Source organism: Hydractinia symbiolongicarpus, chromosome 5 (genome assembly GCF_029227915.1).
Source record: "Hydractinia symbiolongicarpus strain clone_291-10 chromosome 5, HSymV2.1, whole genome shotgun sequence".
NCBI lineage: Eukaryota > Metazoa > Cnidaria > Hydrozoa > Anthoathecata > Hydractiniidae > Hydractinia > Hydractinia symbiolongicarpus.
Genome location: NC_079879.1, coordinates 34342852 through 34408602, shown reverse-complemented (window position 1 = coordinate 34408602; position 65751 = coordinate 34342852). Strand labels below are relative to the sequence as shown.

The 65751-nt window shown below is 35.7% G+C and overlaps 6 protein-coding genes and 2 long non-coding RNA genes across 8 annotated transcripts; 5 read left to right on the top strand and 3 right to left on the bottom strand.

The window, feature by feature from the left end:
- Positions 1–11280: 11280 nt before the first annotated feature.
- Positions 11281–12433, bottom strand: LOC130646146 (uncharacterized). The gene is made up of 2 exons (XM_057452287.1): positions 11918–12433; positions 11281–11862 (listed from the first exon to the last, which is right to left on the bottom strand). Exons 1-2 carry the CDS (start codon positions 12431–12433, stop codon positions 11281–11283), a joined length of 1098 nt encoding a protein of 365 aa, XP_057308270.1.
- Positions 12434–17801: 5368 nt separating this feature from the next.
- Positions 17802–20071, bottom strand: LOC130646334 (uncharacterized). The gene is made up of 3 exons (XR_008982781.1): positions 19809–20071; positions 19091–19182; positions 17802–17831 (listed from the first exon to the last, which is right to left on the bottom strand). It is a non-coding gene; the product is annotated as an uncharacterized LOC130646334 (long non-coding RNA).
- A 56-nt stretch (positions 20072–20127) lies between these two features.
- Positions 20128–21981, bottom strand: LOC130646333 (uncharacterized). Its single transcript, XM_057452502.1, has 4 exons — positions 21921–21981; positions 21708–21752; positions 21099–21204; positions 20128–20413 (listed from the first exon to the last, which is right to left on the bottom strand). Exons 1-4 carry the CDS (start codon positions 21976–21978, stop codon positions 20236–20238), a joined length of 387 nt encoding a protein of 128 aa, XP_057308485.1. The 5' UTR covers positions 21979–21981; the 3' UTR covers positions 20128–20235.
- Positions 21982–22225: 244 nt separating this feature from the next.
- LOC130646332 (uncharacterized) lies at positions 22226–24982 on the top strand. The gene is made up of 6 exons (XM_057452501.1): positions 22226–22527; positions 22754–22809; positions 23141–23207; positions 23376–23420; positions 23924–24029; positions 24715–24982. Exons 1-6 carry the CDS (start codon positions 22359–22361, stop codon positions 24890–24892), a joined length of 621 nt encoding a protein of 206 aa, XP_057308484.1. The 5' UTR covers positions 22226–22358; the 3' UTR covers positions 24893–24982.
- Positions 24983–25056: 74 nt separating this feature from the next.
- LOC130646331 (uncharacterized) lies at positions 25057–30666 on the top strand. The gene is made up of 6 exons (XM_057452500.1): positions 25057–25319; positions 25946–26037; positions 27442–27468; positions 27991–28064; positions 28279–28437; positions 30348–30666. The coding sequence occupies exons 2-6, from the start codon at positions 25999–26001 to the stop codon at positions 30613–30615; spliced, it is 567 nt and encodes a 188-aa protein (XP_057308483.1). The 5' UTR covers positions 25057–25319; positions 25946–25998; the 3' UTR covers positions 30616–30666.
- Positions 30667–36267: 5601 nt separating this feature from the next.
- LOC130646330 (uncharacterized) lies at positions 36268–37366 on the top strand. Its single transcript, XR_008982780.1, has 3 exons — positions 36268–36473; positions 36558–36770; positions 36919–37366. It is a non-coding gene; the product is annotated as an uncharacterized LOC130646330 (long non-coding RNA).
- A 2441-nt stretch (positions 37367–39807) lies between these two features.
- On the top strand, positions 39808–41259 carry LOC130646329 (teneurin-4-like). The gene is made up of 4 exons (XM_057452498.1): positions 39808–40253; positions 40344–40553; positions 40662–40874; positions 40970–41259. The coding sequence occupies exons 1-4, from the start codon at positions 39835–39837 to the stop codon at positions 41037–41039; spliced, it is 912 nt and encodes a 303-aa protein (XP_057308481.1). The 5' UTR covers positions 39808–39834; the 3' UTR covers positions 41040–41259.
- A 3284-nt stretch (positions 41260–44543) lies between these two features.
- Positions 44544–46400, top strand: LOC130646328 (multiple epidermal growth factor-like domains protein 6). The gene is made up of 4 exons (XM_057452497.1): positions 44544–44975; positions 45132–45335; positions 45411–45620; positions 45934–46400. The coding sequence occupies exons 1-4, from the start codon at positions 44545–44547 to the stop codon at positions 46001–46003; spliced, it is 915 nt and encodes a 304-aa protein (XP_057308480.1). The 5' UTR covers position 44544; the 3' UTR covers positions 46004–46400.
- The last annotated feature ends 19351 nt before the right edge of the window (positions 46401–65751 follow it).

The window sequence follows — 65751 nt, the reverse complement described above, 5'->3', positions numbered from 1 at the left end:
TGGCATTTTGGCAAATTGGCAAATTTTACTCGCCACTCATTCTCTTTTCGCATTTCTTAAAAAACGAAAAAGTCTGTCGAACCCTTTTTTGTCTGTGAAAATACCCAACTGTGAATATTTTTGATAAGTAAACTCTCCGATATTGTGGGAACAAAATTATTTTCGCAGTCTTTGAAAAAGAATTTTGTTGGATGAATATTTTAAAAATACTAAAATCTGTGTAAAAGCAGTTCGAAAAAAGATCCCCCGAACAACTCAATAAACCACGTGGTAAATAAATAGACCAAGACTAATCAATCATGATATGTCAAAGAGAAATTTCAGTTAGACAGTTACTGCATAGGACCGTGTATGTCCAGTGACTGAAAAAACATTGAATCCGAATAATAACTGGTTTATTTAAAAAAATGTGGCAGAAAAATGCACCTGTTGTTTGCGTATAATTGAACGAGATATCATACCCAGATTTCGGTGCATTTTTCAAGCAATAGAAAACACCAGTTTTTTGTGCAGTATTGTCACTCGTGTAGAGTGAGCAATAAAACTGTACGCTAGAAATTGTAAAATGGTAAAACAGGAACACGTTGTTGTGTGTTGTTCTGAAATAGCAAACGTAGCTTTACAGTACTGCTGAACGTAAAATTAAACCTAATTGGGACCCAGTGAACTATAATTAGTCAAATTTTTTTTTATAGTTGCACGCATGAAATACCAGGACGTCTGAACTTGTAAACAAAAATTATGTAATAATTTTTGTTATTATATACCTGTCAACTCTTTTTTATATACAGTAAATCTAAATGTTCCGTACAACCGTGCAATAACTGACGCGATATTCCACGCTTGTTTTGGTATTTTCAATTTACAATGCAATGACTTCCGTAAAATGCAATGACTTCCGAAAACAAAAACGAAATCGAGATATCGTTACTCTCTTTCATGGACCTTCTATTTGGCAAAGATGCAATAGAGAAATAGAAAATGCCTGACAAAAAAAGAGATGTTAGGTATATAATAAAGCATTTATTACCCGGGAAAAAGGGCGGTATCGATATTTTCGAAAATCGTGCAATTTGATTGGTTAGAACTTACGTCATAATGGGCGATATTCCACGGTATTGCCCGCTACCATAGCAACGATTTTAAAGCTTAACATGGTAGCAATAAATGTAAGTAAACACGAAAAGAATTCTATGTTGTAGCTGCAATAAAAACCTATAATGCTTACACGATATTCGATTTAAAAAAATATATTTTTAGTTCGAATGGACGTTTCATATGGGAATAGTTTCTATAAAGACATGGTTTCTGTATCTCTATAATAATAGCCGTCGTCTGTCTGTCTCTGCGCGGACCCCCGCTGAGTTAGAAAATCATGTTACGGAAACACGAATATCAAATGCAATATATTTTTATCCACTTTGTTGCAACGGGTAAATATAAAGGACGGGCGAACCCGTGGATTTTTCCACGGGCTAACGACTAGTCTCTATAATAATGGCCGTCGTCTGTCTGTCTCTGCGCGGACCCCCCGCTGAGTTAGAAAATGATGTTACGGGAAACACGAAATATCAAATGAGATATATTTTTATCCACTTTGTTGTGACGGGTAAATATAAAGGACGGACGAACCCGTGGATTTTCCACGGGCAACGACTAGTCCTACTTATAATGTTATATTTTTTATTGTAAAATGCAGTACCCGGATAATAATCCATATAATAACTCTGTCACGTATTGCCCTTGCAAGCTCGGGCAAAACTTTCACTTCGGTCAATATTATCCGGTATTGCTCACATAAACAGTTATTATAGGGTTAATATTGCATGCTCGTTCGTCAAATATCAAGATTTATCCACTCTTGGTCTCGAGATACGCACTTTATTAGTGAAAATTTTGCATTCGCACTACCTGTAAACCCGCCGCTGCTTTTAATGGGTAAACTCGTTTGTAAAACAAACTAGTGGGTATATGGAAAAACGGGTCCTGAAAAAATGTTCGTATTTAACATCTATGGGCACATTAAACCATGAGCAACGGTGAAATCCACCTTGGACCGCGCATACTTGAGCACATTTTGAAATTCGCCGATTTCCTTACCCGTGTCGCTAGGCCTAATTACCAGGTCTTCGAAGGTCGTCAAGTACAAGCGTTGAGCGTCAATCGCGCTGCCTTGGTTGCCGAGAATGCCGGAACTCGCGTTTTCTTGACTCTCGAGGATGAGGTAAGCGTAGAACCGTATACTTTGCGATAACCGTTCAAGACCTATACGAGTGAGACCCTGGGATTTTTCCAGGATCCAGCGGCTCCAAGAGTCCTCGTCCAGATAGCTAGGGCCCGAGTCGGGATAGTCCGAGCGATGAAGTTGCCAACTGCTGAAAAGGGTCTCGTTCCTCCATTCGTGTTCGCTGTCGCTTACCCCAAATTCACGAGCTAGTTGCCGGAATTTTTCCTTGTGGAAGGGGTTGTTGAGACGTTGGAACCTATCGAAGCCCGGTAGAGAGATGTCGAGCTCCGCTAGAATTTTGCGTATCTGGAAGTAAACGTGGAAGTAGTACACAGTACAAACTAGAGGCAAAGAGGATTGTAAATGCTGCATGGAAATGCCACAAGCGGATGTTGCGCAAAAGACGGCGAAATGAAGCTGAGTAGACCAGATATTGAAAGGGTGGCCCCGCCACTCCTTCACTACTGTGCCTGAATGAAATTCGTAGTCGACGAAAATGTCTGTTAATTTCACCATGAACGAGTACCCCTTTGTGTCAATAACGATGCTCTGTACTGAAAGGTCATCTCCCTTGAGCCTCTCCAAATAGCGCCCATGGGTAAGGGCGTACTTTTCCTTTGGGTTGTACGAGTAAATGTTCATGTTTGTTATAACAAAGGAAGCAACTCTATGTCACAGATATAGAAAAGCCTGTAATCTTCTCCGAGAGACTGGAGGAAAACACCAATATTACCCCGTGGTCTCTGAGTATCAGAGGAACGTGGGATAACCTATTCTCTAAGGGAAAATTTACTATACGTAAGCCGGGGTCTGAGACCGTTATAACGATTGAAGAAGGGTGGTATCGCATCGAGGACCTTGCAGGGATTGTGAATAGCCGGGCCGGGGATCGAATTCGATTTTTTGTGCTCAGAAATGGTATCTGCAGACTCCGTGTTGGTAATGGCTACACCGTGCAAATAGACAAGCATATCAGAGATTTGATGGGTTGGACAATCAAAAATGATTCATCTGAGAAGTTGGGTGCGAAGAGCAAAAAGCACGAGAGCATCAGACTATTGGCAGAGACCAAGCTCAACTCCATCGTTGACTTGATCTCGAGAGCCGTGGAGAATGGTGTGATTAGCGATTACGAGTTCAGTCTAATCATACAAGAGAAGCAAAAGTACATGGCGTTGATGGAGCAAGCCCGACAACGAACGCGCAAAATCGTGGACTCGATTAATGAACGGGAACGACAGCAGCTTGTCGCGCGTGGTCGAGAAGAGTCGAAGGAGGAACTGCTAAAAAAACTTCAATCTGCACAGTATGTCAGCGGTACTTAGAGGAGCCGCCCGCGTATTCATAGGGTCTACTGTGTTAAGCAACACACGAGATCACCTTACTCGATTTCGAGCACTTCCCCAGTATTATAGTCGATGATAAGACCACAGTCATGTACGACACGCCGCTGTCTTTCAGTGAGCTGTCTCGAGTATTCTTCGAGGTTCTTCCACCACGCGATCCTGACGCACGGTTCTCAAAAGGGGCCGTCTGTTTGTGTCGAAACGGACTTGTACTTGGCCTTACGGATCGCATCGAGAAGACGGCTCCTTTTCATAATTGAGTAGCAAGGAACGCGTAGTGCTTTCGCTTCTTTTTTGTTCATATTTGTTTCTACGGCTAAAGATAACCATAGAACCCTTACGCGCCCTTACAGTATAGTGAAGCCCTCTTCATCATCATCAGAGTCACTAAAGTAGCAAGTGCCGTATCCCTCAACCTCCTTGTATTTGCACTCTTCCAAGTAGGTCTGCATATAGCAGTTTTTCCCTTGGTTGTATATACTCGCCAGCTTGATGATAGCCTTACACTCGCAGCTTTTTTGTGGTATCTTCTTCTTATGGAGGTTGGTTCTGACTTTACCATCCCACATCTTGAGCTTGGTGCTGAGGTACCGCCCTTTTTTCACGCTGGTGTTGGTCAAGCAAATCCCCTCCAAAGACTCCACCTTGTCCAAGATCTCCTCGTATTTTTCTAGCCACTCAGGATAGCTGGCCAGATCGCACGACATAGTTAGCGCGGAACCTCACTGTATCGAGAGACACCCTTGGAGCGGATCTTTTCAGGGGTCAGTATCAGTAACGGTGCTAGGTTGCCGTCTTGATCCTGATAGCCAATCACGAAGCGCTCATCCTTGATTTTGATTGCTGGTATGGAATCGCTCAGTACAAGGTTTTCGACTTGGACTTTTCGATTTTTAGTGGTTTCGAATGGGTGTAAAAGTCTTCGGATTTAACAGTTTCATCCCCGAATTTTATCAACATCTCTCTATTGTAGAGACAAAACCTCAACCAGGGTCTTCTACTCGGAGATAAATCGATGAATTTTCTGTCATATTGCCTACCTGGTGCATATTAAGTGGCCAACTTGGTATGCACACTATGAACAATAAGAGCACACTTTTGTAAATATTGAGTTAGAGAAGATTACGCTCTGAATATAAAACTGGCGACGAGTATTCAAGCAGTATAATTTACATTATGGCAGTTGCTAATCTAACTATTCCTAATTTTCCACAATTCGATACCACCGATGTTACCACAATCCCAACAAGACGGTTAAAATAAAAAAAAAGATTCAAGAATTTATGTGTGGCGCTCAATGTTGAGATAGATAGATAGATAGATAGATGTGCATATTTTACATGGCTAGCCTCACAAATATCGAGGGATATACCCTGTCTATTATTTCCAGGAGGGGCCATGGCGTAGATGGAGAGTCCTAGAGTATTTAATGCTCATTTTGAGCTACGCAGACCCAATTAGAGCCCGCGCTCTACTAGACAACTCCCGGCAACATCCAACGGCCCACACAGTGTGCCATCTTCCCAATTTCCCTCACATGGCTTGGGTTAACCCGGGGCTATGGTAACATTCACTCACCCATGTTGAATCGCCGTCAAGAGGAATCGAACCCCGGTCTCCCGCACAGAGTACGAGAGCTGTAACCACTAATCTACGGCGCCACAAAAGATGAGGATGATAAGCAAAAACTGGCTATGTTATTGAATTACGTTGGGGAAGAAGTATACGATATTTAGGATAGTTTATTAGTTCCTGGCACCGATGAAACACTAGATAACGCATTTGAATTATTTGACACACATTTCAACCCGAAAACGAACGTAAGCTATGAAATTTATATATATATAGATCAATGATACAGTGTGAAGAAGAAACCATCCAACAATATTTTATCAGACTGAAGCAACAAGCGCAAAAATGTGAATTTGGAGCAGCACTCGATACCGAGCTAAAACGTCAACTCAAAATCTCAACGACAAGTAACAGACTCAGAAGATACTCATTCCGAAATCCTACCTTAACTCTAGCACAGTTCCTAGTTTACGCAAAAACATTAAAAAACACAAACACCCAAACTATTTTAGTGGAAAAAGGCGACCAAAAGGATATTACACAAATCAAACAGGAAGAACCCAACCGCATCGACCGATCAAAGGAAACCACACCGGGTAAGAAAAACTTTAATCTGCATAGACAATTTTCAATCCACACCAAAATAAATGCCCAGCAACTAGTAAAACCTGTAATAATTGCCACAAAATCGGACATGTTGCGAGAGTGTGTCGTTCCACAAGCGCAAGCTCGTACCGCAGCTATTCTAGACGCAACCCCAGGCCACTAAACAACGTCGATGTCGATACGTCCGACGAAGAGCAAGTCGCGCGGTTGTTTTCAATCCACTCTCATGTTTTTAGCATTGCCAAGTTCCATTCCCGTGTAAAAATCGAAAAATTTCCTGTCAGTGTACTGATCGATTCCGGGACTACTTTTAACGCTATTAATAGACAGTTCAACGGAAAGTTGAGACTGAGAAAAACAGATACGAAAATTATCACATACGGGGCGGAAGGACCATTAAAATCGCTGAAAGGGGTTGTCACGATGTTAGTGGAATCAGATCGGAAACTTCTAACAACAGAATTATATATTGTGGACACTCATCACAGAATTTTATTATCAGGCGAAAGTGCGCTCAGTTTGCAGTTAATCCAGTTGCCACCCGTTGCAAACATCAAAGAAATTCAGCATATTTCAAAAGATCAAAAGCCACCTGAGAATGTACCGAAGCGCCTCCAATCTCTAGTACAGCAGTACCAGGACACGCTATTCAGCGGCAAAATAGGCCAACTCAAAAATCAAGAGGTGAAGTTTCACATTAACAAAAACGTAGTCCCAGTCGCTCAGAGAGAAAGAAGAATTCCATTCACCCTACGTAAGAAGGTTCAACAAGAAAGTGAACGACTCGAAGAGTTATGCATCATAGAAGACGTAACTGGCAAACCCACCCCGTGGTTGAGCCAGTTAGTAGTAGTACCGAAAGCCAATACCAGCAACGTTAGGCTATGTCTAGATATGTGAAATGCTAATACCGCAATAACCCACACAAGATACCCTACACCAACGGTCGATGATTTGCTTGTCAGCTTGAAGGAGCCACATGTTTTACCAAGCTAGACATGAATGCAGCGTTTCATCAGCTGAACTTAAATGAAGACTCAAGATACATCACCTCATTTCAAACAGAAGACAAAATCAAAAGATACAAACGACTTATTTTCGGCGCCAATTCAGCATCAGAAGAGCTTCAACATGCCCTGCGTACAATTCTATCTGACCTGAAAGGAGTCGCCAACATTGCTGATGACATCATCGTTTTCGGAAAAAACATTGAAGAACACGACAGCAATTTAAAAGCCGTTCTAGATAGATTAACAGCTAAGGGTTTAAATTTAAACTTACAAAAATGTATTTTTTCGAAAGAAAACATTGAATTTTACGGCTTTATTTTTAAGGCGAATGGCATGAAGCCCAGTCCCTCTAAGGTAGATTCCCTTCAAAACTTAAAAAGACCTGAGAATCAAAAATCCGTACGCAGCTTTCTTGGATTATGTAATTACCTGAAACGTTTTATTTCAAACTTTAGCACAAAAACTCACCCGCTAAGAAAATTGCTCAAACAACACGCCGAATTTATTTGTACCGAAGACTGCGAAAGCTCATTCCAGGCTCTCAAAAGCGCCATCACAACCGACTCGTGTGTAACTTATTTCGATAACGAAAAAGAAACTATTATTTATTGCGATGCAAGCAAAGTGGGAGTTTCAGCAATTTCATTACAAAAAACGCCTGGGCACAAAGATTCTAAAGTTATCAGCTATTCATCAAGATCACTCACGGAAACAGAACAAAAATTTTTGCAAATGGAGCGCGAATGTCTCAGTATCAAATATGCATGTGAACGCAATCGCCTTTACCTGCTGGGGAGAAAATTCGTTATCTACAACGATCATAAACCGATTGTAACCTTACTACAAAAACCGCTGTCCACTCTACCACTACGCATCGAAAACATGCTTCTGAGTATCCAAGGTTACCATTTCGATTTAAAATACGTCAAGAGCGAAGACAACATCTCGGATTATTGTAGCCGTCACCCTGTCTCAAAAAGTCTTCCGTCCGAAAAAAAGGAGAGATACGTAAACTTTATCTCCGATATATCCACACCCAACGCGATCACTCTGGATCTAATAAAAACCGAAACCGAGAAAGACGAATTCTTGCAATGCCTGATGACCTTAGTTTTGGAAGGTAACTGGCATATTTTAAACGAAATTGATAAACATCCACAACTTAAAAACGTCAACTCCACCCACCTGAAGTTGTTTAGCAAATTCAAATAAGAACTGACAGTCACCGCTGACCGAAAGGTTATACTAAAGGGCTCCCGTACTGTACTGCCCGCTTCTTTACACAAAATCTCAGTTATGCTCACTCCGGGCACCAGGGTCTAACCAAAACTAAAGCCCTAATGCGATCAAAAGTATACTTTATAGGTATGGACGAACTTATCGAAACGAGAATAACAAGCTGCGTAGCATGCCAAGCCACAACATCAAACAGGAAATACGAGCCCGTATAACCAACACCCACACCCCCCATCCTTGGCATACCGTACACGTGGACTGCCTAGGCCCACTTCCCAACGGATACTATATTTTAGTCTTTATGGATTGGAAATGGAAATTCCCAGAAATCGGGTTTCTAAAAGGCACCAATTCTGCAGCCGTCATTAAACTTTTCGAAAGAACATTTAGCCTATTTGGTTACCCGAACAAACTAGTTAGTGACAACGGACCACCATTCAAATCTTTCGAAATCCGTAAATACATGAAAGAAAAAGGAAATACGCATCGCAGGATCACACCATACTGGCCTCAAGCCAATGGTCAGGTCGAACGTTTTATGGGAGCACTGGCAAACAGTCTCAGAAAAGCCTCCATTGAAAACCGAGACTGGCAAATCGCATGCTGCAACTTCCTGCTATCTTATCGTACTACACCTCACAGTACAACCAATGTCGCCCCGGTGGACCTGATGTTCAACCGTATAATCAAAACCACTTTAACTGACTGGACAAATCACGTTGACATAAATACTGAAGATTTAGCTACTGGCCACATCCATAAATCGCAACGCATGTTTAACGAAGGTACACCAACGAGGCGGAAAAACACCTTCAAAATCGGCGACAAGGTACTAGTACGACTGCCCTACCGAGATAAATTTAGCACTAAAATTCGATCCGCATCCATACATCATCACACAAAAAAACCACTCCATGATCACCGCAACTGCTGCCGACAACTCTCATACTATCACGAAATAGGACACACTTTAAGCCATTGCCCAAAACGGCACCACCAACAAAGAGGAGCAGATATCGGGGAAGAAGACGAAAACAATGCAGAAGAACAACCAAGCGGAAGCAGCCACATAAACGAACCCACCGTCATACCACGCCCTCGAAAACAATACCTTAAGAGACGCATGAGACCAATAGAACAATGGAGAAAATACTAGCAGTAGATTTAGTTAACAGAACTGCACAGGACATATAAATGAAGAAAGGGGAGATGTAATATTGCCAACCTGGTGCATACCAAGCGGCCAACTTTGTATGCACACTATGAACAATAAGAGCACACTTGTAAATATTGAGTTAGAGAAGATTACGCTCCGAATATAAAACTTTCGTTTGGTTATCTGAAACCCACATGGGCTGCATGTTGGTGTAGTGGAGCCTCGCGAGTTGCGTCTCTTCGCTAGGATATTTTCCATTCTCCCTATACTTAAGTGGCACCTTGTGGTCAAACTGCCACTGCCCCCGGTTTCCCCAGTTTATCCCATCCCTAAACTAGGCCTGGATGTGCTTCATGAATGTAAAAATATTGCACCCCAGGTACTCTGTGGGAGCTATCTCTGTATCATAGTTTAAGGCCTTGTGAATCCTGCTCAGAATGAGGTGATGTTGATAAGCAGGGCGATCGCATTCCTTGCAATGGCGTCTTCGTTTTTGATGTGGGCATTTGGTTCGTTTCCGTAATGCCTTTGCAATCAAGGCAACCGATACACATTTTTGCTCGTTGTCCGTTGGGTTGGATCAACTTGAAGTTACATATTGGTAGGTTTTTCTTACAGTGTGTGCATGTTTTATCCTCCTCCATCTTTTGCGTTTTGTAAAGTACTACCCCACAAAACTCTGGACGGGAAAACCTCACTATTGTTTTGTGGATCATACAGATAGAAAAAAAATTTGTGGAAATGTATAATCAAACATGAGATTCTCTTGGCTTGGCAAGTTCGATTACCTATACAATGAACAAAATAAAACTTTAGTTCTGAACATAATCAAAAATACAAGAAAAATTGTTAAAAAAAAGACTGTCATTTTCTCACTTTTCGACCACGTATTTGTCGTATTGCATTCTACTTTCTCAGCTGCTTTCTTAGCGTCTGTACTCTACGATATCGTTTGTTTATCTTGTGCACTGCCGGTTGCCGAAAGCGTTCCGCGAACGAAGTTCGAAACACTCCCCACCGCAAAATACTCAACCTATAGTTTGTCTCTCTTCGGCCGGAATAAGCACTATTAGTCTTTGAACTGGTCGTTCTATTCTCGTATATCGAATACCTCCGTAGCTGTTAGCGTCGTTCTCGTGGCGAATGTTTTTGTAAGATACAGTTACACGTCTCACCTTTTCGTCGTCTCCAGGATGTGTCTCTGTGACCACTCCCATTTTCCATTCTCCTCGGAAAGCGTTACTGTCCTGGATAAGTACAACGTCATCTTTTTGCACGTTACGCCTCACAACATGCCATTTGGGTTGCATGACCATGTTGGGGAAGACATCACGGGACCACTTCTTCCAAAATGAGTTAACTACAGCTTCAATAAAGTCGAGCCTATGTTTGTTGCTAATTCTTTCTTTAAATGGCCTTTGCGGCGATTTGTTAGAAGCCCGCCCTAAAATAAGATCGTTGGGGCATAGATAAGAGCCATCGTCCGGTGTCGTTGGGTGCGAACCGATTGGCCGTTGATTAAGAATTTGGGCCACTTCAAACATGATGGTTTGTAGCTCGCTAAACGTCATAATTTGCTCTCCGATTGTTGCATATAGTACTTGTTTCACTGATTTTACTAAAGCTTCTGTCACACCATTGAACCATGAGCCATCGGCTGGAGAAAACCTCCACGTCGTGTTGTATTTTAGACCATATCGCTGAATCGACGACTGGCTCATACCTTGAATTGCAGTCTTTAGTTCGTTAGATGCCCCCCCCCCCCACAAGTTGTGAACCTTGATCGCTGTAAATCCTGCGCGGCCAACCCCGTAAACTAGAAAATCGTCGTAGCACTTGAAGAAAAGCATCTGTTGAGTAGTCGTGGCTTAAATCGATGTAAACTGCTCTTGACACCATACATGTCATTATTACACCATAACACTTTCCTCTGACTCGTTTTTGCACTTCACCACGAATGAGGTATGGTCCAAAGAAATCCAAACTGGTTGAACTAAACGGTGGCGATGGGCGAAGTCTCTCAACAGGGAGGCTACTCATGACTTGAAGACTCTTTTCCTTGCGTTTCCTTATACAGATAACACATCGCGACAGTATTCCTTTCACTATGGCTCTCACTCCAATGATCTAGTAGTGCGACCTAATTCTTGATATCGTCGCTAATATCCCCAAGTGTCCACTCAACTTATGCTCTGTTGAGGCAATAAGATAGGATAGCCTGTGATTTGCTGGTAAAAGGATGAACTTTTGCTTGTTCCACGTCGCCTCCATCCCTCGCTCTGTCCGACCACCCACCACCAGAATTTCATCTTCATACTTCGGACACAGCTTAATATACTTTTCCTTCTTAACTCCGTCCTCGATAGTTCTCTGAGCTTCCTTGATCCAAAAATTGTCTGCATATTGCCGGTCCTCTATTGTCAGCTCGCCTTTGCCTATTTCTCTACCTTGGTTGGTCGACAGGAATCTTTTGTATAATCTTAGGATTCTTGCTGTCGTATTTCTAAGTAGCTCGAGTTTGCTGAAGCGCTCAATATCGATCCTCTCAGCTAATGTTTCCACAAACTGACCATCGGACACATTGACAAAAGAAATCTTTGGACATTCTGGTAATTCTTTTAAGGTGGTGGTACTTTGAACGGGCCAGTTATCAACGCATCGAGACAAAAATCGTGGTCCGGTCTGCCAAAATGCTTTCCCTGTCGAGATCTTTTGGATGTTTTTCCCTGGTGATCCAATCAGCTATGTTTAGATAGCCCTTCACCCAAAACCATTCTGATGGACTGGTAGAGTGTTGTGTTTCGCCAATTCTGTTTGCAGTAAATGTGTTGAAACCATAACTTTCCTTCGAGATCATCGCTTTTATTATTTCACTATCAACTATGTGATACACTTTTGAGAACTTCAATTTAGTCTCCTTTTTGATAAAGCATCTGATGCGCTTACTTAAAACAGCAGCAATTAACACCAAGCGCACAATGTCAATTATCCTTATGGGTGCGACTCTATTCTTAGCCACAATGATTCTACTTCCAAATGACCCGTCAATCAGTTCCCATCTGGCGTAAGCCACGGCACCATATGCTGTTCCAGATGCATCAGAAAATATGACCAATGCAGGTTCTCCAACAGCTTTCTCCGGTTTGATGGCTCGAGGGTAAGAAATCCTTTGTAATTCAGGTAGGACTTGAAAGAATTCACGCCATTCATCCGCTAGATTTTCCGGCAGTGGGTCATCCCATGATATTTGTCGATCCTTTGTCCATAGTTTTCTCATCATGATTTTGGCTTGTACGGTGTAGGGTGAAAGAAGTCCTAAGGGATCCTATATACCGTTGACAACGGATAATATCTCTCTTCTTGTGAATCTTGATGGCTCTGAAGTCTGTTGGAATCGGTAGAGGCGTTGACTTTGCTTGTTGATATCAAAAAGTAAGTGGTCAACTTTAAATTGCCATTTCATTCCAAGCACTTTCTCCGTATCCTCATTATCTAATTCACCAATTGGATGAGTTCCATCACTACCTGGTTTCTCTAACCCAGATATCGTCCATTCCTTAATCTTAAAACCACCCGTTGCAAAAATGATATCGATCTCCCGAGTTCGCTGAATTGCTTCCTCCGCGTTATCAGCGTTGTCTGTGATGTCGTCCATGTAACTGTTGTCTATAATTGCTTTACACGCTATGGGGTAGTTCTGCCTTTGCTTTTCTGTCGTCTTTCGTAGGGCGACCATAGCCATAGTCGCGGAAGGTTTGTCTCCAAAATTTACAGCTGTCATCGCATATGTGTTTGGTTCTTTATCTGTCTGAAGATCTCGCCATAAGAACAAGTGTGTCATCTGATCACGAATTGGTATTTTTATAGCGTGAAACATTTTTGATATATCACCAAGAAGGGCTACACGATTTTCCCTGAATCTCAGCAAGACCCCCAGCAACGTGTTCAACATATCTGGGCCTTTAGCATAATATTCGTTGAGGACATGGCCGTGGAAGTTGGCACTGCTAAAATACAATTCTACACGGTGTACTTTTAGAATCCGGCTTAAGGACGGCATGGTGGGAAATGTAATGAATTGGTCCGCGATACTGATTCAATTCTTCCGTACTGACTATTCTGGAAGCTCCCCTTTTAATCATGTCTTGAATTTGTCGATTGTAAGTATCAACATGTTCTAAGTTCTTTAGTAAGCGTTTTTCGGTTGACTGTAATCTTGCTAGCACAACCGATCTATTGTTTGGAAGTTCATGGGGGTCCTTTATCCATAGATAAGCCGCCTCCCACCTTTTCTCGGTTTCATCATATTTTAAGTTATCTTCACTTAGCCTGTATTCTCTCTCTTCCTTCAGTGTCATATCCTTTCCCCCTGGATGACAGTTTCCACATTTGCAAGAACCACATCTAGGTGTACACTGAATTCCTAAGCTTTCAATAGAAAAGAATTCGTTTAGATGCCCTTGAACGTGGCAGACCTGTGCATTTTCCACTCTTTTAGTCTCACCTTTTCTCACTGGCTGGCAACCACCTACTAGGCAACCAAATATATTCTGAAGTACAAGTAAATGTCCTGCAACTTTTATCGGCACTGGATGGAAAGCTGCGTAGTCGTATCCAATGAGACAATCTATACGACCTCCAAATTGCGGTCTGTTAATACTGGTATGTGGAATGTCTGCTGTCAGTTCAGGATTTTCATTCGTGTGCAATCCAGCAATGTCATTAGAAATAACGTCAATCCCTAAGACATTGATTCGAACATGCCGATTGTTCTCATCAATGAGCGTAACATTGTATTTCATAGATTCGATAAGAGAAACTTCTCCACCGACTTTTGTTATCTCCACTCTTGTACTCCTTCCGCTCAAATTTAGTCTTCTGGCTGCGTTGAAAGTAATTAGTGAAATAGTGCTTCCTCCATCCCACAGGACATAACATCTTACTTCCTGGACTTGAAGAATGACCTCTCTTTTTTGAGCTAATGAGCGGCCATGAAATACAGCTCCAGAAGCGTGCGCTTCATGTAGAAGTTGGTGATGGGGCAATCCACACTCCTCTTTGCGACATTTGAATCCTCTCTTGCAATTGTTAGCCACATGTCCTACTTCAAGACATGCAAAACAAGTGTTATACTTTTTGGTTAGATCAACTCTTTCTTCCGGAGATTTGCTTTGAAAGAGTCTGCATCGCCAGATAGGATGGTCCCCGTTAACTTGGTGCAACCAGCAGCGCTGCTTCAATGTATTCTCAAGGCTATTTCGGGGATCTCGAGAGTCGCTTAGATTAACATTTCCCCGAAATTCATCACATGATCTGATATTGGAGCACTTGTATTCAATTCTCTCGCGATACGTTAAGAGTAATTTCAATAGTGCTTCCTCAGCCTCTGATTTCTGAATAAACCAATTAGTTTTTTCTTCCAATTCACCATAGACGTTATTTAGTTCCTCTATCCAATTATCTTCCGTTTCTTGCTGTTCCGATGCCAAGATCGAAACAAATTGATCGTGCTTCTCCTGCACCACTATCCAAGCTTGTCTGAGATCTGAAAATCTATTTTTAATAGTGGCGAGAATAGCATTATTTTCAAGAGATTTTCATAAGTTGTTAGCTTGTCTTGTGTAAGTTCTTTTAGCTTGTATGCGTTCCCTTTTCGCATTCGACTGATCGGGTACATCGTTTTCTGTGGTGCTCATTTTTGGGGCGGATCCGCAGTTTATAGCTGGCCGGTCCGAAATAGCCCCAAAGTAGCGTTTATTGGTCTACAGTGCTAATTAAAGCTACGAAGTCGCTTCAAAATTTTGGCTTCCTCGTAATTTTTTTTAAGATGGCGATTTGGACAGTGTTCTTGCGTAACATTAACAGTGAATTAAGTACATATATAAATTCAATAAATTCGGATGTTCAGTTGATTTTATAATCGCCTTTGCAATACATCAAGTGTAGTCAGTAATCGAATGTTTTGTGGATCATACAGATAGAAAACAAATTTGTGGAAATGTATAATCAAACATGAGATTCTCTTGGCTTGGCAAGTTCGATTACCTATACAATGAACAAAATAAAACCTTAGTTCTGAACATAATCAAAAATACAAGAAAAATCGTTAAAAAAAGACTGTCATTTTCTCACTTTTCGACCACGTGTTTGTCGTATTGCATTCTACTTTCTTAGCTGCCTTCTTAGCGTCTGTACTCTACGATATCGTTTGTTTATCTTGTGCACTGCCGGTTGCTGAAAGCGTTCTGCGAACGAAGTTCGAAACAACTATGTCGTCGTTGCGCAATCGCAACTTCCACCATTGTACGTGATGTACTCCTGGTAGCAGGACCAGTAGAGCAGCCTAGCTCTTATGAAGAACCTCCGTCCACAGGAGCATCTGTCATAGGTGTCGAGCAGGTGTTCACATTCATCACAGTGTACCATTTATGTTACAGCCCGAGGGTTGTAAGATAACCAGTGATCTCATCTAATTCAACTCCCACGTGGACAACCAGGGGAACATTTCCTGGGATCTGAAATGCTCCGAGACATATTGTAGTAGCAAGGGCATCCGTCCAACAGACCCTGTACATGCTTGAGCAGCCATGGTACTCCTAAACCGCCCTTGTGTACATGTCTTGGGTCTTGAAAGCGTCTGGAACAATCCCGAGTATCTGGGATTCCTCTTCAACGGTCCCGATACACATTTCCTGGGTCATAAATGTTTCTGGAAGAAACCTGAATACCACAGGATCATTTTCAACCGCACTAGTGCACATTTCATGGGTCTTGAAATGGTCCGGAATATACCCGAGCATCTGGGGTTCCCCACTAACTGCCCTGGTATATATTTCTTGCGTCTTGAAAGTTTCTGGAACATGCTTGAGCAGCCATGGTTTTCGGGCGCACATTTCCTAGGTCTTGAAATGGTCCGGAACAATCTCGAGTATATGGGGTTTCTCTTTAACCTCTCTGGCCTACATTTCATGGGTCTTGAAATGGTCGCGAGTTGCATTCTCATGATGTCGGCTCATCTTTATTATTATATCCCAGGCTCAACTAGCACTGTCATGGCTTTGAATAGGGACTTTCCCCTACTCGATTGTGCATGCGCTAAATTTATCGGTTTCCGTCGGCTGGGTCACGTGTTACTGCGCATGTCTTGGAATTTGTCGGATTTCTCGGAATTTCCGGTTTTGTCGGATTACTTGGAATTTCCGGATTTGCCAGATTTGGGGAATTTCCTTTTGCAATGATGTCGTGTGGGTGCGCTTGAACGCACCATTTATATCTCTCTGGAGCGCTTAATAAGAGCCGTAAACTGTGTCACACAATCAGTTGGAGTGCTTTAGTACAGGTATACAATATGTTGTAAATCAAGTAAAGCGCATACACAATTATAGTGTTGCGACTATAACATATTTTTTAAAAGAAAGAAAATTTCCCCCAACGATAGCTGAAATAAAAACAGAGTTTACAAACCGTAGCTACCCCGTCATATCAAAAACAATCGGTCTGTATTATTTTATTTTGCGGAGTAAGATTTTGTGAAAGTTTAAAAATTAATCGTGACAACAGGCTTAGCGCTTATTACAGTTAAATGGTGTCGCACATGCGCATAGGGAAATACCCTTTTGAAAAACACTTCTGAAAAATTTCCCCCGATAAATTACATAAGGAAATTTCCTCTTTCTTTATTGGAATATGACATATTTTAAATCTTTAAATCTCCTTACCTTCCTACTGCAGAAATTGTCATGGACAATCCATTTACTGTTCCAAGATAATTTGATTCGACAGAATTGTTTAACATTACAGCAACTGAAATAACTGATCCTTCAATACAAATTCGCATCAAGATCAAAAGCGCAAGAAGAAGCATCCAAAATATTATCCTGATATAAAAAATATAATGCAATACCGTTTCTTTATAAAACGAAATGTGAAAAGCTTCCAGATGAACACAGATGTAAAACTATAAAATTTAGTTCATGGTTCTTAATTCACAACTGATGAAAAATGTCGTGATAAGGACTACAAGTGTTTGTATAAATTTAGTGATTTATTTAGGAACGTAAAAATGTCCCTTAAGAATTTACGGTGCTTGCTTTTACCTGTTGGATATGATTGTCAGCGGAACGTGTAATGGCAGCAGCAGAGATTGAAACAAGGTACAGCATATAAATACCTACAAGTTGAAACGTTATATTAAGCAGTGATGAGCAATTTGTGGACGCAAGATTATGCCTATCTAAAGTAGACAATTTGGAACAAAAAAATGTTATCCAGTTTAAAGAGATGTTCGCTTGTATTGGAATGAAATGACGAAATGAATTGTATTCGATCTAGAGTTGTTCACTTTGAATATATTTCTTCAATCGTGTTATAGAGCGCATCTCTATAGCACGATTGAAGAAATATATACAAAGGAATATTAGGATTCTCATTAGAGAGGGTCCAATATATCTTGGTCAATCAAAATCATGCAAAGTCATGTTTATTTATTTATTTATTCTTTATTTATTCATTCAACAGACATACAGTACTGAATTAATCTGCAGTTGATAAACGGTATAATATTGCTCCAAAAGATCAGATAGACTGTGGATAAACTCATACCACCTCAACAATGTATGTGAAGTCAAGTAAACTAAAGTGTATCAGCTTACCAGTTTTGCTCCAAATTTTTTGACTAGCTGAAACAAAAAAATATATACTCTCCATCGATCAAGAACTAACTGAGTAGTGCAAATTCATACCATTCCTAATTTTATAACAAACTTTTTTCAGTGTCTCATACTTTTCTTAATATTGAAAGTTTGACATTTGATGTTTAAATCCTCCTTCAGAATAACAAATACGATCCAATAAAAAAACGAAATTTCTTTAAATGTTGACACTGAATTAAAAAGAAACCAGACAGTCACACACTTTTTAATGACAATATACTTTTAGGATTACAAGACCCTAAAACGTACCCAAAATGTTTTGGATATGTGCACATTCGTGTTGTTTTTCTGTTTTACGGAATTGTCTTCTTGCTTCCAGTAATGATGCAAATAAGAGAACTGGTTCGATTAAAGGGGCTACGAACCGGTTAAAATTCTTACTCTCCGCATATTCCGCGCACATTTTAAAAATCCGGCAAACGCGTTTTGTGCAATGAACAGACCAGCACACTTTGCTCGCTGGTTCAATATTGCTTTTTCGAAAAGTATATTACAAAGAAACACCAAGGCTGGAGAAGATAAAAATTCTAGATATATCTATATGTTCTAGTCTGTAAATTACATACATGCAGGAAAAATGGCCAAGTTGTTTTTCGCCGCCATCAGCTCGACTTTCGTGTAAGTCACTAAAGCCGAAAACCAACAGCCGTTCCGTAGCCCCTTTTATCATTAGCATTTCCCTTAAGAGTATCACTTATCAAAATATTACAGTTTACCTTCCACTTCGAAGATGTTAACTTTAATTACGGTATGGTATATGGCGTATGGTTAGTGATGTTACGAAATTGGTAGAAAACACAACGATGTTCGAAGCCTCATTATGATTTCAGCGACTCAATTTTGATATATACGAAAAAATTTCCAACAAATCCCCTCGGCGAGCTCTTATTTAAGATGACAGGCTTACTGAATCGGGTATGTAGCACTTACAAATTGAAATGAAACAAAAGGAATTATATATTATGTGTGCTTTTGCAGATAAGATACTTTGAAATAGAGAAGTAAACTTTAAGGCTAGTAAAGTGGACGTAACTATAACCATGGTATAGACGTATTAAGAACATAAATGACGCTGATAAATTACAAAAAAACGCAGAATCAATTTCCAATAAAGAACGCGTGAAAGGTTGATTTCACACAGTGTTATTATTTATTTATATTGATTTCACACAGTGTTTTTCACTGTTCATACTCAATATTTTCAGAGAGTGTTATAGATTCATTACCTTGGTAAATAAAGCTACTTCGAGGGTTATCGTTACCATAGCAACAATGAGTAGGGCTGTACCAATTTGAGTAATGTTAAAATCGTAACCTCCTAAAATCACATTTAAAAAGTAATGTAACAAAAAGGCATATCTACTTTGTGGCTAGTAGAAGTGGCTTTTATTGTAATTAAGAATTGGTTTATCCTTACATAAAAATTCCACACAATTCTGATCGGTTTATTATGGTGCATGCATGTATTCACATAAAAGCAGTTTTGCAAGAACACAAGCTTTGAGCTGAATTACTGTTTTCCAAAACTATGAACAACCTAACAACCCATAATGTGAATTTTTCTGATGTAAATTATGATTCAATTCTCTTTCAGCTAATAATTTCAAATTGAAAAGAAAGATTATTAACTCAAACATGTTGCTTGATTTCAGGTCAGATACAGAGAAGGATTACTTTATTCATAAAAAGAATTCTTTGCTGTGCGCGATGCGAATGATTGTCTTAGGTAAGAACAACATGGGGCAGAATTTTAAAGTTATGTTCTCTAAATTTTTCAAATTTTTCTTAAAAAAAGCGTGCAGCTGTATCAAAAATTATATTTCCACATTCAAGTATGAGAACATAATAAAACTATTCGCATTTTTGACTTCTTGCTAATTTTAGCAGAATAAAAAGTACAAATGTTACGGAGCGATAAAAAAGTGTAATAACGAAGACACACACCGTATTGTTTCGACGTTGCAGCATATAGTGGAAAGAATTCGTCGTACCCTACAGCTAGCGTGTTGTATGACGCATATGCAAAGCAAACCAGAATGCATTTCCTACGCCTAAAGATTTAGGACCGTATTAAAATCAGCCCTTTTCTACAATGCGAATTCCAAAGTAACATGAAGAATCATAGATTCATTATTGTTATTTCAAGTAACACGTCAGGTACAAGAAATTTTGTTCAAATAATTTCTTCATCCTTTTTAAAAAAAATAAAAGTACAAGAAGAACTTTTTAGTTGATTTTAATACGCATTTTATTTTTCCATTATTATTTGGTTGCGAAAGAATAACAAAAAGGTACCTTCAGTTCAAACTTCTAAATCGGCTTTCCTTATAATGGAAATTTTATAACAAAAGCAGAAGTCTAATCAATAACTTTACCTCAAAATATTTCCAAGTCGCGAATTTTTAAAGTCACATGCGCGACAGCAGGACCTGGTTTTATATTCTACTATTTCATTTTCCACAACATCAAAAATTTCGTTTTTCTTTCCGGAACTGCAGACAGACGATTTGTTTGAAGTTAAAAGTTTCGTCTTTTCATCAATTGTCATGCTGGAAGAAAGTTTTTTCTTTGCTTTAATTTTCAAATCTTCTGTTTGTTGCACATTATTTAGTCTATTACATCCGGTAAGGTGCAATGTGCGTTAAGCTAAGGAACTTTTTACAAAGTCTTTAACCTTAGCCCGGGGTATTTCAAACATATTATGACCGGGAGGGAGGAGGCTATTCCAACCCGACCAAACTTCCGCTAGAATTTTTAAAATAGAATCAGATTTGACACGCTTATAATACGTCTAAGGAACAAAGTGACAGCAATAATTTTTTTGCTTATGTTCGCATTTTTTCTGTGACGTCATTGGGAGCTTTCATTTTGTTTGCTTAAAATTCAATTACTTTTACAAAGATTTTTATCATCATTCTGTTTAAAGGTGAAATCCGCCCCTCGTCCGGACCGAATGGAGTTACCAGATTTTTATCGCTGTCAACGGTCCTTAAGAATTTTAGAGGATAAAATGTTTTCCAACAGCAATAATTTACCACAGCTTATAAAATTACCTTCACCTCCATCAAATTTAGTCCTTAAAATTGTCTCAAAATTGCGCAATGCTTCCAGATTAGTTTTTTTTAAGAAAAGACAATTTTTTTAACTATTTGAACTACGAGGATCCTGACAACTTTCTAACAACTAAAATGTTGAGCCTCGACTCCTTAAAGAAAAACAATGTAACAACCATACCTTCTATCACGTGGTAAAATATAAACGGTCAAACATACGGCGACCAGTAGAGCGAAGACGACGACAAGGTGCGGTAAAAGAATTTGAAATTTGGCAAAAATTGAACCTATAATAATACAAGGATCATACAATATCTTCATTTTTTTAATCATTTTCTCTTCATTCAAACTTGTTTTTAGAAGACATTGAAAAGCATTTCTTTAGGAAAAATCTTTTTATACTACTTAAGAGCCAACTGGGCAACCCACCATTTTTGGTACCGAAATTTTAGAGTTATATTGTTATGATAAAGTTCATCTGGAAAACAGATTACCCGTTGCTTGAGCTCGTTTCCATTTAACTGCAATTTTAGAAAGTTTTCATATAAAACGAAAATAAATATTTTTTATAACAAAGGTTTTAATTAGTTAAGCATAATAAACCATCTCGCATAGGCGGGTTAGACCGCTTTGTTACTGTTTATATGAGAGAAAGTTCATCTCGCCTACCGGGGTCTCGCCTCTAAGAAGCGAGATCTCGCCTATTGAGCCAGCCCGATTGACCATATAAACAGATGAGTAAAAATATGAGGCCAGCCCGCCAACCGGACTCATATAAACAGCCCCTTACCTGTAAATATACTTGGGTAGCTATCCACAGGAAACGCCAAAAATGCTAAAAGTGAAAGTTTAATATAAAATCTAGCTTATCAATAAGAATTTAATAAAATGCATACTCACTTAGCTGGGCGACATAATAATCACAAATTTATAAAAAGTGTTCCCTTTTTAATTGACTTAAGACAAACGAGTTAACAACAAGGACACTTGCTAGAGCACTTACCTCCGATGCCTGGTCCAAGAATTAATCCAGTAGAATAAGAGCACATTAGTAAAGACATTCCGAGAGCCTATATAATAATAAAACTTAGCAAAACTAATCAAAACTTTTAAGAAGATTTTTTCTATCTAGGAAATGGGATAAAGGAATTATTTTTGTATTAAAATAGATGAGACTAAATGCGATTTGGTTGAACATGCAAGCAATCTATGGAAACCATACACAAATATTGTCCCATATATAATTCCATAGCTATCTAACTGCTTGGTCAACCAGAATAAAACGAGATATCGCTCGTTAGTGCTCTTTAGTGCTCTTTAGTGCCAGCTGAGTTCTAAGCTTAAAGGCTCATTTTCTTTTGTTCGTGCGCGCTCACTTTTTAATGGAAGCGAGCCTGAACATTACACGTTTTGTGAAATTTACAACATAACATTTTGCAATATGATGCTATTTTTTAGCTTTTTCTGGGGATATCTTGCGGATATCAAAGGAAGAAAATTCTCCACCATACTTTCGACAGCGTTGTTGATATTGACAACGTTAGCGTTTGGATTCAGTACCACTTTCGAATGGGCGATCGTTACTAGATGCATACAAGGCTGTTTTATGGGTACGTAAGGCGGCTGACAGAACCTCTACAGTTTCAATGTATGATAAACAATTTGAAGTTCATAATCACGTTTATTTTCTGAAGTATTGTAATTCCACGCATTGCACATTGTCAGATTTGAAATGTTAAAATTCTTTTAAAATCCCTATAAAAAAATTATGGATACACAATATAAAAGCTTATTTTCACTTCAGTCTTTAGAAGACTTTTAATTCTTTAATTTCAGGTATAAATGTTATTGCGAAAGCAATAATGGCGGACGTTTGTGACGACACCAATCAAGTACAGTATTTTGCATTTACAAACACATGCACTTTAGAAATGTTTGACTTTCTGTGTTTACATAGAAAAAATCTATGGACGAAAATTAGTGTCAAGTAGCCTAGTTCCCATTAACAACTTTTATTCTGGTTGACCAAGCAGTTAGATAGCTATGGAATTATATATGGGACAATATTTGTGTATGGTTTCCATAGATTGCTTGCATGTTCAACCAAATCGCATTTAGTCTCATCTATTTTAATACAAAAATAATTCCTTTATCCCATTTCCTAGATAGAAAAAATCTTCTTAAAAGTTTTGATTAGTTTTGCTAAGTTTTATTATTATATAGGCTCTCGGAATGTCTTTACTAATGTGCTCTTATTCTACTGGATTAATTCTTGGACCAGGCATCGGAGGTAAGTGCTCTAGCAAGTGTCCTTGTTGTTAACTCGTTTGTCTTAAGTCAATTAAAAAGGGAACACTTTTTATAAATTTGTGATTATTATGTCGCCCAGCTAAGTGAGTATGCATTTTATTAAATTCTTATTGATAAGCTAGATTTTATATTAAACTTTCACTTTTAGCATTTTTGGCGTTTCCTGTGGATAGCTACCCAAGTATATTTACAGGTAAGGGGCTGTTTATATGAGTCCGGTTGGCGGGCTGGCCTCATATTTTTACTCATCTGTTTATATGGTCAATCGGGCTGGCTCAATAGGCGAGATCTCGCTTCTTAGAGGCGAGACCCCGGTAGGCGAGATGAACTTTCTCTCATATAAACAGTAACAAAGCGGTCTAACCCGCCTATGCGAGATGGTTTATTATGCTTAACTAATTAAAACCTTTGTTATAAAAAATATTTATTTTCGTTTTATATGAAAACTTTCTAAAATTGCAGTTAAATGGAAACGAGCTCAAGCAACGGGTAATCTGTTTTCCAGATGAACTTTATCATAACAATATAACTCTAAAATTTCGGTACCAAAAATGGTGGGTTGCCCAGTTGGCTCTTAAGTAGTATAAAAAGATTTTTCCTAAAGAAATGCTTTTCAATGTCTTCTAAAAACAAGTTTGAATGAAGAGAAAATGATTAAAAAAATGAAGATATTGTATGATCCTTGTATTATTATAGGTTCAATTTTTGCCAAATTTCAAATTCTTTTACCGCACCTTGTCGTCGTCTTCGCTCTACTGGTCGCCGTATGTTTGACCGTTTATATTTTACCACGTGATAGAAGGTATGGTTGTTACATTGTTTTTCTTTAAGGAGTCGAGGCTCAACATTTTAGTTGTTAGAAAGTTGTCAGGATCCTCGTAGTTCAAATAGTTAAAAAAATTGTCTTTTCTTAAAAAAAACTAATCTGGAAGCATTGCGCAATTTTGAGACAATTTTAAGGACTAAATTTGATGGAGGTGAAGGTAATTTTATAAGCTGTGGTAAATTATTGCTGTTGGAAAACATTTTATCCTCTAAAATTCTTAAGGACCGTTGACAGCGATAAAAATCTGGTAACTCCATTCGGTCCGGACGAGGGGCGGATTTCACCTTTAAACAGAATGATGATAAAAATCTTTGTAAAAGTAATTGAATTTTAAGCAAACAAAATGAAAGCTCCCAATGACGTCACAGAAAAAATGCGAACATAAGCAAAAAAATTATTGCTGTCACTTTGTTCCTTAGACGTATTATAAGCGTGTCAAATCTGATTCTATTTTAAAAATTCTAGCGGAAGTTTGGTCGGGTTGGAATAGCCTCCTCCCTCCCGGTCATAATATGTTTGAAATACCCCGGGCTAAGGTTAAAGACTTTGTAAAAAGTTCCTTAGCTTAACGCACATTGCACCTTACCGGATGTAATAGACTAAATAATGTGCAACAAACAGAAGATTTGAAAATTAAAGCAAAGAAAAAACTTTCTTCCAGCATGACAATTGATGAAAAGACGAAACTTTTAACTTCAAACAAATCGTCTGTCTGCAGTTCCGGAAAGAAAAACGAAATTTTTGATGTTGTGGAAAATGAAATAGTAGAATATAAAACCAGGTCCTGCTGTCGCGCATGTGACTTTAAAAATTCGCGACTTGGAAATATTTTGAGGTAAAGTTATTGATTAGACTTCTGCTTTTGTTATAAAATTTCCATTATAAGGAAAGCCGATTTAGAAGTTTGAACTGAAGGTACCTTTTTGTTATTCTTTCGCAACCAAATAATAATGGAAAAATAAAATGCGTATTAAAATCAACTAAAAAGTTCTTCTTGTACTTTTATTTTTTTTAAAAAGGATGAAGAAATTATTTGAACAAAATTTCTTGTACCTGACGTGTTACTTGAAATAACAATAATGAATCTATGATTCTTCATGTTACTTTGGAATTCGCATTGTAGAAAAGGGCTGATTTTAATACGGTCCTAAATCTTTAGGCGTAGGAAATGCATTCTGGTTTGCTTTGCATATGCGTCATACAACACGCTAGCTGTAGGGTACGACGAATTCTTTCCACTATATGCTGCAACGTCGAAACAATACGGTGTGTGTCTTCGTTATTACACTTTTTTATCGCTCCGTAACATTTGTACTTTTTATTCTGCTAAAATTAGCAAGAAGTCAAAAATGCGAATAGTTTTATTATGTTCTCATACTTGAATGTGGAAATATAATTTTTGATACAGCTGCACGCTTTTTTTAAGAAAAATTTGAAAAATTTAGAGAACATAACTTTAAAATTCTGCCCCATGTTGTTCTTACCTAAGACAATCATTCGCATCGCGCACAGCAAAGAATTCTTTTTATGAATAAAGTAATCCTTCTCTGTATCTGACCTGAAATCAAGCAACATGTTTGAGTTAATAATCTTTCTTTTCAATTTGAAATTATTAGCTGAAAGAGAATTGAATCATAATTTACATCAGAAAAATTCACATTATGGGTTGTTAGGTTGTTCATAGTTTTGGAAAACAGTAATTCAGCTCAAAGCTTGTGTTTTTGCAAAACTGCTTTTATGTGAAAACATGTATGCACCATAATAAACCGATCAGAATTGTGTGGAACTTTTATGTAAGGACAAACCAATTCTTAATTACAATAAAAGCCACTTCTACTAGCCACAAATTAGGTATGCTTTTTTGTTACATTACTTTTTAAATGTGATTTTAGGAGGTTACGATTTTAACATTACTCAAATTGGTACAGCCCTACTCATTGTTGCTATGGTAACGATAACCCTCGAAGTAGCTTTATTTACCAAGGTAATGAATCTATAACACTCTCTGAAAATATTGAGTATGAACAGTGAAAAACACTGTGTGAAATCAACCTTTCACGCGTTCTTTATTGGAAATTGATTCTGCGTTTCTTTGTAATTTATCAGCGTCATTTATGTTCTTAATACGTTTATACCATGGTTATAGTTACGTCCACTTTACTAGCCTTAAAGTTTACTTCTCTATTTCAAAGTATCTTATCTGCAAGAGCACACATAATATATATTTCCTTTTGTTTCATTTCAATTTGTAAGTGCTACATACCCGATTCAGTAAGCCTGTCATCTTAAAAAAGAGCTCGCCGAGAGGATTTGTAGGAAATTTTTTCGTATATATCAAAATTGAGTCGCTGAAATCATAATGAGGTTTTAAACCTCGGCTCTGCCATATAAATAGCGCACCCCAAGCAAATGAATGACTTAAAAATCGAGTTAAATCCCAAATAAGTTAAACGAAACACCTTGCAAATATGACGAATGGAGGGGGCGTACCAAATTGGTAGAAAACACAAGGAATGTCAACTTTTTACTTTTTTACGGTACGGTATCGTAAAGAAGCAGAAAGTTGCCCTTCGTGGTGTTTTCTATCAATTTCGTAACATCACATACCATACGACATATACCATACCATAATTAAAGTTAACATCTTTGAAGTGGAAGGTAAGTTGCAATATTTTGATATATCATACTCTTAAGGAGAAATGCTAATGATTAAAGGGGCTACGAAACGGCTGTTGGTTTTCGACTTTAGTGACTTACACTAAAGTCAAGCCGATGGAGGCGAAAAACAAACTGGATATTTTTCCGGCATGTATGTAATTTACAGACTCGAACATACAGATATATCTAGAATTTTTATCTTCTCTAGTCTTGATTATATTTCTTTGTAATATACTTTTCGAAAAAACAATATTGAACCGGCAAGCAAAGTGCACTGGTCTGTTCATTGCGCAAAATATGTGCGCAAGATATACGGAGAGTAAGAATTTTAACCGGTTCGTAGCCCCTTTAAGCGAACCAGTTCTGTTATTTGCATCACTACTGGAAGCAAGAAGACAATTCCGTGAAACAGAAAAACAACATGAATGTGCACATATCCAAAACATTTTGGGTACGTTTTGGGTCTTGTAATCCTGAAAGTATATTGTCATTCAAAAGTGTGTGACTGTCTGTTTTTTTTTTAATTCAGTATCAAAATTTAAAGAAATTTCGTTTTTTTTATTGGATCGTATTTGTTATTCTGAAGGAGGATTTAAACATCAAATGTCAAACTTTCAATATTAAGAAAAGTATGAAACACTGATAAAATTTTGTTATAAAATTATGAATGGTATGAATTTACACTACTCAGTTAGTACTTGATCGATGCATATGTATTTTTTTGTTTCAGCTAGTCAAAAAATTTGGAGCAAAACTGGTAAGCTGATTTTAGTAAATTCTATTCAAAATTAAATTCAATTAAATTTGTCATTTTATGTTACTTGACTTCACATACATTGTTGAAGTGCTATGAGTTTATCCACAGTCTATCTGATCTTTTGGTGCAATATTATACAGTTTATCAACTGCGGAATAATTCAGTACTGTATGTCTGTTGAATGAATAAATAAAGAATAAATAAATAAATAAACATGACTTTGCATGATTTTGATTGACCAAGATATATTGGACCATCTCTAACGAGAATCCCAATATTCCTTTGAATATATTTCTTCAATCGTGCTATAGAGATGCGCTCTATAACGCGATTGAAGGAATATATTCAAAGTGAACAACTCTAGATTGAAGACAATTCATTTCGTCATTTCATTCCCACACAAGCGAGCATCTCTTTAAACTGGATAACATTTTTTTTGTTCCAAAGTGTCTACTTTAGATAGGCATAATCTTGCGTCCACAAATTGCTGATCACTGCTTAATATAACGTTTCAACTCATAGGTATTTGTATGCTGTACCTTGTTCCAATCTCTGCTGCTACCATTACACGTTCCGCTGACAATCATATCCAACAGGTAAAATCACGCACAGTAAATTCTTAAGGGACGTTTATACGTTCCTAAATGAATCGCTAAATTTATACAAACGCTTGTAGTCCTTATCACTGTTCGTCACTTGTGAATTAAGAACCATAAACCAAATTTTATAGTTTTACATCTGTGTTCATCTGGAAGCTTTTCACATTTCGTTTTATAAAGAAACGGTATTGCATTATATTTTTTATATCAGGATAATATTTTGGATGCTTCTTCTTGCGCTTTTGATCTTGATGCGAATTTGTATCGAAGGATCAGTTATTTCAGTTGCTGTAATGTTAAACAATTCTGTAGAATCAAATTATCTTGGAACAGTAAATGGATTGTCCATGACAATTTCTGCAGTAGGAAGGTAAGGAGATTTAAAGATTTAAAATATGTCATATTCCAATAAAGAAAGAGAAAATTTCCTTATGTAATTTATCGGGGGAGATTTTTCAATGGTAGAATATATGAATAAATAAATAAGTCTGATATTTAACAGCAGTAAGATGCAAGATTTGTTAAGCAGGCACTTAAGAAAGAAGAACACCACAAAGGTAATGTGAGTTATACACAACTTTTTCAAGGAGATTTAATTTCATTTTCATTTTTTCATCATTCATTCAAGGGCGAGTAGAAAATGTTTTTGTTCAATCATAATAAAATACAAAGCATTAGAAAATAGATTCCATGTCTTGCATTTTTGTCGACGGCGATGGATTTATCTACTGAAATTTAGCTTGTTTGTTACATTTTTACTTTAAAAAAAATAGAGCGCTTTTTTTGTGGAGTATACCAGTCGTATTATATTTTGTCAGAATTTGTTTTAATAGATCAGCTCATTGCAGGTAAATAATTGGGGCTGTTTTTTAATTACTACCATTCTCCAAAAAATTATTTTTCGAAATTTCGATTTACATTTTGTACATTTCTAAAGAGAAAGATTAAGGAACCAGAAACTAATTTTGTTTCAATATAAAACCATTTTAGCGTCTTTAAACACGAGTTGTTCTACTATGTACCCAACTTTTTAATCTGTAGGACAGACGATTCTAATATTAGTAATTACGGGATAATTAAACTTTTACAAGTAAAAAATCCCTATCATTTGATAGAGCCTGTAGATCATTTCCAAGCTAACAATTGCTTTATGTGGGAAATCTAGCGTATTTTATACCTTCCATCTGATGAATATCGTCCGTCTGACAGATAGACTAAATTTAAAAAATTTTCTGCAAACAAACCTGCTTTCTGCATTCATATCTTACCTAACTGAACTATCAATTTTTTTGTCCTTCTGTCAATATAATCGGAAGCAATATTCATCAGGGACACTGGATAACTTATAGAAAAGAATAAAAGAGTTCGTGTCCGACAGATTTACCGTGCGTAACTAATTGCTGTGATTTCAATTACTACAGTGTTTTGAGACAAAATATTTTAGCGATGTTTTGATTTTTATATTGAGAATACGTTTCCGCGCCAGTTTAATAATTATTCTAAATTCTTAAGGCTGTGAACATTGAATAACATAGGGTTAAAAGAATTAAAAATCCGTCCGACAGACAAATAAAAACTATCCGATATCAAAGAAACTTCTTTCTTAGGATTAATACTTCACGCTACAAAAAGGTAACACAAACTTTGTCACCTTGTTACGTCTTTTATTGTGACTTTATCTTATTTGTGAAGTCATTGCATTGCTCCTTGTTTGTGGAGCAACATGTTTATGATTTTGTGAGGAGACCCAAATCAGATCGAACATTGGCAAATAAAGAATACTACAAAAGATATCGTGAAAAACAAAATTTATTTTTAGGACTGTATGGTTCTAATGATATGTAAATTGGGAAAAATTAAACATTCATTGGTCTTTTCTTTTCTCTTTCGATAGTATTTAGCTCGAAAGACAAAAAATAGAACTCCAAAAAAATATCGAATCCGACAGATAAAGTATTCTTGAGAAGATCTCTCAATCTTAATGTTTTTACGGTTTTAGGGAAGCACAAATGGTGTATTTTTTAAAAATCAAAACAAAAACCTCAAAACTTATTTAGTTTGATTTTCGTAGCACAGAAAAGTATCGAAAATCCGTACGATAGATCAACTAATAAAAAAACAGACCCAATTATAGCACGCTCATCAAGGAATAACATAGCCAGGAAGAAAATATTAAAGATTATTATATTAGTATTATTTGTTTAGACTGCTAAACCGGACGATTACCAGAGGCTGTATGTTGAACACTTATGTAAATATCTTATTCTTTTTTTTTTTTAGAACGTTTGTACCTACCGTATTTGGAAGTTTATACTCTTGGTCGCTAAGCAACAAAAAAAGCGTGAGCATGAATAAAAATCCGATAGGCTATCCTTTTGACGAGAATTTCACATTCTTAGTCATGGCAGTATTTGGTATTTTCAATACGCTTCTTGTCGTGCAATTGTCAAGCAATATAAATAAAAGAAAAACAGCGTTCACGCAAGAGAGAGTAGCAACGAAATTTCAAACATTTTGTGATGCAAGAAATAATGTCACTGTGTTATGATGATTCGCTTCCCTTAGAACATGCTAACAAATTGCAGTGATAACGGTTGGAAGAAGCTTTTTTGAGATTTAGAAAAAAATAAGAGCCCTGTGCATTGAAAATCAAACTTTTTAATTCTTGAATCCAGTATGTAAATGCAACAACTGCATGTAGGACGAAACTTGCAGTTTGACTTTCACCTTTTTTAATTCTTAAGCCCATGAAAAGCGTCATATATTCGGTAGCCCATGGATAAACTTGCCGGTTCGCACGTCCTTTATATATCGCAGTTTGTGTTTCCGTTGCACGATTTTTTTTGGCGCAGAGACAGAATGAGGCTAGCTGGGTGTGATTCAGCGTTGAATGTTCAGTTCATCGTTTAATTGCAGGTAGATCCTGATGGACAACCATCATCAACCCTAACCTGTTATAATGCTACTCCAAAAGTATTTGCTGTCAAAGACAGAGAACCTTTGTCTTTATAAAAACATAGAGCGACAGCAAGTTTCTTTTTAGCTGCCATGGCTATATTATTCTGGTGATCTAAAATTATGTGAAATGTGAGTTTTTTCAGTAAGTTTTATCCATTTAGAGCGTGGCATTCAAAAGTTCTTTTCTGCTCGCCATCGCACAAAATTCCGTTTAATAATTTTCTTCACCAACTATCCGTTCTTGTACGTCACTGCGTCAAAAAAAGAGCAGCTACTAAGGCTTCGAGTTATCAATTTTTTACCTTAGTTATTAGGTAAAATACAAAGCAAAGCCTGCTGGTCTGCCATGTTTGTTTACATTCGGTGTGGTTTCGCGCGTTATTTTTTCAAGGTGAGGGCTAAAATTATCCGTGTAAAGAGACAGCTTCTTCTTCACACTTCCGTTTTTTCTTTAAACTTCCAATTCATGCTTTTGCTTTCAGGAACAACATCTTCAAAGCAACAAAAACAATTATAGTTATCGAGACTCTTTTTGTGTTAAAAGTCATGCAACTTTCTCTCGACAAGTGAGATTAAAAGTTTCAATATGATTCCAAGTATATATTCTTTAAATCTTCGGAAATAGAGGGAGAGTCCTAAAGTTCATAGAACTAATATTAACCACAAAGTTTTATAAAAATGATGCAAGTATTTTAGATGCTTCTTTTAACAGTTTATTTAAACATGCTATACTGGTAATATCATGTTTTATTTTTCTCATTGAAAAGCTGGCAATTTAAAAAAGATCTATTCTTATGAGTTAATTTTTACATAGCGTTCTCTACAAGTTCCCAAGCACTAATGGTAAACTATTCTCTGTTTTAATACAGATTAACCGTTATGTTTTGTTGTAGGGTCTGTGGCTTCGACTAATTCTTCTAAATTATGAGTTTCCAATTAATGAACACTATTTCTGTTGGAAAGATTAAAATAAATGATGTGGTTTGTTCGAACGCCAAACCTGCCATTTGTAATTAAGATTATGCGTCGGTACGCTATTTTTGGTAATATTTTACATGTATGACGCACGAGGAAGTGAAGTTTATTTTTCTTCAATAAACAGAAATGATCGAACTTTATAGATCTCAACAATTTTAATTGCTGCACATGGCATAGCTGGTTTGGGCGAATATAGCAGTTTCGGTTTCTGCACATCGAATCCTCCTCATTGTGAGAAAGTGTGTGAACATGTACAAAATATCGTCGTTTTATTTTTATCATACACTCCTTTAATTGACATTAAAACTCAACTAACTGCACATGCATCAACAAAAGGAATTTCGAAATGGTTTAGAAATTTCCACATGTTCGTTGCACAATTAAAAATCACTTTGTGTTTATGACGGTTTTACAGTGTATTTTCCACCGTCAACTGATTGTCAACCTGGCCGGTCAGAATTTGTAATATTCAAGCCACACAACGGAACATAGCAATAATGGTAGCGACAAATTCAATACGTAATACAGCCGAAAAAACACAACATGCAAAAACTCCAAATTTTATTCAAACTATGTTAGTAACTATATATAACCTACAAAACAGCTTTTTTAAAAGCTTGAAAAAAAATTAACTTATCCAACAAAAAAAATACTAAATTAAATGACGACTGTCAGCAATAATTTTTGCTGACGTCAGCATGTTTAGTTAAAATTTGATTGTTTGATAATCTAGTATTTGACATAAATGTTTGGCGATATTTACTTAAAAATATCTAAATTAAGTATTATTTTGTACTTTGGATTTCATTTTTACTATTTCGCCATTGTCCATTAACGTATTGAGGCACCAATCGTACAAAAACACTGGGAAAGATTGATACGCTTATTTCACTCAGTTGTATGTAGCTTCTTTTTTTAATCATTTCTTTGTTGGAAAGATAATTTTTTACAGTTTTGTATCAGCATGAATAATTTCACAGGTTCCCAACCCATAAACTCTTCAAAAAACAAAGGAAAAATTGAAAAATTCTTAGGGCTTAAGTGGGCGTAACTTCACCAAAACATTAGGGCTTGGGGCAAATATGGGTGTTTTCAGCAAGAGAAGTAAATTGTTTGAACAATTTACAACATACAAACCCTAAATATAGAACTTTAATAAAGGAAATAACAAATTGAATTATTTAGAGCTTTAAAAAAATTTGCATGGTATATCATTAGCTTGAAATTTTTTTTGGTCTTTATGAATTTAAGATGATAAAAAATGAGCACCCCAAAGTGTCAGAGTCATTGTGTTAACCGTTCTAACCTTATAAACGAAAGTATGCCTCACGCATTTTCCCTCTCCACCCCAAAATGGTCAACAAATGCCGTTTTTTACACAAGACAGTCAAAACGCTGTTGGTTTTTACACAACCATTAGGAAACATTTTGGGAAATAGTTATCAGTTAACCAATACATTATCTCTTACCACAACTATTACCCTCGGTTATGACTCTTTTGACCTCGGTAAAATGTCCAAGTAGAAATAGACAAAACAGTTTATATTGCATGTTATTATATTTTATATTATATTACATATTATACATAATTATATAATTATTGAGTTTTTAGGAGGATTGACTTATATTAGAAAAGTATTTTTTTAGGAGTAGTTCAATATACTGAACCAGCTTCTGTTGCATCTCGGAATCTTATTTATATCAACACTTTCTTATTTGACAAAAGAACGATATGGGTCAAATACACAAAACCTATGATTACACGCAACTTTGTTCAGTCAGGATTTAAATAAGGATTATTGCGGCAAATTTAGTCACGTGAGTATCGCCTGTTTAGGACAATTGATGCCTTATTTTGCAATTATCTCGACCTAACTGCTTCTAGTCGAACCTTTCTTTTCTAGTGTTAAGACTACAAGTTGTACGTCTAAATTCTTTGTATCAGCTAATTAAGCTGAAAATTAAACCTATGCGCAGCCATGTTAAAAATATCTCACGGTATATTTAGACCTTTTCCGTATGTCTGTAACTGTGGGATTCATTCTTTATAAGAGTGGTGTTATTTTAAAATCATCCTGATGTCTTCATAGTATATTCGTAGCACAGTTATGATTAAAAGATCTGAGAAATGCAAAACACCCTAGGTGCTCTTGTTTAAGCAGTTTCATTTAACCGGCACAACTAGATTTTGTGGGGAAAATACTAAAACTGAAACTTGAAAAAGACATATTGCATCAATGAAAGAAAACAAGCTCATTTGAGTTAACAAAGGATAGGATGCCAGCTAAATTGAATGAGTATATTTTCAGAATATTCCTCAATGTTTTGATCTGACTGTTGCATTTCAAATGTTCTAGGTTATCTCTGACTGTTGTATCTCAGATCTGACTGTTGTATTTCAAGTGTTGTAGGTTATCCCTGACTGTTGTATCTCAGGTCTGATTGTTGTATTTCAAGTGCTCTAGGTTATCTCTGACTGTTGTATCTCAGGTCTGACTGTTGCATTTCAAATGTTCTAGGTTATCTCTGACTGTTGTATCTCAGATCTGACTGTTGTATTTCAAGTGCTCTAGGTTATCTCTGACTGTTGTATCTCAGATCTGACTGTTGTATTTCAAGTGTTGTAGGTTATCCCTGACTGTTGTATCTCAGATCTGACTGTTGTATTTCAAGTGCTCTAGGTTATCTCTGACTGTTGTATCTCAGATCTGACTGTTGTATTTCAAGTGCTGTAGGTTATCCCTGACTTTAGTATCTCAGGTCTGACTGTTGTATCTCGGACGTTCTTGCAATTTATTTACTTTATTAATCTACCTGTTTTGGAAACATTTTGCGTTTCGAAAATAATTTGATGGATTCAGAAGAGCAAAGGGTTTTTTGAAAGTAAATGAACATTCTATTTGCCTAAGCTTGTCCTTCCATAATATGCAGGCATTTTGGGCCAACCAGAATCCTCGTAGTGGCAACGAGCAAAAATCATTTGCTATTCTTTAATAAAAATTTGTCATATTATTGTAACTGGCTATATTATATCACTGGCTATTCCAGAAAAAAATGAAATAGATCATGCACACTCGTTTAATTTTCGATGTTTGTGGGAATTGTTGTTGGTTGTGCACCAAAGTATGTAGCTATTTTCAAAGTTTCGAGGGCACAAAAAAAAAATTTGCATTTCCAGCTCTCAAAGAAGGACTGGACGCTTCAAACCCGTACTAAACTTGGTAATTGTTTGCAAAACAAATTTACAAATTAAGGCCAGTGTGAAATAATGAAGTTGATATAGCGGGGGTACTAGACCTTTATTAAACTAACCATAAGTCTTGAATATGCTGGTTTTAAAACTGAGTTTTTCAGGGGACCTACAGGATAAAATTTAGAGGTAGAAAAAATCAAATAATATTATTAAATGGAAATAGAATAGAAGAGCAATTATTTGGCAACCGTACGAGCAGAAATTTATGTCCGAAATTTATTATATGGTCGAACGCTTTTCGCTGTTGCGTAACAAAGAGGAACATTAAGCACAAAAAAACAAATTCTCTAATTTTCACCACAACTTTGAATGATTTAATTAAACAAATTTTTTTCAATGAATTATAGGTAATTAATTTTTAAGAATGTGAAAAAATGTTCCTCTCTCTAATATTTTAATTGGGAAGTAGAAAAGTTTAATTATTTTTGTGGTAACATTTCTAGTATAAATAGATACCTTTTTTATTCTATTTCTACTGTAACTTCGAATACAACATGGACGTCACAAAATTCCTTTCCGTGGTTTTCCTTTTTGCTGCTACCGTAAATTCTAGAGAATTCTTCGAAGATGACGATACTTACGACAGCTACAACGACGAAAACTATCCTGAAGATTTTGGTGACAATATAGATTTAGATGCTGCTGCTCCTCCTCCAGATAACTTTGGCATGTGCAATGGAGTAAATCTTCCATGTGATCACTGCAGTTCCTGTCGTACAGGTGGATGGTGCATCAAAAATCCAGGAAACAAACCAAAATGTCTATGTAACTATGGTTGGACTGGACCAAAAGCTGAATGGGTACCAAACACTAACGATCCGGCCTGGGGAATCAATCGTATCAGAGCTGAGAATTGTTTGAAACCATGTCACTACACACATCATGTCAGGTAAGGTTAAGTGTTCTTAGATTTTGTTTAAATAAGACACAACATCAGTAAGTAAGACACAATGAAATAATTTCTTTGTTGCTTATTAGGTTAACAATCATATTTTCCTATCTTTTAGAAATAAAACTTGTGTTTCAAGAACAGGAAACATAGGCACCCAATGCCACCCGCACTGTGGTAAATACCAAGGGAAGTGCAATAAAGCAACAGGTCGGTGTGAGTGTTGTCGTGGATGGACTGGACCTCATGGTGTTTACGATTACACACAGGGAAGATATCTTGCTGATTTCTGCAATAAGGAGTGTCCTTTCTTAGGAGTTAGAATTCCGTAAGTTCTATTCATTTGGGAAATTCAGGTTATTTTTAATTAACCTGACTTTGAAGTTCAGACGAAATGCTATTTTCTTCACAGAAATCCAACTTGCAAAAAAATTCCTAATGATAATGTACCGGCATGCAATCCCAAATGCGTTAAAACTGATGGCAAATGTTTGAAAAACGGTCGATGTCTGTGTTGCCTGGGATGGACTGGTCCCCATGCGCAGTTTATTCACTCAGGACACTATAAAGGAAAGATTGTTGCAGATTATTGTAATGTGTATTGTCCATACACTTTGCACAGACAGTAAGTTGTTTCACATTCATTCAAAAAATGAAACTGCTTTGTTACAGAGCGTGCATTCAAGCATGTATCAAAAGTTAACTAGTTCTTTTCTTCCACCATTTGTTCTTGTAAACACTGAATCAGTACTGTTATGTTGTTTTTGTTTTAGTAACAGTTTGTGCGTTGTACCCGATTACATCCACAGAAAAACAACTGGAAGTGGTGTTAAAATAACAAAGTAACGAGAAAAAAAGAAAAGAATGTATTTTAAATATCTTAATATTGTATTAAAGTCAGTTTTAGTGATAAATATCTATTTATCGATATTATTCTGGTGTTTGTACTTTTCTTTCACGTGTCCATCTTTTTTTAAATTGTGGTTAATGTCTTCTACAATCAGTTTTGTAGTGTATAAATGAACCGACGACATTTGAAACAGTTTAATATTTTTTCTAGTGTGCCTTGCTAAAATCATTTTAGCCATGCTAACTGTCCACATTATTTTCACTGCTATATAACGTCGTAACATTCATTACTGACTTGCAAGCTACAAAATCTTGAGACAATGCTAATTTCTCAACTATTTTAAAACGTCAGCAGGAAGCATCAGCGAATTCTCAACATCCAGTAGGCTGTGAAAGTACTGTTTTCTTAGATGCGTAGGTTAGGTAAGCAGCGTTTAAACTTCGTTAGTTGCATTTCTATCAAGCCTGCTTTATAGAATATTCTACGCACGCCAAGACTATTCCAAGGTTTGTTTTTAACCAAAAAAACTAATATTTTACGGAGATTACAGCGTAATACTTCACATTTGGTATTGACGTTCACAAACACGTGATCTATCATTACTTTCCGAGTGTCAGCAAAAACGTCAGCGAAAGTACATAACAAATAACAACAATTTATTACATAATTAACATCATTTAAAAAATGTTACTAATTGAGTTTAAATGATGTTCTGTGAAAAGGAAAAAACCGATGTCGCTACTAATTGATTTAACAGAATCTTATGTATGTTGTGAAACGAAAATGCTGCTCTGTTTTATCCTAGTTATTTCGGATATTAATCTTGACTTGAAACTGCGAAGTACATTTTACTCAACATGTATACAATGTGTATGAAAGCTTGTTTTATTATCTTATATTACACTCGCTGTCTGTCTGTGAACCAAACATGCTACAATCCTGGTCAAAATATATTGGCAGTAAGCTACAAAAAGTGCAGTATAGTCCTTTCCTACCCCGTCTCCCCCCCATTATCAATGTTTGGAAACGTGTTAGAACAACTTTTGAACATTGATACTGGGGGAAATGGGGCTTTGTACTTATCTTGCTCTTGCTACACGTGTAAAAAGGGTTTACTGCCATTATTTTTGACAGGGATTGTAGATGCGAGTAACGTCGAACCAATTCCCGTGTGTTTTTTCACAGACTCGCGATACGTCTCTACATAAACTTTATATTTGATATTACCACAATATTTAGAAAACGTTCATACTTAGTATTTAAAAAATCAAACCCCAAGTCAACGACACAATACAATATAACATTTGCTAACATCGGCAAATGCCCCATTGTGGAAAAAACGATTGACAAATTAAAGAACAAAGAATTGTTGCCTTCATTGAACTAAAAGTTTAAATTTCAAGCGGCACAAAAAGAATCATGGATCCAACTGGCTAGCCTAAAATAGTCTGCACTCATTCAGCGCCTAAGTGTCATTATTAGGGTTACCATATCTTTCGATTTTTCTTGGAACTTCAACTAGTCCATACTTACAGCAGTGTTGCAGAAAAGTATGCTGATACAACAAACGTCTATTCAACAACGCTCTGCACTAAAATTAAACCGCTTGATCAAAACAACACACGAAAGTGTCTGTCTCCTTGCTCATCCGTGGTTTGTATTATCAAAATTGTCCTTGCTCATTATTTTTTGTTTGCTCATAAATGTAGTTTAGGCTTAAAAATAGTCCCCGTGTGTTTTCGGCTTGAAAAACAGCAAATTGAGATTAAAGCATATAAAAAGAATAATATTTTTCTCAACCTAAGAATTAGTTAGCTAAATACAAGTATTGTGCGAGACACACAAAATGCGGTATATAAAGAACGGAGCGGATCCGTAGATTTGTAGGCGAGCGAATCCGAAGATTTTTTCGCGGGCCAACGACTAGTGCATATAAAATATCCATATTGTCAGAATAACAATAAACATGATTTTCAAAAAAAAAAGATTAATATCACAGGTACTTATAACTGCTAACTTTAATAATGTAAAATTAAAAATTGAATTAATAAATTGGCAGAGCTCCTATTATATAGAGTTTTAAATGTGTAAAACAGGGTTCTGAGTCTGTAAATTTTCGAAAAAGCTCCTTTAAAGATAAGAAACATTCTGGTTGAATACAAAAGGTGCCCTTTTTAAAAAAATGTGTAATGTGGCGAATATAAAACGAGAAAACTCACACGTCCAATTATACGAAGGTAAACAGGAAGTTTTTTTTCAAAGTTCATTTTTCTATATACAAAGGTTAATATAAACTGTACCACAGAGATAATTAATGATTCTTTTTCAATTATTTTATCATTAGTATATCCGATAGGAAATTATGATGTCAAAAAGTGGAAAAATCACACTAACCTGAATCTTAACATATCGCTGGCTAGTCCGTATTTATGACGTCAAAGAATGTTCGGGAATAGTTATAGTCACTTAAAATCTTTAGATCAATTTTGCAGATTGATAATGTACTTAAAAATAATAATTCTCAAAAAAATGGACAAGGAAGTTTGCAGACGATATTTCTTTGGGAATTTATGAATAGCATTATTTAGTGCGACATATTTATTGTCATTAAGACTCTCGAGTCGTAACTTAAACCACAAACTTCAAACTAAACAGCCATTAATTAACTTATAGCAGTTTCTGTCGAAATGCTAACGACTTTTGCTTACTTGTTGTAAAAAATGTTCCTCTTTGTGAAATTATTCGGGTGAAAGAGCACGAAATAGTAATTACTGTGGTGACAACTTTTTGCATAAATAGAGGTTTCAACAAACTAAAGCTACATAATTTCTGAAGCACAATGGAAGTCACTAAAGTCTTTTTTATGCTCTGTTTTCTCGCTCTTGCAGTAAATTGTAGAGAATTCTTCCAGGATGACGACTACAAAGAAGAAGAATACGACAACGACAAAAATCCGGATTTTAGTGACGAAGATTTTACTGAAGATTTAGATGAAGATAACGAGGATGCTGCTGCTCCTCCTCCAGATAACTTTGGCATGTGCAATAGAGTAAATCTTCCATGTGATCACTGCAGTTCTTGTCGTACAGGTGGATGGTGCATCAAAAATCCAGGAAACAAACCAAAATGTCTATGTAACTATGGTTGGACTGGACCAAAAGCTGAATGGGTACCAAACACTAACGATCCAGCCTGGGGAATCAATCGAATCAGAGCTGAGAATTGTTTGAAACCATGTCACTACACACATCATGTCAGGTAAGATTAAGCGTTCTTAAGACAAGACACAACACGAAATAATTTCTTTGTTGCCTATTAGGTTAATATTCAGATTTTCCTATCTTTTAGAAATAAAACTTGCGTTGCAAAAACAGGAAACTTAGACATCCAATGCCACCCGGACTGTGGTAAATACCAAGGGAAGTGCAATAAAGCAACAGGTCGGTGTGAGTGCTGTCGTGGATGGACTGGACCTCATGGTGTTTATGATCACACACATGGAAGATATGTTGCTGATTTCTGCAATAAAGAATGTCCTTTCCTAGGAGTTGGAATTCCGTAAGTTGTTATGTTGTGAATCTTTGAAATTCAATGACAAAAAGGAATCTTTCGTGGCTTGCTGAGCTTACTTTCGGTAGAACTGATGTTTCATGACTTTATTTACAGAAATCCAACTTGCAAAAAAAATCATAATGATCATGTGCCTACATGCAATCCAAAATGCGTTAAAAGCGACGGAAAATGTTTAAAAGATGGTCGATGTTTATGTTGCCTGGGATGGACTGGTCCCCATGCCCAATTCGTCCATTCTGGACATAGTAAAGGAAAGATCGTTGCAGATTATTGTGATGTATACTGTCCGTATACCCTGCACAGACAGTAAGTATAAATAAAACACCATTTAATTAAATTTTCTCCTGTTAAATCCTTCTGAGACAACATATATTTTTAATATATTTTTTTCTTTGTTTCAGTAACAAGTTGTGCGTAGTCCCTGATTACATCACCAGACGAAGAGCTGCTGGTCATATGATCTACGTGTAAACATCCAAAATCCAAAAACGAAAAAAATAAAGAAGTGGAATTAGCAAAAGGAGACAATAAAATTTGACAACATGTCAATGGAGCTGGTTAGCTTCGTGCAATAAGTTTTTAAATCATTTTAAATATATCATAGAATCTAGACATTTTTAGTACTTTTTTATGCAAATAATTTGATGTATGATACATATCGTTGGTTAAAAAATGTCAATCTTAAACTAAAGTTGTTGTATTTCGTACCACTGTATGTCACACTCAACCCTAACGTTCTGACAATACTTCATAAATAATTAAATCCTCCGGGTATATCTTCGGGCCATATCAATACCTGCTTGCAAAAACCAATATACATACATTGATACAGTGCTATATAACTAATAACGATTTATCGAAAAAAATAGTTTTTTTTGGTACAGAATTGATTTTTAATACATTTCATTATTTTTCTCCGTTCTCCTGCGGGATTCAGTGCAAGAATTTTTATTTTGATAAAACTGTCTTAAAATGGTATAGCTTTTGTTTATGAAACATGTGTAAAAAAATATCTCCGGATTACAGGACTTTGGGATTTTTATCGTTTTTAAGTTATCAAGACAGCGGTGCGAATCGTCGCACAAGACAGTGGAAAATTTCTACTTCAAAAACAGAGCAATCCTTCGGAAATAATTGTCAATTGTTAATCGCAAATTGCATTCTGCGCAACGTAATTATTACCACTAATTGGTTAGTTAATTAAAGTTAATTTAAAATTGACTTTTAATCCAAAATGATTTCTATTTTAAACACGAAACTTAATTTTAAGAAATATACGGTTTACTTTTTGAAATGTTAACACACAAAAACATAGAATAATTTTAAGACAATAAATGTTGAAGATGTATAATATGCATCAAACGCTCTAAGGTATTAGATACACGCCATTAGGAACAGTAAGATCAATTCCGCTGTTTCGCTGGGAGTACTTAGATCATCAATAACGCCTTTAATAGGAGTAGACTATCTGTACTCAAAATATGTTATAAATCACTATCCAATATTTGAATTGTATAATGAATACATTTCAAATGGCTTGATATTATGTTAGAACCTGAATCAAAACTATGCAAAAGCTAATCAAGAAATATGACAGAAATTTTGCAATTTGATGATTTTTATGTTACAAATGAATTTCCCGATTGAAATATTCACTAAAAGAGTCGTTTGCCTGTGCAAAAATCGTGTATATTTCTCCCGCTGCTGTCTCGTACATCCTTGTTCGGTTGTTGACGTGAAGTGATTAAATAACTCTGCAGGAGTTTCGAAGTAAAGCTTCCTCTGCTTAATGTATTACTCTTCAGAGCCCAGAATAAAACTGAGTTGAAATAAAATGGTTAATTTGTAAATTTAAAGTTTGATGAATTTTAATGTTTTTATCTTTTCATTAAATTTCTCTTTTAAACGTGTTCTGACCACAAAATTAAATGTTACACATTTTCACAGAAAGAAAGACAATAGACGCTTTGGAAGTTAAATTCGTTTGAAGTTAATTAGTCACACCTTCAATGTCAAAATACGGATACAAATGCAATAACAAATAATAAGACAGAAACATTATAAATTCTGAATTATTAAAAACATTTAGCCTAATCTTGGTTTCAAGGAAGTTCAATTTCCCAAATTTACGAAAATAAAACTCAAAACTTCCATTTCTATCTGCGAACATTACATAGTTCGCTCATTTGAACCAACAATCCACAAGAGTTAACTTGTGCTATACCTCACCATCGTTAACAAACCACAAAAAAATTTCACTTAGTTTTCAAAATATTTTTTTGGTTTAGTTGACTGCTAATCTTTGAGGCTGGCCTATTCTAAATGTTTGACCATTTTGAATGTTATAAACTTAGTTCTTATAAAAAGTTATTCTTACAGATTACTTTTATAACTTACGTGACTAATTTTTTTTACATGATTGAAAAGATATTGAATTACAATATTGATGAGTGACTTTCACTTGATTAACGCTGATGAATCTTTTATTAAAATAGGCTCTAGTATGCACTGAAGGTCTCGTAGTGTTTTGAGAAAATTCACTTCACATCCGATTTGAGTGGACAAACTTTTCAATGATTAATTTTTAGTTTTCCTGAACGAAACATTTGCGTCGATAAAAAGCGTACGAAATTTGTTAAAATTATCGAGACAGGTGTCGCTCTGATAAAACAAACAAACAAAAATACCATTTGGAGAAGATTGTAGTAAAAAAATAAAGGCAAAAAAGGACTAGTTTTGATGAGCAAGCATTTTTATTAATGGCAAACTTGAGTAATCAACCACTCAACAATTAATGAAATTCGCCGACATAGCACAATATGTTATGCAATTAACTTTAAAACTACTTTTAAAAAAGCAGTGCGAAACTAAGTTATGAAACTCGAATATTTGAGATTCTCTACATTCATGCGTAACATATAGTAATGCACACAAAAAACGGATACAGAAAAGTTTTATTCAGCTCTTAAAGCGCCTACTATGGCCGCCGTATCACACAATTTGTCACGACATGATAACAACGAACGGACATTGAAAATTAAAACTTGAAATTGGTGTCAAACAAATTGAGTTGTTCAAAGAAAAAGTTGATAGACAAATTTGCAAAACAAATACCCAGAGTCGTATCATGTTTCCTGACAAGGAAAGTACTACAAGGCCAGTATATTAACCGAAAGTAGAAAACTATGTGTTTAAAAAATACTAGTGAAGCATCTTCAGAAACACATGATTTATAAATGTCATCTCAAGCCAGTTAGGACACATAAATGCGTATTATTTGCAACGTGTTGTGCCAATTTTCTAATACAATTACCTTTACTCTCAGTGAGTTGTAGAACAATTAAGATTGTAGAAGAGGTCTTTTCATTGTAAACTTTATAACAATTAGCAATAATTTGTTTTCTATATCCATTAAGTATGCCGAAACAAGAAAAAAGTCCTATTGGAAAACGGAAATGTGTACATGCAGTTTCCTGTCAAGCTTCACATTAGGGCCTAAAAGAAAATGTTAATATAACAAAATACCCATTTTTTCAATTACTATGCCTGTCGGTGTGGAATATTAATCCATGAGGTTGGTGACACCGTTCACATATCGATAGACCACATGGCGAAATTCTAGGTCAAACTATTAAAGGTGATGGATATTGGAATAATTTTTCCTTTTAATATACTTTTGTAATAACAATATTAAACGTCATGGCCTTTTGAACCTACAGTATTGAACGTTTTTATTTCATAATACATGGAATGATATTTCGACTAATAGACAATTATTAATTGCTTTCTAAACTTGTTTATAACATAGGAAGTGTTACGCAGAAAAATAAAATGAATGAAAAATATGTGTCCTTTTTCGTAATGAGATCCCTTTTTTAATTGACTTATTGACAAATGGGCTATTATCAAATTCCTGTTCAAATGCATAAATAACGCGCACTGATCAGAGTTCATACATCATTCATTTCACGACATTATGGATATCACAAAAGTGCTTACTTTGGTTTTCCTGCTAGCAGTTGTAGTGAACTGTAGACGACACTTCAGAGAGAATTATGAAAGAGAAGATGAAATGCAAGATTTTGATGAAGAGGACGAACTTCCTGAAGACTACGAAGAAGATGAACTAGAAAATGAAGTTGAGGATCCATCGCATCAAGCAGGAAGTTCGAACCCGAACCTGGAAATGTGTGACAATGTAAACTTACCATGTCAGCATTGTGATTCCTGTTTTCCTGGTGGATGGTGCATCAAGCATCCGGGTAACCAACCTAAATGTTTGTGTAACTATGGTTGGACAGGACCAAGAGCCAAGTGGGTTCCCAACACGAATGATCCAGCTTGGGGAATAAATCGAATCAGAGCTGAGAATTGTTTGAAACCATGTCACTACACACATCATGTCAGGTAAGAAAGTTAGAATCATTCTTTTGATCCTCTTCATCTTGAAATATCAAAATCAAACAGTTCTACTCGATGTTTTTTCTCGCATTAAATTTTTTTTAAACTAATTGCAGTAACTCTTACTGACGACCTGAAATAACCAAAATGTACTTTTTTTAGAAATAAGACATGTGTTGCTCCTACCGGAGATAACCAAGGTGGTTGCGACCCTAAATGTGGTAAATATCAAGGACAGTGTGTCAATGGTAAATGTCAATGTTGTCGAGGTTGGTCAGGACCTAACGGAGTTTATGACACTGCTACAGGCAAATATAGTGCAGATTATTGCAACAAAGAATGTCCATTTTTAGGTGCTGGAATACCGTAAGTTATCAGTCTCATACAAACTTCTATGCTTTACCATTCATGCCAAGTATATACTCCCTCCTAATATTTTAGTAACCCAACATGCAAGAAAGCGAATGATGATGTACCTGCATGCAATCCAAAATGCGTTAAAAGTGACGGTAAATGTTTGACAAACGGTCGGTGTCTATGTTGTCTGGGTTGGACTGGACCTCACGCTGAATATGTACTTTCTGGACACTATAAAGGAAAGATTGTTGCAGATTATTGCGATGTATACTGTCCATACACTTCACATACCCAGTAAGTTTACTTGATTATATGGCACACATTTATTTATTTAGCGTCACCTTCTCTCATTACACAATTTTTGTCTTAAGAACTCAGTTCATAGAAACGTCTATGCTCACAATTGGTGAATTTTTTTGCACATTCTTATAGAATAGTTAGAAAAGCAAGTAAAGCATAAAGTATTCAAATTAAGACAAAATAGATAAAAATGACAGTGTTTTGTCCTGTAAATTCTACATCTTTGATTAAAATAATTGAAATATTGCTTTTATATAAAAAAAACGTCAATAAATGTGTAATTGTAAACATTTTGTACTTCTTTCAGCCACAAATTATGTGTCAATCCAGACTACGTTGTCAGAAGAAGGGAAGCTGGTCACAGAATCTACGTTTAAAGAAGATGACGACCTCGAAGATAATTATAGATATTTCAAGTTGTAATTTTGTGTATTTGCATTGAATCAATGTATGCTGACATATTGAAATTATTAAATGTCTGTTATTTTTTTGCGTTTTTCTTCTTCTTTTTTTCGTGCTGTGTTACACGTTTTTGCTTCTTGTTTTTTTCATATTTTTTTTATTTTGCCTTGTTTTAATTGTGCTTCTATACAATACACTGTTCTTATAGAACAGCGTGTACTTCATCCTAGATGAACTTTTTCTTTGAGTGGCATTAAATGACATAGCTGGTAAAACATAAAATTTTAAATAAATATTACTTTCAAGTCGATTTTAGAATTAACCCCGAAATTCAGGACTTTAAAGGGGCATTGTGACACTCGTCTTAGAAGTCTTTCGTATAAGTATGTCTAAATTTCACTGGATGTGCTTTTTTGTACTGTTGCTGTCTTAAATATTTTTAATTTCGTTCTTCCGAAAAGTCAGGAAAGCTGATGAAGATTTAATGATATGTTATGAGGTGTTAAAATTCTGTTCAAAAATAGTCTAAACTAACGTTTTGTTTTCTAATTTATACATGAGGCTTCTGGCTATTGGGTTATGATGATTTAATCCTAATGAAAAAAGTTATCAACTCGCCTTTAGCTCATCGTCATCTTATCGTCAGCTCTTCGTCAGCTCATCTTCGGCTCATTGACAGCTCAACGTTAGCCTGAAAATCGCTAGCCTGAAAATGAGCTTCAAAAATTCAGAAAATACCAAAAAATTTCATGCCTAATGAAACGACTAAAAAAACACCCATAGTAAAAGATGGACTAACATATTTAGCCCGAACAGACTTATATATACATATACTTATATACTAGCTGAATACCCGTGGGGGACTCCACTGAATCTCTCATTAAACCGATGTAAGGGATACCAAACAAAAACATACAACACAGTAATATGAATTTTTAAAAGTCACAATTTGTATTATTCTAGTTTATAACCACTAGAACAAAACGTCCAAAAAAATAAATATGTGCAGCAATAAAAAAATAACAATAAAAGAGAAAAAAACCCTTGCTCACAATCTGCGTTATATTTGTACCCGCTGAAACAGAACGCTTAAAAATATAAGCATGTCCAGCAACAAATAAAAATGCAAAAAGTTTAACAAAATCGAAGGTGGCTAACAAATCTGTTAAAACTATATACTTGCTTTGCCATACCCGAAATATAAAAGGGAAAATGGTATACCAGACATTAGAAAAAATCGATAAGTCACACAAATAAGGTTATTGCAAAGTTTCCACAACGTACAGATTCTAATGCATCATACCAAATTAGCTATTTAGTCTATTGCATATAGCAACCTTCCCAATGCGCAAACGTGCAGTGCATGATAACAATGCAGTGTTTTCGAATTGAAGAATCGAATATTATTTTAAACGGTAACGTAACAGATTTAAACATTGATTTAACTTTGTTTACATTAAGGTTTATTATAACGACATCAACCACTTCGTAGCGTTAAAAACAGTAAAAACGAAAAAATACTTTCTACATTTTATATAAACTCTTCTCTATTATATACACGCTGTATTTTATAAGAATAGTGTTTTTTTTTTTTTCGTTTCGGCCTTCATGTTCTTAGCTTTCCCTGGTGTACTTGCCCATTGTTTTGGAGAGAAAAAGGTTCAGTCATACAAATTTTTATATTAAAGGAAACAACCAAGCTTAGACATATTCTTAGGATATTCTGACCCATTGTTTAGAGTATATTCTTACAAAAAATGTTAAATATGTTCAGGCTAAAGACAAAACATATTTAACTTCATATTAAAGGGAAAGTTTAGCTGGAAGCGTGTAAACGGCTTAAAAACGTCGCTTTACATTTTAGATTCTTATAAAAATTGTGTCAAAAGAAAACGCATTTAAGCTCAAGACGCAACAAGGAACTAAAAATTTAAAGGAAAAGCTGAGCTCTGAAAGTTAAAACGGTTAAAAAAAACGTTACACACCTAAACTTATCTCTTTACCAGATAAACTAAGCAATACACCTGCCTTTCTTTGGCTTTCTCAGTTAGCTAGCGTCTCTGGATAAAAGACCAATCAGTTTTTTACTTCGATTATTAAACTTCGCTTCATCCCAAAGAAAACAAATTGAAAATGTATAGCTGGCTACAATTGTCTGATACATTTCCAATCAGTTCTCTTTTTGACGTTATATTATCGTACGTTTTTCTTCTTTATAACAAATATTTCTGGCAACAACATAAACTTTTTTTATTCTCGCTCGACATCAACAGTGGCTCTACAATGACAACAGTTTTGTTCTTTACTTCTTAGATTCGAATTATCATTCGAATTCGATAGTTTTTTTAAAAGAAAGCAACTTCGGTCCCAGAACACAAAAAAGATAGAAGAAACAAATAAGCTTTAATCTAACCTCGTGATGAGTAAACCTTGTTTGAAATAACTTTTTTCAGGATTACTTTGAAAAAGAGACAACTTTCTTCGCTTCGGTTTTCATTTTTCAGTTAATAAACTTTGTTTCCGTGAGATACAGCGCGCATATGGTAAACCGGGGGTAAATATTAATTATTCTATCTTAAACGACCAGCGGGGCTTTTACAACAAAAAAACAAATAAAACCATTTGAAATTAAAATAAAAATTAGTTTTAATGAGTAAGGAAAAAGAGTTTTATTAAAAAAAAAAAAATAAGAAAAGAGAATTAAATATTTATATAGTAACCCCCTGATCTGCGTTTTCTTTAACTTGGTAAATTTTAGCGTAACGCCACGTCGTAGGAAAGTGACCTGTGATTTGTGTGACGTGGCCTCACCGTGCGCACACACACACAAGGCGTATTAATATATAGATAGTATATACATTCTTAATGTGTTCTCAAAGCTTTTGGAATTAGGTTTTTATAAAAAAATGTGTAATAAAAGTGAAATGGCAATGCATAAGTAAAGCAGGAAAACACAACGTGTTTTCCTGCTTGATCTTCTATAGGAAATTTATGAATTTCTAGAAAGACAAAAAACAAAATCTAAACTACCTTATTTATGTAACTTTGAAGAAGGCCAGTTTATTCTCATTCTATTTTAATGAGAAACGTTATACTCAACTCAGCATCCAACATCGTTTTAATGAGATTTAAAAATCTAACCACTTTAAATCATCCAACATTTCTTAATAACAAACCTCAATTGTGGAAAACATGCCGCTTATGATAAACAGGCGCGTATTTTGAATTTTTCTGGTAAAAATGGGCGCTTATTCGGACAAGGCGCTAATAAAAACATTGAGCTCGGTTATTTACGGTTACTATTACACAAAGGATGTGTGAATAAAAATAGAAATCCCAATTCATACATAATTAGATTCGGAGATCGAGTTTGAAGTTTTCCTTTTGCAACAATTTTGTATTTCTAAATCAGGATGCACTGTAGACAGTCATTAAAATACTCAAATAATGTAAATTTCCATTTCTCTTTCCGAAGGATAGTTTCTCATTCTCAAATGTGTTTCTAGATTCTATATTTGACACAGGACTATCCTGTCTAAATTTTTAAGCTCGAGTTAGACAATCGCTTATAATTTGGGGATATCATTGTTGCTTGCAAAGGAATAGGAAACAATCGTAAAACATAAAACAAACGTTGTCCCATTAGTAGCTAGATCTTAAAATAACAGCTACTTAGCAGCAAAAAAATGCAGAAAAGAATGATTTTAAATCTGTTTTATTGAGTTCGTTACATCTTGTACACCTTAACGGCTAGATTTTGGGAAGTCAAAGTTTTCTTCTTCAGTCAAATGATCTTAATACTTTCGATTCACTTTTAAGCAAAAATTATACCAGAATACAAGAAAGCTGAAGAAAAGAATCAAGTACAAGGTTGTAATGCAGTGACATACTATTTAACAAATGTGTACACAGTTACCATCTGTCATTTGTTGTCCATGTTATCATCTGTCTGTTACCAATATATACCTGATAAACTTACAGTTTAGTCATCCAGAAAGTCAAATTTGACGACAAAGTTTTGATAGATACATCTGGTATCATCAGCCAGTTTAAATAACCTGACATTTATCTGCCCGTAACTTATTCTGTAATATACCAGAAGGGGAATGCATTACAGTTCACGTGATCGATTAACTAATATGTCACTGCAACTATTAATTAGGAAGCAACAACAAAGCTTTATTGGATTTAAATGTAAAACATTGTAATGAAGGTCCCTCATATAAAAAACGCGCCAAAAATCAAACGAAAGCGTCGATGTAATAAAAAAGCAAAACAAATATGGTTACTGTTGAAACCAAAAAAGAAAAAAACTGTTAACAAGCCTTGAGCACACAACAAACTTGTGTGTGGTTTTTCTGTGTGCATTTTCACTTTATTGGGCACGGAAGCATACACTATTGGTCATAAATCTAGTACTCACTTGCAAAATGAATTTCGAAGAAGCAAAACATCTTGCTTTATTGTGTAAGTTAACTTAAAACAAATGCTATTTTTTGTTTTCGTCATCCTTTTATTTAACTTTTTCTACAGTATCTATAAATCACAAATATCATCAGAATTTGAAAATATTACTCTACTTATTTTTAACTAGCGCTAAATATATAGAAAAGTTCTGATATCCAGCGCTAGTTTCAACTAGGTCTAACCAGCGTTAAAGCAAGAGGAGAAGAAATGTCCACACTAGACAAAAAAAAACAATTCAAACATTATTTAGCGTTAACGTTAATTTGCGCCTAGTGTGAACCATGGTTCTATTTGAGTCAAAAAAAAAACAGTAATTTTACTTCTAGAGGAAATTTACCCTGTTCTGCGCATGCGCATTAAATGAATTGTTTTATCGTCGTAGCTACTACATACATGTACTACATGTTATGTAGTAGCAAGTATAACATGTATTTTTAAACATCAGATTTCACTACTTTGGTAATTTTCGTACTGCAATGTGTTGTGAAATAAGATAACAAGACCAAAATAATTTCCATGCCATGGAACTTTCGCCGTTGAAAAGATGAAGTTTATGAGGGCAGTTACGAAAACGTTCGGAAAATAAATATTTGAACGTCTCGCTGAGGATGTTTTAAATGGCAAATAACAACAATCCATGCTTTTAATTTATATTACCTTCCAGTAAAAGCATGTGCTAATTTTTTGATACAAATGACGATGCTTCTTAATTTTCGTATAACAACCTCATTTGCTTTAAGTAAGCGAGTAAGTAACGGGACGCTTTAACGTCCTTATGGATTCCATCCTAACAGTTGGCACTTCCTCCCCTTCGACGTAACTTTGTTAGCATTGTTAGTATAGTATTGCCCTCACTTTCCTTCCTGCCACACAACCCGAATTAGCTGCCACCGCTACACTTAAAGTGCGCCGGAGTGAGGTCTCGAACCTGAAACATGATTACAAGCCGAATGCGCTACCACTACACCTTCTCCGTCTTCTCATTCTATTGCTGTAAAGTAAAGCTTTCTTGTAGCATACATCATTTTAGAGAGAAAAGACTCTATAACGGAAACTTTTCTTAAGAACGGATGAAATGACAGTCAAACTCTTATAGCAAAACCTTTAAGAAGCGGACAGTTTATAGCAAACTCCTCCCTTTAGCAGGCGTAGTTTCGACACCAAAGAAAGAGTCGTATATATTATTCGTGTGTAAGAAGTTTGTCTATATTGTACATGACAATGTTTCACATTTTCATTTAATTTTTCTTTGGTTCTTTAAGTTTATCTTAGCTTATCTTAGTTTATCTTTATGAAACCCAGAGTGCTTTGTTGAGTCTGCATTTTGAATGAATTATTTACAATATTATACGACTTCAGGCTCTTTCGCCTTCTAAACCTAGATTCTTGACACTCTTTGCTGACAATTTTACTATACATTAAAAAACCCCATAAGCAATATAAGGAAATTTAAAAAGAACTTCTGTATATCGGCCGCATTTCTGAAAGAACACTGTTTTGTAGCCCTGTTGTTTAATACTTCCATCCTATGAACGAACCTATTGTATAAATCTTTGCTTATATTTGCACCAATACGAGACTAAATTTTTGCATGCCAAAAATTTTACCAAGTTTTACTTAATCCAATGTTTGGCTAGATGCTTAAAACAAAATATATTGTTTTAAAAAAGTTGTTTTAAAGCTCTTAGCTTTTGTAACGGTTGAAACATTTCAGCTAATGAAGTGCGCGATGTTGTATCACCTATCAAAGGTGCCATACAACAAGCCTGTCAGCTTGTTGAAGTTGGGTAAACAACCAAATGTCACCACCGGTGTTTCCTGTTACAAACTGTCTTATAACCAGCTGTCATTGTTTCACGGTTCATTGGAGCGAACGAATGTTTTGTTGTATCGTTTGAAAGTCCTCCAACAATACCTTCAACGCACATGAAAAATGTAAGTATACTAACGAAGCCAAAAATTTTCTTTTTAGTATAATTCCTATAAATTTTAATTATTTAGGTATCTGAATCAGCGTAAACAGACCAACAAGCGAGTTTTATGTTATTGCATGGTCCATCATACTTCAATTATATGTTTATGTTGCACTAGAGTTATGTTAATTTTCTTTTTAGTACGTGTGGGAAACATGCGTGCGTGTGTACTATTTATTTTCGTGCTATCATTCCAACAAATTGTTGCTCGTCATAAGAAGCATCACAAAGCACATCATGAAGTAGGCGAGAAAAAAGAAAACGTTCCAACATTTCAGACATGTCGAGATGCAGGCTTTGAGTGTGTCGCATGCACTGACTGTTTTCCTGGAGGCTGGTGCGTAAAAGATCCTGGAGATGAGCCTAAATGCATGTGTAATTATGGATGGACTGGTGCACGTGGTAAATATATACCAAACACCAAGAATAAAAGATGGGGAAAAAATAGAATCAGAGCAGATGATTGCAACAGACCGTGTGCATATACACACCAGAGCAGGTGATTTTTTCTTTGCTTTTTTCCTTTGCTGATAGAAGGAAAAGAAGTGTAGATTTTAGGAACTTAAGTCTTCGACACTTTAATACTCTGGTAATATTTGAGTAATATGGTAGCTTTTTAAAAATGGTTCGCAATAAAGGTTGCCTGCAATGTCAATAACATTACTTTGTCAATAACATTATGCTTATGCTAGTCAAGGCAACAAGCTTTAATATTTTACTAATTTTCAACTCAGCTGAACTTAGTATAACATATATGCACCCTTGCATTGCATTTTCTTTTTGTCTTTAAAGGTCAGAGGAATGTATTGATAAAACAGCACTGACGACAACAACAGAAACTCCGACGACGACGACGACGACGACGACGACAACAGCGTCGACAACAAAATCAACAAAGAAGTCGACAAAAAAACCAGCAACAAAATCAACAACGACACGAAAAACAACATCGGCAACAACTCGAAGCACAACAACCACGACAACACCGTTGCCAAAGACGACAACACCAACTGCTACAACACAAGCCACAACAACAATGTCACGGTCCTCGCCGGTAACGCCAACGCCAGTAGGTTGTGATTCAAGATGTGATAATACAACGGGTGTGTGCGTAAACGGTACTTGTAAGTGCTGTCGCGGGTGGTCTGGACCTAACGCCGAGTATCATGAGGCTTGTGACACTTATTACGCTGATTATTGTGATCAAGAATGTCCTTACTTGGGAAAAGGAATCGAGTAAGTAATAAAAATATTTCAGTATACTCTTGACAGCTTCTAAAAACTAGTCCGACTTATTCTGACTTTTAATAACTCGAATTTTCTTATACTACTTATAATTCAAATTTTCTGACAAGGAGAATGCTTTTTACCTGTTTTTTTTGTTTGTTTTTTTTGCGTTCTTTTTATTACGTTCAATATATATTGTGGTATTTTGCGCCAGGGAATCCACTAAATAATTTAAATTTCACAAGAAAACGTGTTCTTACAATCTTTCATCCTAGGAATCCTGACTGCGCTAGAAATGCAACAGAAATACCAAAATGCAATCCTCTGTGCATGGAGAATGATGGAAAATGCATCGAAGAGACTGGCAGATGTCTTTGTTGTGAAGGATGGACAGGTCCTCATGCAATGTATGGAGATGGAGTGTATGAAGGACGAATACTTGCAGATTATTGTAATGTGTATTGTCAGTACACAAAATCAAGAAGGTAAGACTTCGTAATACAGTAATGTGTTGGAACTGTACACATGTAACTATTATTCCCCCTATGGCAACCAGTAATGCAATTGTGTTTGTTTTTTCTCTGGAAGAAATTTAAACCTACTCACATTGTATGCAGCAAAAATTTTCTTTTTAGAAATCAAAGATGCATTCGAGCAGACTATATCGAAAGGCTGCAAATCGCAGGCCACATTGCAGGAAGAAACAGTACACAATAAGTTCTACGTATTGTATTTATTAACGATGTCTTAAATTTTTGGTTAGAATATATATATATATATATATACATATAAACTTAACTGTTATCCTTCATATTTCGTCTTATTGGTTTGAAGACCTATTTCCTGCTTACTGATATTCTGAAAAAAATCAGATTTTATAATAGAATATCATAATTAATTTTTTACTTAGATTGATGCAGTATAGCAACTTTAAGGAAATGGTTTGTTACAAAATAAGGAAAAAAAGCATTGGTGAAAACTTGAAATAAAGAGTTGATAAATGCGTTTATATATACATGCGTTAATAATATATTTTTATTACGGGCTGAGTGCTCCAATAGCAAGAACTTGTTTTAGTAATATCGAACTGTTTCTTAGTAGATCAGATGAATTATGTGTTGACCTGGCGAAAAATTAGGAGGGCGAGGGAGTTAGGAGAATTAGTGGAAAAATTAGTGGTTAATTTTTAAACGTTCAGAAAAAACAAACAAAAAAAACAAGATCAAGTTTGGTTTGGCTTTTTTTCTTCTTGTTTCCAAGGAAGCATAACACAAAGATTTGTTTTGTCATTGTTTATCAAAAGTTCTTCAGCTTCATAAAAGATGTATTACTACTTCGAGTGGGATTCGAACCCACGCATAGACTTGTTAACTGTCCTGCTCTACCATCTGAGCTATCGATGAAGAAATACGTCATAGGGCATCAACTGAAGTGTATCGAATTGAAATATCAATTCTAACTGCAAATCGATAACAGATTGAAATCGAACTCAACCACAAATTTGACAGTTTTCATTGTATTCCATCTTCGAGAAAATTTCGAATAAACAAACCAAACTTTTCTAGGTATGTTTTCTTTCCGTCCAAGTTTCCACCAGATGTTCTGTCTACTATCACCAATAATGAACCAATCAAATGTATGAGTTTGTGTATGCAGTGTACCCGGGGTTGAAAAATAAATAAATAAATATACGATTTTGTTTTTTATGTGATGAATTCGATGAGCTGCATTCAGCTAAAATAAAAAAAAGTTTTAAACAATTTAAACGGTCGAAAAGCAAATTCAAAAAATAAAAATAAGTAAAACAAATGCATGTCACCCACCAGCTCATCAAATTCAGCCCTCCATCCACCAATGTTTTAATTTGAAGCTTATTCATGTCACATGCAAAGATCTTTTCTAACTCTTCGTCAACTTCATCATCAAATGTAACAACATCATCATCTCTGTAATAACCTTGAAGCTCATTTTCAAGTTTAGGCTGCAATCCAAAGACAACACTGTCGTCTCTCCACCACGGTGTGCATGAAACAGACACGAACGGAATATCAGCTTTGCCAATAGTCAGTGGAATTTCATTGCACCAGCGTAGAAAGTCCAAACATTCTCCAGGATCTTCATCTTCATCGTCACTCAGCTCGAAATCATCATCGGGCTCCTTCGCAATTTTTTGCATGGTAACTTCAAGGCTCTCCTTCTCTGTGCTTCCGCGTTGTTTAACTTCCTCTGAGTCAACAAATTCCTCCACCACAGAGGGAAATCCATCGTCAGAAAGCAACACATCCTGTTGATCTTCTCCGATTTCTCCTTCAACTTCGTATCCAGTCTCGCGAGTTCTTTTCTTCAATCGCATGAAGACACCAAAAATCTTGAAGCAGCCTTTCTTTTTTTGGTTAAGTGTGATGTAATTCCCATGGCTTCTTTCAGCTTGAATAACGGGCGAAAATTCTTCAGCCTTCTTTCTTTTCTTTGATGTTCGGCGAAAGAACTTCAAGATGAATGAAAATTTTCTCTTTTCTTTCAGTTCAACTGGGGTCTCAACATCGTTGTCAACAATTTTCTTTCTTAATCTCAAAGATTTAAAGATGCTTCTTTTTGCCAATGCACACTTTTCAGAGGAAACTAAAAATTGAAACCAAAGTGTCAAAAAGATTGTCTTCAGATGTTTTAAAGTCGCACAAACAAGAAAGTTAGTCACGTACCATTTTTGTTGGTGAAAAACTCATTATTCAGAATTACACAATAAAAGATAGTATTTAATTATTACCATTTGCCAGATACTGTTGACTGCGTTGACACAAACCAACACTTTCGTTCTCAATTTCCATCTTCTCCTTTAGTTCAGTAAAATGCAACATGACTTCTGTTTGCAGAAAGCAAAATGAAACATTTCACTTAAGTAATATGACGTCAAATTACTTTTTGCTCTCATGACGTCACTTAATTAATTGAATTTAATTTCGTATGTATGGCCAAGGCCGGTCACGTGGTTTTTTAAGTGTTTAAAGGGCGTACAAGGCATGGAAGCGCTCACATGTCAATTAGTTCTTGAAACGTACACGTTAAAACTGTTTGATTACCTATAAGATAAGCAGTTTCATTTTGAATAGTTTATAATGCTGTTGTTAATAACAGTGTAATTTTTTAATGATACCCTTAACCTTGGAGGGTTAGTGGTTGTAGCACTGGGGTCTAAGGATTCGTTTCCCCATAGAATGGGGTTTTTCGCGTCCGGCTTAGCCACGATTTCGGAAACGTTTCGAATGTAAATTAGTGGTTGTAATTTAGTTCGTAGAAGGTATAGATGTATTATATTGTGTTATGACTACCGATAGCACACGGTTCCTAACTAAGATGACACTACACATAACTACTACTACTAGTCGAAGTTCTTTGAGTCTTCCCTGTCACAAAAATAAGAAAATAAATAAGGTTATTTTCGGTTGAGCGCAGCGAATAAAAAAATAATAGCATTTCATGGTAATCTTTTAAAACCCGTTGGAGTTACTTTTATTCTCTTTTTAGAAGAACTAATAATTCTAGCATACCCTCTTGATAATCATTTGACATTTTAAATCTTTTTGTAAAATATTTTCGAAATTTAACACAGCGTCTGCGGTTATGCACTTTGCTATTTTTACAGTCGCTTTCTTGTAACCGTGCTATGCCGTTTTTGAGGGATGAGGGGAGAGTTGATTATCTCCATATTAATGATAGCCGTATTCTTTTTGTCTGTCTACAGGGTAAAACGTTGTACTACGGAAACACGAAATGCGACATATGAAGGACGACGACCCTGTAGATTTTCCACGGGTTAAAGAGTAGTTATTGTAAGAACCCTCGCTGAAAAATTATAAGTTAGCCTTATATAATAAGATTAGTTTCATTTTTCAAAAAGTAAAAAATGCGTTAGGGTTTTAGGGAGGGTGGGTGTCTATTCAGATAAGGCCTTGGAGTGTTGTTAAAAATGTGCCTTTTGTGTTAAAAAGATATGGAAAAATAAATTTTTGGCCGCTTACTTTTACATAAACTATTCATAATGGTGTTGATAATTCATAGTTATACTGTACTTATATTTTTCTCTTGCTGCTGTTTTGTGCGATAATGATTAAAGCAGTGGAAATATAAGCCGTTACCTGTACCTTCAATCTTTAAACGGGCACAGCGATTCTTTATTTGCGATAAAAATATTGACAAATATTGCGACATGCCTCTTTATAGCTGCAGGTAATCCTCGCGCTGAACTATAGTGTGAGGGAGTTCAAGAAAATAGTTAGCACTCTGCCTCCATTGCTCAATAATAAAACTTTTTTCCGACGATCTAAGCAATATGAAGTGGACATATCGTTATTGAACACAATACCATATATTTGGTTGTCGTAACAAAAATCAAGTAGTAAAAATCATCTAAGATCACCAGAGAAAAAACTTCTAATAAAATAGAAAGAAGGAATATTTTGCACAGATCTGTGATCAGGGACACTAAACACTAGCCTGGGTGACTAAACCTTCTTTGAGGATATCAAATTCAGTTTCTCTCAAACGAAAGCTTAGACGCAAATAAATGTAAGAGTATCCCTAAAATTATAATCCACGTCATAGCAAATCCCTAATTACAATAAACCAATGAGCACAAGGGCGTCATGGTCACATCTTACCCTTTTGAATAATAAAAAAATCAATTGTATTTGTTCGGGTGAGTGAGCCCATTCGCCCTCAAAACAAAGGATCCCCAATATTGACCACGTTAGCAAAGAACAATATAGAATGAACCAATCAAGGCTATGTGTCTTATCGTTGACAAGGCAACTTTAATTCTTATTGGAACTTCTTTGACTGCTCCCAACCCTTAGTGAGTTGTTCCAGAAGATATTCAACCTTTTACAAGATGACAATCTATCTGTACAGAACCTCTTAAAGAAATACAGTAAAGAAATACTCTTTTAATGGATAAGGAGAAACTTAGAACTTTGAAACGAAAGTATGTGTTGATGATCACTTTAATCACACTGGTGACAATGCAAAAAAAATATTAAACAGCTTAATGAAAGTGACTTTATTAAATTTTGCACCAAAACAGGATAAAACCTACGTGTTTGTTTGATGCCACAGCAATACATATTCTTACAGAACATACATCTTTTTTGTCATTGCTGTCTTAAGAAACTAGTAGAAAACTTTTAACACAGAAATAATTTTATCCTTTTGTTTAGGGGTCCTTTACATGAAGTCTGGGTGTATTCTCATGCTGGTATGACTGTAGTACTGCCTACATGTGTTTATACCGACGGTTGAGTTCATCTGCTTCATTAATACGGAAAGTTTGTCTAGGACTGAGAAAAGCGAACCAGGCCGAAATTCGCCGTTCCAAAGAAGATTTTTATCGGCTATTTAAACATTTCGTAATTGCGCTATTAAGACAAATAGATGGATGTGCATATTTTACTTGGCTAGCCTCACAAATATCGAGGGATACAACCTTTCTATTATTTCCATAAGGCCATGGCTCAGATGGGGATTCCTAGAGTACGCAGACCCACTTAGGGTCCGCGCTCTACCAGACAACTCCCTGCAACATCCAACGGTTCACACAGTATGCCATCTCCCCAATTTCCCCTCACATGGCTTCGGTTAACCCGGGGATATGGTAACATTTACTCGCCCAAATTAAATCGCCGGCAAAGGGGATTCGAATCCCGATCTTCTGCACAAAATAACCACAAAACTACGTCGTGTGACGTCAATTTTATTAAAGTTAGTAAAGCCATTACAGTGCACTTTATCCTCAGATTCGTAAAAAATGTTGATTTATAATATTTAAAAAGAATATTATCACACAGTGATGTGTTCGTATGCCATTCGTTAAGTTTTGATGAGAAGAGTATTATTAAGTTTCCCAACACATTTTGTTGCTAAAGAAGAAATTCATAGCACTTTTTCATATAAATTCTGAGTATAAGATATATTCAAGAATCAAATCACGTCAACTCGCTTGTTTTATTTTGTTTAATTTTGTTTTGGATTTTGAAGCTGAACATGAAAAAGAGATTAAAACAAGATAGTAGGCTGTTAAATGAGAAAGCTATTTCATTTGATTCTAGAGTCTTTAAGTCAGAGACTCGAAAGTCAGATACAAAACAAGGATCAATCTCAGAAACTCATTTAATTGCCACTAATTGTAGGAGTAAGAAAGTACTCCTGTTTGTGAGACACTCTTAGCTACTGAGGCTTCTGAAACCCTACAATTAAGTACTTTTAATATGGAATAGGGGTCTTAATTACAGTAATTTATAGGTTGTTTTTCTCGCACAAAATACTTTTTTCCATTTCCGCACTTTCCGTGAAGTTGACTATTCGTTTTCACGTTGTGTTTCCGCCAATACTATAAAATAGAAATTTATGTTTATATAAAGATATTAAAAACGCACGGCGATAGATAATCTTTTACGCGCTTCAGTGAGAGCTTGGAACTGTTTGGACGCCATTTAGTCATAAAGTTGTTTGGTATTATACTCATTTATTAGAACATATTTTTGACAACCAACTGTCGTTTGATTCAGTGAAGCGTGTAACAGATAGTTTCGAATGATTGCCAACAATCGCATTTTAGCTTAACAGTCAAAGTTCGACATAAAGGCAAGGAAGGTAGGTTTGCAGTCGCTGTATGATAAATTTTCAAGAAAGAAATATTCTAGACAATGATTAAATTTACAGCTTAATATACTTCGCAGTGGTAGACAGGGAATGATAATACTGCGATTTGATTGGTCATTCTACTACCCTTTTGTTTAAATAAAAAAATTTTCTGTTTGTAGGGAAAGTTCAAATTTTTTTAAAATTTACTTGTTGTTCCATCAACTTTCACAAATTAATCCTTTCCATCAATCTGTATATAGTTAGACTTAGATGGTAGTTATGTGAACTTGTTTTACTATTTTTCTTAGTACTTTCAACGAAAGGAGTTCTTCGAATTTACATATTTTCAAAAATATCGTTTTTGAATTTCTACTTATTTTAGTTTCATTGAGTTGCGAATAAAGATGCAGATATTTTTGTTGTGTGGCGTACTATTGATTCAATATGCAGCAGGCAAACATTACCATAAAGACTTCCACAAACAATCAAAGTTAAGGAAAAATGGAGTAAAAAAGGATGAAGTTGGGCCGCTTTATTCCACAATGAACATGTGCAAGAATGCTGGTTTGGAATGCTATAGTTGTAAGGAATGCTTTTCCGGTGGCTTTTGCATCAAGGACGCCGGTGATGCACCTAAATGTATGTGTATGTATGGATACACCGGAGATAATGGGATATACATTCAAGATACGAATGATGAAATGGGCAAGAACAGAATTCGAGCTGATATTTGTAATAAGAGATGTCACTACACCAGTAAAGTCAGGTCAGTTGGTTAAAATATATACCAAAATATTTCTTTGTAGAGCATGGACTTTTAAGAATTGTGTTTAAAAGTTAGGAGAATATTGACTACGTTTTTAAAATAATTTTTTAAGTCGCGATAGTGAACTAGTCATGCGTTTTCGGCAAGTAATGTAATTGAGTGTATGGTAATCCATTTTGTAGACTGGTTAAACGCACTAAATCAATCTTTACCTTATGCTAAATCCGTACATGTTTTTCTCCATAGAAATTTGACCTGTGCAAGAGAGTTGACTCCGGATGACGTCACAAACATGTTGGCAGAAACACCAACAACAACAAAAACAACAACAGCCACCTGCGATCCAAAATGCGACAACTCAACAGGAGTGTGTGTGAACGGTACTTGTAAGTGTTGTCGCGGGTGGTCAGGACCTAACGCTATATATCATCAATCATGCGACACCTTTTATGCTGATTATTGTGATCAAGAATGTCCTTACTTAGGAAAAGGAGTTGAGTAAGTTTGTTTTGGAAGATATGGAAACTAGTTTGAACAAGTTTGTTATATGATAAAATATACTGTCTTTTATGGAACACAGCGCTTGCTAAAAGGTGGTAGAAAGATAAAATGAAAAAGTTCTTGCAAATACACAGAAGAAGAGTGTTCAGGAGGCTTCAATAAGTTGCTTGGATGTAAAAGTGCATGTTTATAGTGAAACCGATTTAGTAGTAAAAGCCCCTCCTTCCAATTTTTAGTAATAACTTCTAAAACATACCGTTATGGAGGTTTAAATTTGGCGAATTTTCTTTATTCCTTATTAGCTTCAGGATAGTCAAAAACATTGTTTGGTATAACGCCAATTCTGTTGCTATAATGACTCATCTGTCAACAGATGATCAGGAAAATTCTGCGCATCTATTTCGTTTGCTATCCACTACTGCTTCAAAAGCCTTATAAATTGGCTCTAAAATATTCTTCCTCCAAACCAAAAAAAAAAAACAATTTTGTAACAAAAACTATTTACTATAAACAACTATAAACCAAAATTATTTCTAATCTTTCCTTGGTACCGCCGTTAATCATTTGTTTGCCTTCTCTTGAAGAGTTTAAAGTGTGTACAATGGTGCAATTAGTTCAGTTGTTACATAGTTCTGTAGCCGCTCGGCTTTTTTGTTATAATAAAGAAAATGTAAAATAATTGACTTGTGTGCAATTTATTTCACCATTTTTAGTGTGTTTATCCCCCGTGTTGAGAAGTACTTTCTTTTGACCTCTACTTCCTCAAAGTGAGAGGTATCAATTTTTACGCCCTCGTAATAAACGAAATCTTTTTCAGAAATGTTGACTGTAAACAGAATGTGACGGAAATTCCAAACTGCAATCCACTGTGTCTGCAAAATGATGGCACTTGTATCGAAGAGACTGGACGATGTTTATGTTGCGAAGGGTGGACTGGACCTCGTGCTGAATATGGAGAAGGGAAACATGAAGGAAGAATACTTGCAGATTTTTGCAATGTTTATTGTCCGTACACAAAAACCAGGCGGTAAGATCTCCTTAGTCAAAACAAGTACATTAGTTTAAACTATAGCATTTACTCTACACAGGAGTTTCCTACCGTGGTCGCTGTATAGCTGCAAGCTTGAACTTGGATTTGCAAAATAAATATAGACATATATTTTCTTTATGTCTAAGCTTAAAATAAATTTTTGCATTTGGAGATCAAATTGAGTTTATTCCAAATTTAACAGATTGTGATTGTTGTACCTAAATAAGTAAACACAATTTTGTATTTTTCTTACCTCCTGCTGTTTCAATACTGTATACGTTATTCAAAATTAAAAGAGAGATTCAAGTTAAGATCTACCACATAATCACCCACATACAGACCAAACATCAACAGAATCGCTTGTGATTGATCACTTAAAAAAACCCTTTTTTTTTTCGTGGAAACGAGCCTTAAACATTTTATCTAAAACACACATGTTTTTTAATAGAAATGAATGGTGCATAAAACCTGATTACGTCGAACGTTTGCAGTTGGCCGATCATGTTGTTGGTGGCACACAAGAATAAATGCACAGCATCTAGAGACCATTTCTGCAGCAAAAAAAATTCACTGTTGCTTCAGCACCAAAAAAATTAAGACACGAGTATTGTAAATGAATTATGAAATATATATCTCGTTAAAACCAAACAACATTGATTTTTCCTTATAATCACCAATAAACAAAGCCACAGTGACCGTCTAATGTTGTCAGTATCTCAATATAATATGTCCTCCTCGTGGAAAGCTTTTTCGAAGTCATACCTTAATTTTATCCGTATGATTCCACACTTAAGAATTTATTCCACATTTTTCAAGTTTGATCAGAGCGCACTGTAAATGTTTAATTGCATTAACTCAAATCGTATAATTTCTGGCCAATTTTTAAACGATAAAAAATTAATTTATTAAAACAAAAATCAGAAATAAATAGTAGATATCTAAATAAAACTACAATATGTGGCAAGCGCTATTATCAAAAAAGTGTGACATACTTTTGAAACTGCTGTAGTTAACGTTAAACTCCCTGACTATAATATTTCAAAAATAGGAATGAATTTAACTCTGGGATTTTATTCGTAATACTGTAATAATAGTATTGGTAATAATGTCAGACCTGGTAAGAAAAAAATGGTCAATCTAGGCTGGAAAAATTATATCCAAGACAGCAGTAACTAATTTTATTGCCTTGCGAAACAGTAAAAGCCTATTAATGCAAATATGTTCTGGATGTTTATGTTATAGTTTCTCATGGTACTTAATCTTCCCAAAATCCTGAGGATTTTGGGAAGAACTTGCAGGTTTTGCTGGGTTTTTTTGTCTCTTACCCTTGTAAAAACAATGGCAAAAATCTACAGTTGATATAACGCTGAAATCCTTTGCAAAAACACATCTTTTTTTCTTAACACGTTTGTGTAGATATGATATGCAGTTTGTTCTCATTAATACACCACGAGTTTAGTAAGCTTGTCGTTAAAATGCGCATTATGAAATATGAGGTTTACCTAGAAATCTTTACACGTGACTAAACAACCAAACATTCTAAAGTGTGGATAGAGTGACGTATACCACGAATAATGACTTTGGCACACTGTTCTGTTATTGTCCTATACCTTAATCACCAAACTCGGGCCCAGGATCCTTCAGATAAGACTGTACTGTGATGATTGCAACTTTGTCTCATAAAGCCTCAGTACAAGGTTGCGATCCGACTGATTGATTTTAAAACGCAGTACCACAAACATGGTAGGCGTGGTTTTTTCAAACAATTATGTTAGAGCATATCCATGGTAAAATTCGTTGTCGACCTAAAAACGAAATTGTTACTTTTGAAAGTTTATTTGACTACCTCCGTTAGTATACAGAAAATGGTAAATATTTTTCAAAGAAAATACGAAATGCAATAGAATTATTAAAATTACTGCTTAACATATTCTCACTGTTGCAATTTATCGTTAGTAATGTAGAGATATTAAAATTTTTTAAAATCAAAGACAAAGTGGATCAATTCATATTCGTGCTCTTGTTAGGAAACGTTTGCGAAGGATATTTCCGTTTCCTTTCATTGCGTAACAAAACAGTTATAACGCAGAGAATAGATTAATTAATTAATCCGGTGGTAATCTGTTTCTAATTCGGAAAATAACTTGACCGTATGCCTTCCTGGTGGAAATCGTGACGGTATGAAGAGCTTGAAAATGGAGCAAGATATGTATGGTAAAGGGGAATCAAGTGAGTTGATACTATGATCTAAGACACAAAAGCCTATTTTTCTGTTTTATCTTCATAAACAGATAATTGAATAACTTGAAAATGGTGTCGAAATATTGCTTTTATTTGCGCGCCCCCACAGCAAACTCAATGCGTTATACATCTTCCTTAGACACAAAAAAACAACATCCCTTAGGGATGTCCTCTGTGAAGTGGTTAATAAGATTATTTATGTACACGTAACGTTTGAGTGGATTAAAAGGTATTCCGATCAAGTACTGAGAGCGTAAGTAGCAGGATTTTATTCTTCTTTTACAATGATTAAGAATAGTATACCTTAAATACAGGTGAAATGTACTCAGATAGTCAGTTGAATTTTAACTTAAATTTGTTAATGAGGGATCTTGACGTACTATATAATACCTCAAGAACTCTCGACATATGTCGTTTAAGTTTGAAGAGTTGAGATAAATAATTTTCCTAATAAAACAATTAAATTTTGAGTAATATATTGCTGGATTATGTTAATGAATAACAGACCGTAAAATCAGGAACAATTTCCCACAGTTTTCTTTACAGTGTTTTTGGCAAATACTTTTCGGATTACAATGAAATTGACAGAATAGCAAAGTATGAACATCTGTAGTAGGTTTCTGTCACATCATGATAGCATCCTCCTTCGTTAGTAACTGAGGCTGTTTTATAATGGCGGCCTTAGCAACGAGGAGACACAGGATTGTTATATATACTTAAATGCTAACCTCAGGCTCCAACCATATCCAATGTTTAAATAAAAACAAACAATTAAATAGTGAGTGGGAGAGTGTAACTAAATTTGTTCTACTGCCATGGTGTTCACACTTTCTCATGCTTAGCACTAATTGTTTTGCAATTAAAATGAAACAAAAGGCAATC

Coding starts and splice junctions, on each gene's coding strand:
- LOC130646329 (XM_057452498.1), top strand. CDS start 39,835: ATGGAAGTCACTAAAGTCTTTTTTATGCTCTGTTTTCTCGCTCTTGCA. Junction 40,254..40,343: donor CACTACACACATCATGTCAG/GTAAGATTAAGC, acceptor CCTATCTTTTAG/AAATAAAACTTGCGTTGCAA. Junction 40,554..40,661: donor TTCCTAGGAGTTGGAATTCC/GTAAGTTGTTAT, acceptor CTTTATTTACAG/AAATCCAACTTGCAAAAAAA.
- LOC130646328 (XM_057452497.1), top strand. CDS start 44,545: ATGGATATCACAAAAGTGCTTACTTTGGTTTTCCTGCTAGCAGTTGTA. Junction 44,976..45,131: donor CACTACACACATCATGTCAG/GTAAGAAAGTTA, acceptor TACTTTTTTTAG/AAATAAGACATGTGTTGCTC. Junction 45,621..45,933: donor CCATACACTTCACATACCCA/GTAAGTTTACTT, acceptor TACTTCTTTCAG/CCACAAATTATGTGTCAATC.
- LOC130646146 (XM_057452287.1), bottom strand. CDS start 12,433: ATGATGAGAAAACTATGGACAAAGGATCGACAAATATCATGGGATGAC. Junction 11,863..11,917: donor GTCCATCAGAATGGTTTTGG/GTGAAGGGCTAT, acceptor AACATCCAAAAG/ATCTCGACAGGGAAAGCATT.
- LOC130646331 (XM_057452500.1), top strand. CDS start 25,999: ATGGTAACGATAACCCTCGAAGTAGCTTTATTTACCAAG. Junction 28,065..28,278: donor CTGACAATCATATCCAACAG/GTAAAATCACGC, acceptor TTTTTATATCAG/GATAATATTTTGGATGCTTC. Junction 28,438..30,347: donor ACAATTTCTGCAGTAGGAAG/GTAAGGAGATTT, acceptor TTTTTTTTTTAG/AACGTTTGTACCTACCGTAT.
- LOC130646332 (XM_057452501.1), top strand. CDS start 22,359: ATGATGCTATTTTTTAGCTTTTTCTGGGGATATCTTGCGGATATCAAA. Junction 23,208..23,375: donor TCTTGGACCAGGCATCGGAG/GTAAGTGCTCTA, acceptor TTTCACTTTTAG/CATTTTTGGCGTTTCCTGTG. Junction 24,030..24,714: donor ATTTTACCACGTGATAGAAG/GTATGGTTGTTA, acceptor ACTTTCTTCCAG/CATGACAATTGATGAAAAGA.
- LOC130646333 (XM_057452502.1), bottom strand. CDS start 21,978: ATGTCTTTACTAATGTGCTCTTATTCTACTGGATTAATTCTTGGACCA. Junction 21,753..21,920: donor TCTTGGACCAGGCATCGGAG/GTAAGTGCTCTA, acceptor TTTCACTTTTAG/CATTTTTGGCGTTTCCTGTG. Junction 20,414..21,098: donor ATTTTACCACGTGATAGAAG/GTATGGTTGTTA, acceptor ACTTTCTTCCAG/CATGACAATTGATGAAAAGA.